The sequence below is a fragment of the Cupressus sempervirens genome, chromosome 4 (genome assembly GCF_028749045.1).
Source record: "Cupressus sempervirens isolate cs-2001-9-10 chromosome 4, ASM2874904v1, whole genome shotgun sequence".
Taxonomy (NCBI): domain Eukaryota; kingdom Viridiplantae; phylum Streptophyta; class Pinopsida; order Cupressales; family Cupressaceae; genus Cupressus; species Cupressus sempervirens.
Window position 1 is genome coordinate 549872706 of NC_143121.1, and position 72089 is coordinate 549944794.

The window sequence follows — 72089 nt, forward strand, 5'->3', positions numbered from 1 at the left end:
TCTACCTGAGGTGAATGCTAATGGGGATAATCAGGTAAGGGCTCCTTTGTATAATGGTCTGGGTCATGAAGGAGGTAAGACAAGTTCCAATAAAGGGTATGTAGAAGATTGTGCAGAGTTCTAGATTGTTAACACTATTGAAGATATTTTTGATTCATTTGATGAACCTGATTCTTTCATCATGAATAAGGAAAATCAATGTCTGATTGAACCTCTTGTAGGTGTTACTTCCATAGAAAGTAATCATATTATGGGGGAGATTGAGAAAATCATTATAGTTATTTGGGGGGTAGACGAGGACTTTGGTGGAGATTAGACTCAAGTTGGGGTTAAAAGAACCACTAAATCTAAAAAGAAAACTGAGGGTGTATGTTCTAAAAAGAATAAAGAAAATGCTTTGGTCAAAACTAGGAGTAATAAAAAAGGAGATATCCCTAACACATCATTGGGAAAAGGAAACAAAAAAGGTGAAACTAAGAGAAACAAGGTTAGGGACTATTGTCTACCTGCAACACCATTAGGTAAAGGTTTTAAAGCTAGAGATGTTGGGTTATCTCCTTCTTTAGCAAGTAGACCATCTAATGTCCAGAGAAGAATTGTTGAGACAAATAGAAGTATAATAGATGGTAGTTAAAGGACTATATTAGACTCAAAAAAAAATCATAAGAAATGAATTTCATATCATGGAATATTAGAGGATTAAATAATCCTCACAAATAAGATATTATAAAAAATATGATTAGGGATAACAAACCAATTATTGTACTAATTCAAGAAACTAAAATGTTGAAGGATAAAGTGGAAGGTCACTTTGTTTTTAGGGGAGGCAATATTATTGGGAATGATTCTGATGGGGCCTCAGGTGGTATCGCGGTTTACTGGAATGATAAATATATTCATGGGGAACTTATCTCTCAGAATAGAAACATGATGAACATCATATTTATAAACTCTAAGGATGGCACTATTTGGGTTCTTACTAATGTTTATGCTCCCAATTCTAAATGGGGTAGAAAGGCTCTTTGGGAAGATATCACCAATTAGAGAAGAAATTCTATGGAGGAGAATTGGATCATTATGGGGGATTTTGATACTCCTTTGAAAGAAAATGAAAAGATGGGAGGAAGTTAGGATAACTTGGATAATATATTGGATTTAATGGATTTTATTGATAATCATATTATTCATGATATTGATTTGCATGGGATTGATTATACTTGGACAAAATAGAAGAACTAGAAAGGACCTCATTCAAGACAAGTTGGCTAGAGCTCTTATTAGTAGTGATTGGTTCTTAAAATATAAATGCCCTCTTTCTACTCAAGTTCATATTGGCTCGGATCACTATCCCATTTTTCTTGTGGCTGATATGTTAACCTTTTAGAAGAATTATCCCTTTAGATTTGAAAAAATTGTGGACTCTCCATCCAGGACTAGAAAATCTTATCAAGGAATGGTGGAGCATTAGTGTAGAGGGTACTGCCATGTTCAAAATTGTAAGTAAGTTGAAACATGTTTTAAAAAATATCAAAAGATGGAATAAGGATACTTTTGGGAACATTTTTTAAAATAAAAAGAAGGTTCTAGAAGAGCTTAAAAAAATTTAGAATAGTATTTAGGCAGATGGATATGGCACTCTTTCTAGGGAAGAAGAGAGTGTGAAATTGACTGAAATACATGATATTATTACTATGGAGGAGATGTTTTGGAGATAGTGTTCTAGAAAAAATTTCTTGAAGGAAGGGGATCAAAATACTAAGTATTTTCACATGACCACTTTGAAGCATAGGATGGCTAATAGAATTACTAGATTCAATGCTAATGGTGGTATTACAGAGGATGAGGCAATTATAAATAGGGAAGCCATGGATTTTTTTTTAAAATTACTTCAAGGTGATCCCAATTTAGATAAGGAGAAGTAGAATATGTTTTTGTATTACATTCCAAACTATATATCAAAGGATTAGAATAAAGTCCTTACTTCTATTCTATCTAATGAAGAAATTTCCAAGGCTATTTTTTCTTTTGATGGTGACAAGGCACCAGGGCTAGATGGGTTTCCTTTCTATTTTTTTCTTAAGTATTGGGGTATCATTAGTGATGATGTTTGTAATGGGGTTAAGGAATTGTTTGGATCTAAGAAATTACTCAAAGAATTGAATGGCACCTTCCTTGCTTTGATTCCTAAAAAGATGGTTGCTAATAGTATGGACCAATTCTAACCTATTCGTCTTTGTAATTTCTTTTATAAAGTTATTTCTAAAGTGCTCACTTCAGAATTTTATCTCTTCTCCCTAATCTAATTTTGGTTTTGTTCCTAGTAGGAAAATTTTGGATTCAATTATCTTGGTGCATGAAAATATAAATTCTCTCACCTTATCTAAGAAAGAGGGTTTTCTCCTTAAATTCGATCTATCCAAAGCTTATGATAGAGTGGATTAGGATTTTTTGCAAAGAGGTCTTGAAGCTTTTGGCTTTAATAAGAGATTTAGGGAGTTGGTGCTAATGTTGGTTTCCTCTACTACTTTCTTAGTACTTGTGAATGGGTCTCTTACTACTTTTTTTTGGGCTTCTCATGGTTTAAAGTAGGGGGTCTACTTTCACCTATTTTATTCATTCTAATGGCTAAATGTTTGGGAAGATTTAAAATGGTGAATGTGGGGGACTTTGTGGTCTTAAACCCTCGTCCAAAGAGCTTATTTGTCTGCATCATCAATTTTGGGATGATTCTATAGTGATGGGAGAAGCTTCAGTTAGAAATGCTAGAAGCATAAAGAAGGCTCTGGAGGATTATGAGCAAGCTTCTAGTCAAATTATTAGTTGGGAGAAAGTTTGCATGCCTTTCAATAAAGGTGGGTCTGGCCTTAGAAGAGTTACCACTATGAATGATTCTTTTCTTACTAAGTTGTTATGGAGATGGCATAAAGAGGAAGGAGAATGGCATGATATTTGGAATGATAAATACAATAGGAAGAACCAAGATCTTAAACATTTTCTTAATAATGAGTTTGTGCAAGGGAGTTCAATGATTTGGAAGCATGCTTTAAAAAAAATAGATTATTAAGAAAGGGATCAAATGGAAGGTGGGAAATGGGAGGACTATTCTTTTTTGGGATGATATCTAAATTCTGGATCACCCACTAAGTGCCAATCAAAGGTGTAATGGTTTTATGGAGTAGTGTAAGAATCTCTTTGGGATTTTTGTGGAAGACTATTGGGTGGAGAATAAATGGGTGGATTTCAAGAGAGTGGATGAAAACCTGATTGATCTCAACAAGATTTTGAATGTTATCTTTTTAAGCCATGAGGAGGATGCTCTAATTTGGAAATATAATTCTAATGGGTTTTATCAGTGTCCTCAATGTACTCTAATGCTTTTGAAGAGTATCATGAGCCTTGCCAAGCTAAAGCATGGTTTAAAGGGATGACCCCAAAAGTTAACATATTTTTTTGGGTTCTCTTGTAGGAAATTTTTTGACAATGGATAATTTATTGAAGAGAGGGTTCAACATTGTTAATCAATGTTATCTCTGTAAGAATGACAATGAATAGATTAACCATATGACTATTCATTACTCTTATACTACAAGGATATGGAAAAGTGTCTGTGGTTTTTTGAATATTACTTGGGTTTTCCCTACTACAATTCAAGACTTTTTCAAGGGTTGGAAGCCACCATATAATAACTCCTTAGTTTTGAGATTATGGGATTTGATTCTCTCATTCGTTTGCTGGGGCATTTGGAAGGAGCATAATGATAGGATATATAGGGGTGTTGAGTCTAATCCTAATTAGGTATTCTGTAAGATAAAGAATATGGTGATTGAGAATATTAGATCTAGTGGAAAAGGTAAACAACCTTAGAATGATTGGGAAGAATCAGTGCTTCATAAGTGGAATTTAATTGGTATCAGTTTGGTGCAAAATGGTCCTAACCTTAGAGATCTAGCTAGATGGGATTGCTTCCTAATGGACTAGTATAAGAGAAATTTTGGTGGGGCCTCGAAGGGCAACCCAAGAATTTTTGGTTGTGGCATCATTATTAGGAATGCAAATGGGGATAGAGTGAGTAGAATGGCCATTCTTAGTGGAGTTCAAACTAACCATGTGGCAGAAGCTAGTACGGCCTTCTATGGTCTTAACTTTGCAAAGAGTTTGAATCTAAATAAGATATGGCTTGAGAGAGACTCCCTTAATTTCCTTAATAAAGTTACTATTTCTTCTTGGATTACTAATAATATTATAAGTAAATCCATAGATCTTATTAAATCCTTTGAAATCTATGTTGTCACTCATAATTATAGAGAAACGAATCAAGATGCTAACTAGGTGGCTAATGTGGCATGTAAGAGTGATGAAAAGATAATATGGAACCATAATGATATCATACCTATTGAGGGGTGCTTATTGATCAAACATGACAAAGTTAGAATTAAGAAAAAGTCCTTCATTAATAATGAATATGCTAGGAAGGAGTAATTATTATATGGTTAGAATTGGGAAGTGACGGCCTTTTATGAGAAGGACAGTGTATTACCAATCAATATCACATGAATTGTGGGTATTTGCTCCCACATTTTTCCTTGGCTGTGACATTGACTATAATTTTCAATTGCAAAAGGTTTTTCTAAGAAGAGATAAAATTCATCTTGGAGATTTGAAGATGAGAGGAAAATGAAAAAGAGTCAAACTAACTAGTTGTAAAGAGTGGAGGAAGAAGAAGGAAATATGGGAAATTTTGGAGCAAGGGAACTTTATAGTTTTTATGGAAAAATTGAAAGGCAACAATCCTACCATTACTCAGCATTTCATTAAGACCTGGAAAGATGAGATTGTGCTTGTGGGAAACCAAAGGATGGAGGTGTATGAAGAAATTATAGCTAAAGATATGGGGCTAGATATGGAGGGCATTAATTTCTACTAGGATAGAAATCTCTCTAATAGGGCAGTCAATGATTTTGTAGATTCAGCAAAAGAATGCAACAAATTGGTTACAATAGGTAATTCCTACATATCCCAGCTTCCATTTTATGCCCTTGGAGATTTGTTGTGTTTTTTATTATTGAGTATCTCACTTTGGATGGATGCTTCACTAAGATTTTTAGTCACCATTTCATGTTAGTCAATCATTTTAGGCATGGGATTAGGATAAATTTTCCTTTTTACTCTAGATAGTCTCTGGGTAATTCTATTCTTGCCTTTCAAAATGACCTTGATAGAGATCACGTCTATCATGAGGGGTTAATGGTTCTTATTATGAACCTTTTGAAGTCAAAAAAGGTGGAGAGGCCCAGGCAGAGTAAGAAAATGCTTGATTATGAGACGGAGGGTAGTGATTCTAAGGAGGATTTTGATAAGGACACTAAGGATGAGGTGGCTTTAAAGAAAACCATGAAAGGGGAACTAGGAAGGGCTTCCAAGAAAAGGAAGGGAAAGGGGAGTGAGTTAGATCAAGACAATGATTATGAGGAGGAGCAAAGAAAGGGCTCTTAGAAGAGAAGAAATGCAGGGAAGGTCTCAAGAAATAGGGGAAAGAATGAGGAGAGGGTCTCTGTCCCCTCTAATGATGAACCTTTAATCAAAAGGATGGAAAGAAAAATAAAAATGGTGTGTGCCTAGGATGAGGGTGATGACTATGTTCCCAAGGAGATGGATTTGGGTAAAAACAAATAGGGGGAATAGGAGTACCACTTTGAATATAACAGGGAAGAAGATGGAAAAGGGCTTCTTTAGAAAATCATGGGTAACCCAAGGTTAATTTTGAAGGACATTATTACCCTTAAACAACACTTGTAGGAGATTTCAAAGGATTTTGATTAGCTCAATAGGATGACAAGGGGGGAGCATATGCTGGGCCAACACATTGATAGGTTCTCTAAAGTCATAGGCAATGCAGAAGAGGTTAAAAACTTAATGAAGAATGTGCCAAAAATTGAAATAAAAAATAGAAACCTTGAATAGGTAAACAAATATATCTAGAAAAGGATGGGGGATATGGATGCTAGAGTTAGTAATATAGAAAAAATAGTCAAGAAATTAGCTGTTCAAAATTGTAGTAGTTTGAATACTATGGTTGATAACTTCAATACCTTGCTAAACAAGATGGATCAGAGTAAAGGTCTTGACTCCTCTATTATGAATGAGGTCTAGGGCCTAAGAAAGTGTACAAGGTCCAATTCTAAGAATATTTAAGGGATGGAAGCAAAAAAATGGATGAAATGAAAGCTTCTACAGAAAATATGAACATTCTGGTAGATCAAGTTGCTAATCTATTGAAAACTCTATAGTTGTCTGGGTGTTGTTCTTTTACTTTCCTTTTGTTCTTTTTTACTGCATAGTTGTATTTTGGCCTCCTATTTCTATGGTTGTATATTTTTTCTTTGAGGCCCTTATTTTTTGAACTCATTTGTTGGTACTTCTATGATACTTTGTTAAAGGTTTCAGGTCCTTTAAAACATGTTTTTACATAATCAAAACATGTTCTTGTGCACTTATTTAAAACATGAAAACTACCTTAATATATATAAAAACCACTAAACCTCTCTAGAAGTAGGTTTTGAGATAAATCCCATTAATTGGAATGGGTAGAACATCACCATTGGGCTTGGATAGCTAGAAAGCATTAGCCTGCTTGTAACTGGTGATAAAGGTCCACTCCAGATAGCATCAAACTTAGAATTCCTTCTTAGCTTGGCTCTGTCAGCATCCCATTTGAGAATAAGATCTCCTTCTCTAAAAATTCTAGCCTTGGACTTTTTGTCAAAACTTCTTTTGACATACTATTGTTGTATCTCAAGAGTCTACATAGCCTTCTACCTTTTTCCTTCTAATTCAATTAGTTATGCTAACCTGATTGTCATGGGATCATTTTCCTCTATCTCTAATTGATGAGACATCTCAAGAGAGGGGAATTCTAGTGAAATAGGAAGCATGGCTTCCCTTTCATAAAATATCATAAAAGGTGAATTCCCAACTACTCTCTTGGGTGTAATTCTATTAGCCCAAAGGGCTATCTTCAACTTGGCATGCCAACTCCTTTGATTATCTTCAATTTCCTCCTCATGATCTCGATGAGATTCTTATTAGAGGATTTAGCCAATCCATTTCCTTAGGGATAATAATTTGAGGAAGTGCTAAAATATATCCCATATCCTAGATCCCAAGAACATATGTGAGCTCCAATGAAGGATTTGGCATTATCAGATATGGTAGTTTAGGGAACACCAAATCTTGTCACAATTTCACCAAGGAATTCAACTATTGAGGCCTCCATTGCATCCTTCAAAGCCACTACCTTAGTCCATATTGTGAAATAGTCTATGGCTTCCAAGATCCATTTATGACTAGTATAGGAGGATGGATTTATTGGACCAATGAAATCCAAACCTCATTGGGTAAAAGGTTGGTCAACTTGAATGGGATAGAGGGGAAGGGCAACCAATCTTTGCTTTCCTAAGAAGAAAGTACATTTCTCACACATCCTTATCCACCTATAACAATCATTAAATAGGGTGTACCAATGATAGCCATCCCTCATTATCTTCATCGCAGTGACTCTGGTTGAGATATGACGACAGGCAGGGCCTTAATGGAATTCCTTCAGCAACCTACTAACTTGATTTATCTATATACATCTAAGGACTCCATCAAAATCCTTTCTGAATAATACTCCATCCACCAAGACATAGGGAATATCCTACAATCTAAGTTCTCTCCTCTTGGCTCTGTTTAGGCCTTGGGGGCATCTTCCTTCTATCAAGAAGGTGGTCACATCTTGCAATCAATCAATCTGATCTTCATTCTCCACCGGGTGCTCATTTGGATTAAGAGGGAAACTTCTTCATGTGTCTCAAGAGATGAATCCATTTTTTCACACATTCCCTTCCCTCTAACCATCTTGGTGATTTGATTATTAATATCATATTCTATGACTCTGATAATCCATCCATCTTTCTTTTCATTGATATCCTTGTTCAAGAGAAAATCCTCTACACTTGCATGTGGAACTAAAAGTTGGACTTTGTTGTGAGACAAGAGATGTCTAAATTTTGTAAGAGCCCTCACAATAGCAAGGAACTATTTCTCTACATAAATGTATCTTTCCTCATAATCATTAAGTCCTTCACTGAAGAAAATAATAGGCTCTTGTATATTTTCATCATTTAACTATGTAAGAATAGATAAAATGTTTGTCTTTACTCCAAGGGAGTAGAGGATGAAATCTCTATCAAATTTGGGGTTGAAAAAAGTAGGGGCTGATGCAATTGATTGCTTGATTTCTTCAAAACTAGCCTTTCCCTCTTTGGTCCAAGTGAGCACTGGGTTCTTCTTTAACATAGTTGTGAGAGGATTTACCATAGAAGCAAGATCAGGGATGAACCTCCTTACAAAGTTGATCCTACCAAGGAAACTCTACAATCCTTTTTTATGGGTGGGAAGTGGGAGAGAAAGAATTTCTTCTACGCTCTTTGAATCTATTTTAACCCATTTTTTGACACAATATGCCCTAAGAGATTTCCTTGGTCAATAGAAAATACATAGTTCTTAGGGTTCAAGGACACATCATACTCTCTACATCTTTCAAATACTTGTCTCAAATGATCAAAGTGATCTATTGCAAGCTTTGAAAAGGTAGTTATATCATCTAGATATACTAGTACAAATTTTTCCAACATACCCTTGATGGCCATCTTTGTTGCCTTTTGATATGTGGCACTTGCATTGGTTAACTAGCCTTTGTTTCTACCCAAAAGGCTTGGAATTATCATCTAAATCTATGGTGTATTGAGATAATTTTGGATCAAAACCCTTTAAGTCTTCATATGTTCAAGCAATAACATCACTGAATTCTTGACATAATTTAATGAAGAACTCTTATTCAATATTAGTGCATACCTTTCCCAAGTTGAGAGTCCTTCCATTAGAAATACTGATAGGCATATGATCATCCTTGCTTGTAGTCATATTTGAGCCCCCATTTTCTTGATCATTAAAGTTGAAAATGCCCTCCAAGGTGAGTATACCTTTAGGTAACTGGTTGGATCTCTGGTTCAAAATATGGTCTCCATTCTGACTTTGGAGCTTAGACTAATTTTTAGCAGAGAACACTACTTCATTTTGCAAGAAATTGACAATTTGCACATCATAGTCAAAAACCTACTAATTGGTGCAGTTATCAAGAACAACAGGCCTTACAAAAATTCTAACTTGTTGCTCCTTTTCATCAACAACATGCTCTAGTATATCATAAGAAGCAACAATTATTGCAAGTCTATCTTCATGTTTATTTTCTCTTTTAGAGACACTTTGGATATTGAATTCTTAGAAGCCCTCAAGAAAATCCCAGGCTCTATTCTTGTATGATTTGAGAAGATTTCTCTTTGTAACATTTTGGCTTCTTACTTGATTAACGACCAACTTGCTATCCCCAAATACCTCCAAGGATTTGATTCCTCTCATTTGTGCAAGTTGGAGACCCTAGATTAGAGCTTCATAATTTGCTACATTATTAGTACAACTAAATTGGAGCCTATAAGAGAAATAGTATTTCTCCAATTTAGGGAGAAATGAGCATGACACCAGCCCCTTAGCCATTTTTTATTTCTTGAGCCATCAAAGAACATGCTCCACAATCCATCAATATCTTTTTTCCCTTTTACAAGATTAGGAATAGAAGCAACCTTTTCTGATATGCAATATGTGCCAAGGCCTATCTATATAGATTCTTCTACTAGATCAAACTAATAATTAGTGGCTCACTCATCCAAAAGACATTTAGGCACCTATGCCAAAGAATTGATAGGCACATGTGCTATGTCTCCGTCCTCTTCTTCAAAATAGTATAATTCATGTTTATGAAACTAGTGGTGTTGGGTTTCTATATAATTGAGGGCCAAAGGCTCTGCTCTTATGGAAGTTTTTGTTCCATACCTTGTTCTAAAAAACATATAAGATCAATTAGATGAAATATAGCCACCTATTTGGGTAGTAAAATCTCTAGAAAGATAGATGGAAAAATATGGTTTGACCTTAGCCACTGATATATCTTGTGTTATAGTACAACTGGGGCAGGCATGCAATGCCATCTCTACATTTTTTAAGACTCCTACATTTTTGATAGAGCTGTCATCTAATTAGATCACATCTCTAACCATCAACTCATATTTAATACCCATGATGTCAGCTACATAGCTAGGCATTACAAAGCTACTAGCCCCTGAATCTATCATACAATTATGGACTACTGTATCTCCTATCATTAAAAAGACATAGAAAGGAGGTTGCCATTTTTTCTTACTTGTTTCTCCTTCTTTGGTTAGTTTCCCCAAGTTGGTTGCATTCTCATCTCTAAGTGGCTGAGCTTTCACTTCTATGCCCTCTAGCTCTTGTTGCAGTAGCTTCTTCTATGATGGTATAATAGCAACATCATCCCATATAGAGATATTGACATTAATATTTTTCATTTGATCTACCACATTGAAAGGAGGAGCACTGATTGCTTTGAATTAATCTTTAGGAACTATATGGATAGGTGGCTGAATTTGAGAAGTTTGACATTTAGTGGCCTTCTTGTTTCTCATATCTTGCCTCTGTTGAGGAGCAATATTGGGTTGTGAGTTCATTACTGGCACATGAGGAGTAGCATCTGAAGCTTTATTAGGTGAGGGAGATGTAACATCTTTAATATATCTTCTCTTACTTCTAGTTTTTTGAGTTATGGCATCATGATTAGTATGGAAATTAATGCAGGGAGAAGGTGTGAGTAACTAAGGCCGATTGGCACACTTAGCTACCCAAACTAGCCTTGCAAGAGTTAACACAATGGAAGAAAACACAAAAGAGAATAACACCATATAGAGAGAGAGAGAGAGAGAGAAAAAAATACTCTTTATTGATTCATGAAAATATCATCATGCATGCCTAGCTATAAGGCCTTCTGAGTTATGACTTGATACAAAATACATTCAAATCCAAGATCTAGCTTCAAGTTCAAATTTCTAGACACATATCTTTTCAATTTCCTATCCTCGTATCATCCCCTATCAAAATTATGATTAATAATCTAAAAAAGATCCCCTAATTATGCCAATCTAAGCCATAAGTTGGCCCAGAATGCTAAAAACTAAATAAACCTAACATTAAATACTTGAAGAGCCACAAGTTAGCCTCCAACTGAAATTATATGTCCAAAAATTGATACCTGAGAAAAAACATGATATCTCCTAGCTTTGATTGAATTAGAAATTTTTATTAAAAATAAATTTATTAATTTAGGTCATATACAACCTCTTAATCTTGCTAAGGATGATTCATTAAGGATATCTTCATATTCATCTCGGAAGTCACACACATAAACCCATTGTGCAAACTACCAGAAATTGATACTCCAGGACAATTTCCATATCTCTCCACTAATGAATTAGGACTTGTGCTTCAAAAAAAAGGTATTAATTTAGGTCCTCTACAGCACCTTAATCTCACTAAGGTTGATTCATTAATTATTTCTTTGGATTCATCTCAGAAGTCACACATAGAAATGCATCGTACAAACTACCAAAAATTGATACTTAAGGAGAATTGCCATATCTCCCAACTTATAATGAATTAAGACTTGAAAGCTTAAAAAAAGATATTAATCTAAGCACTTTTCAATCCTTGAACCTTTCATCCTATCACTCATTACATAAGATTAGTTACACATCGTACAATAGGCACCTAGAAACCAAAAAACATAGTTCTTGTAGCAAGGTAAAAATGGCTCAAACCTCAACTCAATCCATCCAATCTCTATGTGATCATGAGGAAAGGTTATCCAATGTGTTTTCAATGCTCAAAAACTATTGAAAGATCATAAATTCAAGACATTGCAACTCAAAAAAACTAGGAAAGAAATTTGAGAACATGCAAGATAGTAGTGCAACCTAGGATGCTCCTGCATCAGACAACCAGGGTTGGAAGAAATGATTCTTCTAAATCGTTGAGATGTCACAACCTAAGTTGAATCCAAATTAGAGTGAGAAATCCATGAAGCATCTTACATAGGTCTATTCTTCTACTTCACTAGATATTCATAATAATATTTTCTTCTTGTGCTCTTACCAACTCTCTGATCCAATATCTATTCAACTTCTTCAATTTGCTTCTTAGGATAATCTTTTGATACCATAACTTCATCATCTAACTCATGATACTTGTATAATCAAAAACATTGAATATAGGAGATATATCCATGTCATCAGGTAACTCAATTTCATAAGTTTTTCACTGTCGAACTTCTTCAAGATATTACAAGATCCAAACTTCTTCATCTTTAGTTTACTGTATGTTTTAATAGGAAATCTTCCTTTCTTCAGATGAACCACTACCTCATCACCAACTTGAAAATCATGATATCTTCTAGACTCATTAGTGTTCTCCTTATACTTCTTTACTTTTTTCTATCCTCAACTTCACTTCCTTATGGAAAGACTCCATAAAATCAACAAATTCTTCTCCTGCAACACTTCTCTTCACTAGCAACATTCCTCAAATCTGATACTCCTCTAGGCTTCATTATAGTAACAATCCCAAAAGGTTTCTTCCCTCTACTCCTATTCATATAATTATTATATAAAAATTTAGCTTGTGCTACTACCATCTCCCAATTACTTGGCTTCTTTCCAACTAAACATCTCAGCAAATTACCCAAGCTTCTATTCACAACCTCTGTCTATCCATCTTTCTACAAATGGAATATGGAACTAAACTTCAACTCAATACCCATCTTCTTTTACAAAGTCTTCCACAAATAACCAACAAACTTGTTGTCTCTATTAGAAATAATACTTCTTGGTAATCCATGCAATCTAAAAACCTCTTTAAAGAAAAGTTCAGCAATATGCTCAACATCTGATGTCTTCTTACATGGTATGAAATGAGCCATCTTATAAAATATATCCACTACAAAAAATATGGAATCATACCCCTCCATTGTCTTAGGTCATCCAAGAAAAAAATCCATACTGATGCCACTCCAAGGTTTCTCAGGAATAGTAATATGTGTTTACAAACTAGTATTTTGACTTACTCCTTTTGCAACTTGACAAACTCCACAACTCTTTACAAATTTCTAAAAATCCTTATAAATTTGTGGTCAATAATACTTCTCTTTCAGCAAACTCAATGTCTTATCAATTCAAAAATGTCTAGCCAATCCACCACTATGCTTTTCCTTAATCAAATTCACCGTCATAGAACTTATAGGAATACACAACTGAATACCTTTGAATAACATACCTTCTTGAATGAAATATTCATCCTACTTACTGATGTGATCTATCAAATTTGGTGCTCTGCACTCTCTCTATGCCTCAGAAAAAATAGGATCAACAACATACAACTCTTTCATTTCATCAAAACCAAGAACTTCAACCTTCATTTCAGTCAAAAAAGAATGTCTTCTACTTAATGCATTAGCAACTCTATTAGTAACTTGACTCTTATGCTTAATCACAAATGTAAAACTCTACAATTAATCAACCCACTTCATATGCCTTTGATTCAATTTATGTTGACTTCCCAAGTATTGTAAAACTTTATGATCAGTATACAACACAAACTCTTTAGGAATCAAATAATGTCTCCACTCCTTCAATGCTTGGACAATAGCATAAAATTCTTGATCATACATAGAATACTTCCTTTTAGCATCATTCAAATTTTCACTAAAGAAAGAAACAAGTTTACCTTCTTGACTTAATATAGCTCCTATTGCATTGCCACTTGCATCACATTCAACTTGCAATACTTTGTTGAAATCAGGTAAAGCCAATACAAGTAACTTAGAAACCTTTTGTTTCAAAGTCTCAAAACTCTTATCAGCTCCATGTGTCCACTTGAATTCCTTTTTATCTCATCTCGTTATCTTAGTCATAGCATTAAAAATAGAACTAAAATTTCTTATGAACTTTCTGTAGTAACTAGCCAAACCATGAAATGATCTTACCTCACCCACATTCTCAAGTGTAGGCCATTCCAAAATTTCTTTAACCTTCTCTAGATCCATCTTCAAACCATCATCCAGAATCACAAATCCCAAATACACAATCTCCTCTTGAATAAAAGAATATTTTTTTAGATTAATCAACTTTTCCTCTTTCAATCTTTGCAATACTTATCTAATATGCTCAAGATGTTCTTCTTTAGTCTTGTTGAATTGTAGAATATCATCCAAATAAACAATCACAAACTTACCCAAGAATCTTTTCAGAACTTCATTCATCAACCTCATGAAAGTACTAGGTTCATTAGTCAAACCAAAAGGTATAACAAATCATCCATACAAACCATCTTTTGTCTTGAAAGTAGTCTTCCATTCATCACCTTCTCTAATTTTGATCTGATGATAGCCACCCTTTAAGTCAATCTTGGTAAAATACTTTTCTCCACTCAAACAATCCATTATGTCACCCATCATCAACATAGAAAACCTATGTTTCACTATGATCTTGTTAATAGCTCTATAATTAGTACACATTATCCATTCTCGATTCTTTTTAGGTGCTAATACAATAGGTATAGCACATAGACTCAAACTTTCTCTGATTAATACCTTCTATAGCAACTCATGCACTTGTATGTTAAGTTCTTCATTCTTTATAGGTGTCAATCTATATGGTACTTTGTTTGGAAAACTAGCTCCAAGAATCAAATCCATACAATGACTTATACTTCTTATTGGTTATAAACCATCAGAAATATTGTCAACAATAATATCTTTATACTCATTCAAAAATTTTGCAATTTCTTCTAGTACTTGGCTACCACTATCTACTATCACTTAGTCATCACTACCAACACTTGATTTTCTAGGAACTATAGCAAAAAAAACTTGATTCTTCTTTGATCCCTTTTCAAATTTCTTTCCATTAACCATGCAAACTTTTATTGTAGTACAACTGACCTCATCTGGACTTTCAATCAAAGGTAGCAATATTTGTTTCTTCCCACTTACCCAAAGAGTATATTGATTCAATCTTCCATAATGTACATCATATCTATCATATTCCCAAGGTCTACCCAAGAAAATATGACAACAATCCATATGCATAATATCACACAAAAATTCATCAAAGTAATGTCCAATCTTGAACTTCACAATACATTCCTCACTTACCAATATCTTATGCTCATCTTTGATCCATGAAATATGATAAGGTTTGGGATGTTTCAGCCTCTTCAACTACAACTTTGTAACCAACTCTTCTGATACCAAATTTGTAAAACTTCCACTATCAATGATCATCTTGCAACATTTTCCAACCATCTTACATTTGGTCTTGAAAAGACTTATTCTTAAAATAGGTTCTCCATCACTTCCCTTATTACATAAGATTCTTCTCACCATTAGGTTTTCTCTAGCATCAGGTCCACTTGATGAACTCTCATCATCTTCTTGAATCAAAAAATTTATTTTATCTTGCCTACTTTCAGAGGATCTCCATTCAAAAGATTTATGTCCCTCTTTACCACATCTGAAACAATTACCATGCAAACCACCTCTGGAATAAGAATTACCTCTTCCTCGATAAGAACTACCACCTTTCCACTCTATCTTGTTTTTTTCATCATTCTTCCATTCATATTTTCCTTTATCATGCATAGAACTATCAAATCTACCACCTTTGCCATAAGATCTTCCTCGAACTCTCTAGAATTGACCACCTCTACCTCTTTGTCTTTTTTCATGCTTCTTTGTCAGGATCTCCTCAGCTTTCAAGGCATATTGGTATGCTTCTTCTACACTTTCCAACTTCACAAAACTTATTTCATCTTGAATTCTAGATCTCAATCTATTTATGTACCTTGTAATTTTATCAACATCATCATCCACATATCCAGATTTGATGTCTAATTTATAGAATTCCTCGGTATACTCTTTCACAATCATGTCCTTTTGTCTCAAATTTTGCATCTTTCTCAAAAAGCTAACTTGGTAATCTGCAGGAAGGTATTTTTTCTTTACATTGGTCACCATCTTTTGCTAAGTCTTGATCTTGTCCTTTCCTCTCCTTTGTCTATTAGTTTAGAAATGCTCCCACTATAGTGAGGCATGACCTTTCAACCTAGTAACTGCAATATTCACCTTCTTATTATTAGGAGTATTTTCATACTCAAAGAACTTCTCCATATTTGAGATCCAATCTAACATAGATTTTTTATCCAATTTTCCATCATAACAAACTAGTTCTATAGCAGGCTTTGAATGTGCCCTAGACAACACTCTCAACATCCTTGCTTCATCTTGGTGTTCTTCTAGTTCTAGATTAGGGTTTGGGGCTATTGCTTCAACATCACTTACATCATCACGATGTGCTCCTCTCCTCTGGACTATCTCCACAGCATCTAATCTGGCTACAAATTTTCTCAATTGATCCAATATAGCATTATCAACATTTTCTCTACCATGAACCATCTTTACAAATCAAGTTCCTACAAGATCGTAACCCTCTGCAAGTTATAGGTCAAATCCATAGACCTACCACCCTACAACCAAATATGAAATAGGGTTCTACATGATTCAATCACCACAAGTATTAACCTCAAGCTTTGATACCACCTAATGTAGGGAGAAGGTGTGAGTAACTAAGGTCAATTAGCACACTCAGCTACCCAAACCAACCTTGCAAGATTTAACACAATGGAAGGAAACACAAAAGGGAATAGCACTATAGAGAGAGAAAAATATGCCTTATTAATTCATAAAAATATCATCATACATGCCTAGCTATAAGGCCTTCTAGGTTAAAGCTAGATACAAAATACATTCAAATCCAAGATCTAGCTTTAAGTTCATATTTCTAGATACATATCTTTTCAATTTCCTATCCTCCTTCTATCATCTCCTATCAAAATTATGATTAATAATCTACCCAAGATCCCCTAATTATACCAATCTAAGCCACAAGTTAGACTAGAATGCTAAAAACTAAATAAACCTAGCATTAAATACTTGGAGAGCCACAAGTTGACCTCCAACAGAAATTAAATGCCCAAAAATTGATACACAAGAAAAATAGTGATATCTCCTAGCTTTGATTGAATTATAACTTTTAATTCAAAATTAATGTATTAATTTAGGTCCTCTACAACTGATTAATATCTCTAAGGCTTATTCATTAAGGATATCTTTGGATTCATCTCGAAAGTCACACTCAAAAACCCATCATGCAAACTGCCAAAAATTGATACTCTAAGAGAATTCATATATCTCCCACCTTATAATGAATTAGGACTTGTGCTTCAAAGTAAAGGTATTATTTTAGGTCCTATACAACCCATTAAACTTGATAATGTTGATTTATTAAGGATATATTTAAATTCATCTTGAAAGTCATGCACAAAAACCCATTGCACAAATAGCCAGAAATTGATACTCAAAGAGATACCTCCCAAATTATAATGAATTAGGACTTACAAAAATTAACCAAAGATATTGCTTTAGGTTCTTTTCAACCTTTGAACTTCACATCCTCTAACTTACTGCAAAAAATTATTTACATAGCCTACAACAAGAACTCAAAAACCAGAAAATACAATTATAATAGCAAGGTAAAAATGGCTCAAAATTCAACTCAATCCATCCAATCTCTAAGAGATCATGTGGAAAGGTTCTCCAATGTGTCTCCAATGCTCAAAAAATATTAAAAGCTCAAAAATTCAAGACATTGAAACTCAACAAAACTAGGAAGGAAAACCAAGAACATGCAGGATAATAGTGCAACCCATGATGCTCCTACATCAGAAATGTTCCTCTGAATGGTGATTCATGAAAGAACAATCACCTTGTTGTCATAGATGAGAAGCATTACTAGGCTCATTAGAATTGTGTTGTTTCTTTACTACTTTTTCTTGTGTAGTTAATTCCAAATAAGACTCTATCCTCTAACACATACAATATCCATAGGAGTAGTTACAAGAAGGGCAAAAGTCTTGATCTTGAGAAAGATTATTTTGAGGGACTAAAGCCCTATTTAGGTTGGTATTCGTAGTATGGGTGTTGTTGATAGGTCTATTCTAATTTTAGGGAACATGACTTTGCTTTGGGGATCTATTATGTATGGGACCTTGATACTAAAGTTGGGGAGGCTTATTATTTTGATAATTTTTCCTCTTCATAGTCACCAACTCATCACTCATTTTTTGCATCACTGCACTATTGTCCTCCATCTTCTTTTCTTGATCCTACAACTTCTTCTCTATATTCTACACCAATGTGTGCATCATGGCCTCAATCTTATCAACTCCATTAGAAGATGTAGAAGCTATTGGGACCACGAAAAGGGATTGACTTGTAGATGTGGTAGGAATAGGGGCTATTGCAAGTTGATGATTGGGTATGTCAAGAAAGAAAGGCATTGGATGCCTTGAAGCTAACTTCCCTCCTTGAATCAAGATATTTTTTGCCCTTATGGATATCTCATAAGCATTTGGTAATGTGTGTCCTCCCATAGATTATAGAGTGGTAGCAATATAACTATTAAAGGCTCTAAGGTAATACAAGAATGCATTAGTAGGAGAAGGCTTTACTGCAGTGGGTATTCTATCCTATGTCTTCTAAAATCTATAATTAAAATCTATCATATATTCATGGGGTACTCTCTTGATAGTTGTCACCTACTCCAAAAGTAATAGGTGATCACTTTTTTCCTCAAAATGCTTGTAAAGTCCTACTTCCAACCTGTCCTAATCAATAATAGAGTTACAAAGTAAACCTCTATACCATTGCAATATCTTTCCTTTCAAGGATGAATCTAGAAGCCTAACAGAAACATCATCCTTTGTAATACCATGTATATTACTAACATTTGAAATTTCTTGAATATGTTCTTTAGGGGAGATGGAAGTTTTGCCAGTGAAATTGGGTATACTTTTTAGAGCTGACATTGGAATATCATCTCTTTTAGCCAAAAGGAGAGGAATCCAACCATTAAATGTGGTAAATACATGTGCTCTATGTTGTACAATATGGAATAATGACCTATTTATATGAAAATATTGCAACCTAGGCGGTGATCTATCAATAGGACGAGTGGAGAGAGATCTTACAAGTGTATGTGCTACTGTTGCGCTCCTAATTGGTGATAGAGATAACCTATTTTACTTTCTCCTAGGGTTTTAAAATGAAAGCCAAGTGTATTGAAAATGAGCTCTAGAAGATGCCCTTGTATGAGCCTTGGGCATGAATCACAACAACTTGGTCTAAAAACTAGATGTATTGTAGGATAGAGTCACCAAGTACTTGAGAATGAACCTCTTGAATGCCTAAAAATGCTTAAAGTAGCACTATCTAGATGAAACTATGGATAGAAGTAATAATTACATGCAAATATAAACAATATTAGAAAATAATAGATCATATAGAGAAGAACACAAGACACCAAGATTTAACATGGTTCACCCAATCCCTAGGCTACGTCCACCAAATAGCAAGTCCGATATTATTATGATCCAGTGATTACAACCTGATTATAATCTGTAATCCCTTATAGCTCAATACTTTTGTAAGAACCAATTTAGCATCACCTACTATCAAAACACCTAACCCTAAGCCCTTTTATACAAATTTTTATGCCACTTTAGGGTTACAACATGTCAGCCATATGTCGGCCATACGTCAGCCACAATGTTAGCCATGGCCTAAACCCCAAAGAATTTATGAAGTATGTACAATAATTCTTTGATCAGTCACCACAAACTAACAATTTCCCACTTGGGGACTGATCAAACTCCACACTAGACAACAATCTCCCATTTGGAGACTGATCCTGTAGTAATACCGCTACCACATGGGGATCCCATTGGATCAAACCACCCTGGACGGTGCCATGCATTGATTTTTATTTAGTCTAGAAGACCAATTGAATTTGAAGAGTAATTTAGCTTCTTCCTTGTCACTACCTTGGTAAACATATCTGCTATATTTTCATCTATATGTATCTTGTCCAGCTTTAACTATCCATCCTCCAAAATTGATTGAATGAAATGGTACCACAACTATATGTGTTTTGTCTTTGAATGCATAGCTAAACTCTTCACAAGATGAATGGTACTCTAACTATCTGTAAAAATAATTATACTTTTAAGGATGTCTCAATTCTTCTAAGAAGAACTAAAGCAATATCATCTCCTTGGCTGCCTCTATAGCAGCAACATACCCTACCTCTAAAGTGGATAAAGCATTAACCTTATCTAACCTAGAAACCCAACTCATGGCTACCCCACCAATGATAAAGACATAACTTGTAGTACTCTACCTGATATCAATATTCCTTGCCAAATTTGAGTCAACATAGCCCTATAAATTAGCAGTAAAGCCCCCAAAGTGTAAACACTTATTGGATGTTCCTCTCAAATATCTAAGAATCCACTTGATTGCATTCTATTGCTCAATTACTAGATGACTCATATACCTACTAACAACTCCCATTGCATGTGCAATATTTGGCCTTGTACATACCATAGCATACATCAAGCTTCCTATAGCTGAAGCATAGGGTACCTTGGACATCTTATCTTCTTCTTCTTGTGTCTTGGGACACATCTCCTTAGAAAACTTCAAATGACTAAGTAAAGGTGTGTTGATAGCTTTAGCATTCTCCATAGAGAAACATTGCAACACCTTCTCAACATAATCAGCTTGAGATAGTGTCAAGTTCTTGTTCTTCCTATCTCTACAAATCTTCATACCAAGCATTTTTTTTGCTATGCCCAAATCCTTCATAGAAAATGCATGTGCTAACTGGTGTTTTAGCCCCCTAATATGATACATATTAGACCCAGCTACAAGCATATCATCAACATATAAACATAAAATAATGTAGTTGTCATCATCCAACCTCTTAAAGTAAACACAATGATCTGAATGACACCTACTATAACCATGCTCATGCATAAAATTGTCAAATTTTAGTATCATTGCCAAGGTGCTTGCTTTAAGCCATATAAACTTTTCTTCAATTTGCACACTAAGTTCTCCTTACCTTTGACCTCAAATCCCCATGGTTGAACCATATATATCTCTTCATCCAAATCACCATGAAGAAAGGTTGTTTTAACATCAAGCTACTCTAAATGAAAATCTTCAGTAGCCATAATACTTAAAATAGTATAGATAGAATTCATTTTAACAAGAGGAGAAAATATCTCATCAAAATCAGTTCCTTTTTCCTTTGCAAATCATTTTATAACTAACCTAGCTTTAAATCTTCTCTTACCTCCATCCTCTTCTTTCAACCTATAAACTCACTTATTTTGTAATACCTTTTTACTTGCAGGCAACTTGCATAAATCCCATGTCTTATTCCTCAACAAAGAGTCCATTTCATCTTCCATTGTAAACTCCTACTGATTCTTATTATCCACCTGTACAACTTCATCATAACATTCAAGTTCACTAGCATCTGTTAATAAAATAGAATACAAAGAGGGAGAAAATCTTTTTGGAGGTCTAATTTTCCTTGTTGACCTTCTAACATTCACTAGTGTGTGTGGTATTTGTTGTTGTGGTTGTTGCACATCATGAGGAATGATTGGAACATCATCTTTTGGAGTATAATCCAACACTACATAATCATCTTCTTTCTTCTCATGTTACTGCAACAAATCTTTGTATAACACTTTCTTATTGAATATGATATCCCTACTTCTTACAATTTTATGATTTTCATAATTTCAAAGCCTATAACCAAATTCATCAATACCATATCCAACAAATACACATTTCTTTGAATTAGCTTCTAGCTTGGTTCTATTTTCAGAGTCTATGTGAGCAAATGCTTCACAATCGAAGGTCTTGATAAAAAGAATAACTCACCTTCTTACCAATCCATCATTCCTATGGAATACCACAACCCAAAGGAGTAGATGGACCTCTATTAATCAAATATACAGTACTATTGACAGCCTCCACCCACATGTATAAGGGCAACCCAACATGCAACCTCATGCTCCTTGCATGCTCCATTATAGTCCTATTCATGCATTTAACTACTCCATTTTCCTATGGGGTCCTTGGAACAATTTTCTATCTATGAATACCATTAGTGGAGCAATAATCTCCAAATTCATGACTGCAATACTCACTACCATTATTAGATTTGAGACATTTTAATTTCTTACTAGTCTCATTTTCAACCAAGCATTTTCATTTCTTAAAAGTTTGAAATACATCAGATTTTTGTTTAAGGAAATAAATCCATACCTTTCTAGTTTCATCATCAATAAATGTAACATAATAATAAAAGTCTCCAAGGGAAGATACCTAAGTCGGTCCCCATACATCAGTATGCACAAGCTCTAATTTCTCCTTTTTTACCTTCCTAGCCTTCACAAAACTCACCCTCTTTTATTTTCCATACACACAACTTTCACAAAAATCCATATTAACACATTTTAGACCTGGTAGAACTTTCTTTGAATGAAGTACTTTCATACTTTTCTCACTCATGTGCCCAAGTCTATTGTGCCATAGTGTTGTATCAAAATTTACAGCAGCTATTTGTTCTCCTTTCTCAACTACAACAACTATTTTCGAACATTCATTTTTCTCTAAAACAATTAAAGTAGAAGGAACAATATGACTTGTACAAAGATATAAAGGTGCCTACTTTCACACCTTTTGCTATTACAAGGGAACCTTTTGTAACCTTCCAATTTTTATCATTAAAAATGACTACACAACCCTCATCACTGAGTTGCCTTGCTAAAATTAATTTCCTACTCGGCCTTGGAACATGTCTTACCTCATGTAGTAGCCAATGATTCCCATTCTGCAACTTAATCTTAACTTTTCCCTTTCTAATAATCTGATAGGGTTCATTATCCCCCAAATAAACAAGGCCAAAATACCCTTGGACATAATCAATGAAATAACCTCTATGAGGTGTAGCATGAAATGAAGCACCAAAATCTAAAACCCATGAATCATCAACACTTTCTAAAGATAGAAGCAAAGCATCCTCTTCAGATTTGTTACTTGCCACATTTGCCTCCTTGTCTCCATCTAGTTTATCGCCTTCATTTTTATTTTGAGTCCAACAATCTTTCTTTTTATGCCCTAGTTTCCCACAATACCAATAGTTTTTTTGTCCTCTCGATTAAGACCTTTTTTTTTTACTTTCCTCTTGATTTCCCACAATTTATAGAATTACTTCATCTCTCAATCATTCTGCCTTGACTTTGTGTGTTCAAAGAACTTCCAAATGTAGATCTGCTTGAACATTTCCTATGAGTTTTCTCACTCAAAATAGCATCAATCACATCATCATATTTTAGGGTACTAGATCTAGGAACAGAATTGCTCACAACCATTACCAAGCCATTCCAACTTTCAGGCAAAGAACACAAAATCAAGAGAGTCCTAATTTCTTCATCAAAATTGATACCCATAGAAGATAACTAACTAGTAATAGTATTAAATTCATTTAAATGATCTGTAACAGATCCACCTTCTATCATTTTCATATTAAATAAATACTTCATGAGAAATACCTTGTTTAAAGCAGAGGGCTTTTCATATAGTGTCGCTAGGATTTTCATCAACTCTTCTATTGTCTTCACTTTTGTAATATTAAATGCCACCAATGGTGACAGGCATAATCGAATGCTTCCAAGTGCCTTTCTATCCAAAAGATCTTAGTCCTCATTTGACATAGATCCTTAATTCTTAGTTTTTCCTTCCAATGGCTTCTATAAATCCTTTTGATAAAGATAGTCTTCCATTTGCATCTTCCATAACTGAAAGTTCTGCCCATTAAACCTATCAACCCTCAACTTACCCTAGTCTGCCATCACTTCCACTTGACCATAAGACTCCCACTTAATTGTGAGACTTTATTGCAGAGGATAACTAAAAAAAAAACCTCACTCTGATACCACTTGATAGAATTAAACCATAGACACAAATAACAAACACAAATAACAATTACATGCAAATATAAACAATATTAGAAAATAATAGATCACACAGAAAAGAACACAAGACACTAAGATTTAACATGGTTCACCCAATCCTTAGGTTACATCCACCAAACAACAAGCCCAATATTAGTATGATCCAAGGATTTCAACTTGATTACAATCTGTAATTCCTTATAGCTCAATACTACTGCAAGAACCAATTTCACATCACCTACTATCAAAACACCTAACCCTAAGCCCTTTTATACAAGTATTTTTATGTTGCTTTAGGGTAACAACATGTTGGACATATATTAGCCATATGTCAACTACAATACCAGCCATGGCCCAAAATTTTTTGGGGGTGATGCCCTAAACCCCAAAGAATTTATGAAGTATGTACAATACTTCCCTGATCAGTCACCACAAACTAACACTATCTTCTCAGCAAATATTAGAACCTTTCTTCTTTGACACTAGTGAACTTATAATACTTCAAATGTTAGTCCCATCGGGCATGCCAAAAATTGTTGATACAAAAGCTTGCACCATTGCCTAAAGTCTTATCTAAAGGCAACCTCATGTAACGTGGAAACAATCTCAAAAGTGTGGGACTTTGCAACTTGAGATTAAGTCTCTAGAGAAGGTCAGTTTCCTTACTATTAGGATGAACCTAACTATTTCTTGAGAGGAAAAGGGAGAAGGAATGCATGAAATCAAACTACCTAATCTAATCTAAGAGGAGGTGATACACCAAATAGTATGTTCAGCCTTATCTCTACCCAATAATGGACAATTTACAAATACAAACTCAAAGTATACAAATTCAATCCTTGCTTAATCCAAAAACCATATGTAGATTAGAAACCAAAAGAATTCTATAAGGAAGAGAATTCACTTTATATCATTCAAAAAAGAGAAGTTGATACAATCATATAGTCAATAAATCAAGACAATACATTAACACAGAGGCAAGAAGGTATTACACAATATATTAATGGAAGAGAGATATAATAAAGGAATATATTGACTCAGAGGCAAAGGAAGTTACAGTAGCAAAGAATAGACCTGCAACACTATAGAATAAGAGAAAAAATTAACCTTAAGAAGGGTTACAAAACCTACTTTTATAGTGCAAGCATAACTTAGATAGATTCTTCCCTAAGTTAAAACTCAACAACTGCATTCAAGATTGTAGAGAACAATTACTACAAATTTGGGAAAGATCTGATCATGGCATACATCTAGATGTAGGAAAATCACATATTCACCAAACAAAACCTTGAGAAGACAAAAATTACAGCCATTATCATTTTGAATGATTAGATGGATCACCAGGATATGATGGAGTGTCCCTTTACATTTATTAGGCATGGAGAATGATGAAAGTGGTTGAAGGAGATTGAAAAGGTCAGATCTGTTATTAAAGAGTTTCTCCCTTTGTTATAAGAATTCCAAGTTAGCCATGTCATCAGTCAATTGGAGTCAACCCTTATGCCTTTCCATGTGGACCAATCATAATTTATCATTTTATCACCCTGCCAGCATTCAACTTATGTTTCATTTTGACTACCTATCATTGCAGCTTTTCCACTACCTTTCTTCATTAGCTATTATTCCTTGTGAAATTGTGTATCAAAGTGTATTGTTGCTTCACAGCTTGTCCTTAACATCTTCTCCTAACTATTGTGATTAGGAAATAACATGAAACTAGTATCTCACAACATCGCCACTTAATATCCAACTTAGCATTAGATGTCGTGACCATGTAGACTGTGATCCATAAAGAAAACATAACATTCATGTTGCCACAACATGATCCTTGAATTGACATGAAATGCTCATGACCATACAAAACTGGACTTAACCATCATTGTTTGCTTTCCACCTAGGCCCATTGAGACACTTTTTGCATCGTTATCTCACTATATAAATCGAGTGTACAATTTTCCATAACAACATAGTGACATGCATTGATTTATTTAGATCCAATGATCAAAAATATAGCTGGGACCTAGCTTGCATAGTTGAGCTCCTCGACCAATCAAGAATTGCCACATCACCAAGGTCATCCTCATTTCATGTTATTGTTGTTTCACAGCTTGATTCTTTAACCCATCACTAACCTTAGCGACCATACACACAAGGTGATTCATGACTTTTCCATCCTAACCATGGTTTACACTAAACTCCCTATGATCATGCGAATGAAGAAGGGTCACAACATCACAACTTAAACCTTGGGTCAAGATCATAACTCTATGACTAAGTGATAAAGAGAGATTGCTATGTCACCACTAATAACTAGATGTTAGCCTTCTAAACTGAAAAGAGACACTAACTGCTAAAAAGACCATGTTGCACATTTGCACCTTCCTAATGGTTAAGCCATAGAGTACATCGACTGGGCAATGAAGGGTAGTCACACTATCGTGACTTGAGTCTCAAGTGATAAAGCATAAAAAAACCTGAGACTTAGGATATAAAGTGCAACCCATGTTTTAAATATATCTTTTATAACCTTTGACCATTTAAATATTTGAAAATACGACCATTGGACATGTTTGACAGGCAAAAACTCAAATTTTGGAGGGAGGGAAAATATGGCTAACAAGAGGCACAACATATTATAAACTTCATGCATTATCAAAGAAAATCGCCACTTTTTTACTCTTTCCTCCAAGACCAAAAATATAATGTGTCTTTGAGATGTAATTGCATATGTTATAAACATATGCATTTGGCTTTAAAATCACCACTTTCCCCTTAAGCTTCAAAGGAAAATATATTTATAATTAAAAACATATTTATTCGAGTCCAAAATCACCACTTTAAATCATAATGAATAAAAAAATCATTTTAATTCAATATTTAAATGTAAATGAGTTTCAAAAACCCACTTTAAATGGTGATTTAAAAACATATATGTATTCAATTTAAAATTGAACTTTATTACAATCACATATGCAATCGTATTTTAAAAGCACACTTTTGATGATCTTGGGACTTAGAATTTATTGAAAGTGGATTTTCATGGAGTAGTTTGCATGTGGATTTATGCAACGTGAAATAAAAATCCCACTTATATACTTAAGTTATCTCATGTAATTATATTTAAAAATTAACTATAGTTTTTAATAAAGTAACATGAAAAATAGTTTTGAAAAGGGCTATCTTCACAAAACATAAAAAAAACTATGGTCAAGTCAACTCAGAGTGAGCTAAAACTTTAAAAAGGACCACAAAATTCACTTTAAATCTCAAATATAATTTTATATTGTGCAATGGTCAATAAAAAGCCCCGTTTTATGAGGTTTTCAACAAAAATATGTAGTTAACTTGAAAAACCACACCTTTTCCCTTATAACTTGAGTAGACAACTCTGATTTCAACCTAAGTTAGCTCAAATTGAGTGGAATTCCATAGGCTATTCACCTAAGGCATAAAAAGAAAAAAATATTTAAAACACAAAGAAAAATAAAGAAAATACCTAAAAGTTTACCAAAAATTGAGTGTTTGAAGTACAAGAAGGAAAATTGTTACCTACAAACAATTGGTAATGATCTCAAAAGAAAACTCTCAAAAGCATGCATAAATAAGACTACACAAAGAACAACCCAAGTATAATCAATCATTTTCATGATGTCTCATTAATGCATTGAAGAAAAGAGGATGCACCTACGTATCCATGAGAAAAATCCATAGGGTTGCCTCAATTTTGTGATGTCAAAATTAAGGACAACAAATCTTTAGCAAGATGTATCTTGTTGCAGTAGTAACTAGTCATGTTTGTTCCTCTCCATAGTCCTAAGTGATTTGTTTGACTGACTCCCATTTGTTAGTTCTTAGTCATATGTCTTCTATTCTCACAGATTTAACATGAGGAAATGTAGAATTTGTTCTTCTAGCTAGGATTGGAGGTTCTTTGAGACTGTTGATTTGTCCATTGTCTCAATCTACACACCTTGGCCTTGTGTCTGTACTTGTTACAAAAGTAACAACACCCATCAAACCTTTTCTCATGGATATAAGATCTCTACTCATGAGAGGAGTGACAATATTGATGGTATGAGTTATAGTATCCATAGAAGGTATAATGTTCATTAGATGTAGCCTTTTATGTCATCATACATTTTAGGTGTGACAAACTTTTCCACGATAATGACAAGTTGGTTTCTTAGGTCTCTTACCTTTAGAAAAAAAATTCCCTTGTCTTTGCTTGGTCCAATTCTTGATTTCAAGCATCTTTCTACTTTCATTCTTCTTGTAACCATGATAACCAAGACCAATTTTTTCCTTGGTCCTTCTTTGTACTTTGAGTTGCTCATCTATCTTCTCTTAATCATTGTTGAATCTTCTCAGCTTTAAAAAAAAAAATTGGTGTTTTTTAGTTCCTCTATTAGACTTTGAATCTTCTCATCCTTTTGTTTGACATTCTCCTATTTTATTTTATTTTCTTCCATGATTTTACTTAGCACTCTTTCAACTTTCTTCAATGCTTGTGCAACATCACCTTTCTCTTTTTGTTCTTGATTCAGTTTCTCTAACACTTCCTCCAATTCTTTCTTCAAAATTTTAACTGACTTGCTCAACTTCTTATTGTCAGTAGTGAGATATGACATAGTTTCTTCAGATCCATTTGATCCACTTTGTTCTTCCATGTGCTCAATAATTTTGTCACTCTTACTAAGTTTATTTACAAGCCTCTTTCTTTTTGTCTAAAGACTCTTTCAGCTCTTCTATAGTGTCAATAGTTTCATAGTATAACTTCTTGTACTTCATGACTATTGTTTGATATTCCTCAAGTTGTGAGGGTTTCAAATTTTAGGGTTAAGGATTTGATACCAATTTTTGATCCCAATCAGTACGAAGAGGGGGGGTGAATAAGTAAGGACTCTAAAACTAGTTAATTTTCTTACTCTAGTAAATATATTAACTAACAACCACTTAGTAACTAATACAAGTACGAGTGGAGTAAGATAGAAAAAAATAAGATCACACACAAAATAATTCATCAATGGACACATAGATTTTGTATGTGAAAACCCTCGATGAGAAGATGAAAACTAGGGTGGGGATAATGTACCCACTAGCCTTTTACTGTGGATAAAAGGTTGCCTATTAAGAGCTACAACTTGTTTATTCTGAGAACACATTATGTCAAGAATGTTAGTAACCTTTTAGGATTACAAACAACTTGTGTGACTATACCTAATTACAATATTTAGCACTCCTTCTAAGAGGCACATTGTTAGAGAATTTAACATATGCTTATTGTTGAAGCGTCCTTGGCTAAGAGCTTACAAGATGATTACAATTATTAGAAAGAAACCAAATTTGATCTCGAACTAGTAGTACTTTCTTTCCTAATAGATTTCAAATGTATACCTTTGTGATGTTGTGATCTCCCCTATCACTTGGATGTGTTTAGTGACATCCTTTAGTATCACTACTCTTCTCACTTTTCTACTCACCCCTATCTACAGTGCACACTACTGCAACTAGTTAAATGTGGGTTTTCATCTTAAATATTCTTCTCAATAGTTTTCATCTATATTTATGTTCTTCCTTTTCACTTTTCTTAGTGTAACATTCTATCCCCCTCTATTGTCTTAGCTACACTAGTTCTCTGTATCCCTTTTTCAACAGTCTTTCATATTCACACCAACCCACTTTGAATGCATGAAGTCTCTTCTTGTATATAGGTGTTGAAACCCTAAATGATTATCCCACTCAAACCAATAAATTTAAAATTTGAATTCAAACTAATAAGTGGTTCATGAGCAACTATGACACCTATGACATAGGTTCTAGACTGGTGGTGTAGTTTGTCAACTCTAGGTCTTGTCTTAATTTAGTTGTCATTTCTACGCTCTACCACTCTTGTCATAATACAAACCAAATTTGAATTCTTTCCATGCATGTTCTACCTTATCATGGTGATGACTCCTCTTACTGACTATGATAGCCTTTGCCTTGTCTTATTCTCCAATGTGGACCAATGAATATATCTACCCATACACATGAGGTGATGTGTGCCCTTCAACCAATTTCTAATCATTGACAATACACACATATCTACTTTTCTTCATTATGCCAATGTGACTGGTTGGGTCAACAATCAAGTCATAGAGAGATTGATCTAACATATCAAAATCATCACTACTAAATGACTCACTGAAGGCTTCAAAATTTTCCATAAATAAATCAAACACTATGAACACAACTATGACTAAACAATGTAAAATAATGATGAAAAAAATGACATATTTATTTATTCTTAAAATGCAATGAAATGTAACTAATTTAAGGAAAAGACAACAGTATTTTACCTTTTTATGATTAATTATTGTAATTATACTTTGATGACTACTATTATGAATTCTAATGATCCTAAGTCTTTTGATCAAGCTAACTCTCAACCACATTGGCAAAAGGCCATGTAAGAGGAATATGACTCTTTAATTGCTAATCAAACTTGGGACTTAGTCAAGTTACCTCATGGCAAGAATATTATTTCATGTAAATGGTTATACAAAACAAAATTGAATGCTAATAACAAAATTAGTAAATTTAAGGCTAGATTAGTTGCTAGAGGTTTTTCACAAATTGAAGGATTAGACTATAATGAAACCTTTGCTCATGTTGCTAAAATGCCTACTATCAAATTAGTTCTTGCTTTAGCATCTAAAATGAATTGGCCCATTCATCAAATGGATGTTAAAAGTGCCTTCTTAAATGGTGATTTACATGAAGAAATCTATATGGCTCAACCTCTTGGATTTGTTAAGAAAGGTAGTGAAAATCTGGTTTGCAAATTGAAAAAGTCTATTTATGGTCTTAAACAATCACATAGAGAATGGTATTCTAAAATTAATTCTTTCTTTATTTCTCAAGGCTTTTCTAAAAGTAAGAATGATCCTAATTTGTATATTAAACATACTGAAGATGATATTGTCATTGTTATTGTTTATGTGGATGATTTAATTCTCACTTCTAGTTCAAATGCTTTGATTTCTGATATTAAGTTTCAACTTAAACATAAATTTCAGATAACTGATTTAGGTATTTTACATTACTTATTAGGTATGCAAATTTGCCAAACTCCTAAGGGTATCTTTCTTTCTCAAAGCATGTATGCTCATGACCTTTTAGAAAAATTTAAGATGAATGATTCTAACCATGTTTCAATTCCATGTAAATTAGGAACTAAATTAATGGCTAATATGAATACTCCTTTTGTTGATGAAACTTTGTATAAGCAATTGATAGGAAGTTTAAATTATTTAACTCTTACTAGAACCAATATTTCTTATAGTGTTGGTTTAGTTTCTAGATTTATGTCTAAACCACAACAAACATATTTTAAAGTTGCTAAAAGAATCTTAAGGTACATTAAAGGAACTATCAATATGAGATTATTCTATTATGCCAATTTTGAATTTATTTTACATGGCTATACTGATTCTGATCTAGGTGGAGATCCCAATGATGGGAAATCCACTTGTGGCTATTGTTTCTTTGTTGGTTCAGGTGCAATTTCTTGGAAAAGTAAAAAAGAACACTCTATTTCCCTTTGCTCAACTGAAGCTGAATACAAAGGTTGTACCAATGCAGCTAAGGAAGCTTTATGGCTTAGAAGACTTCTTGACAATTTGGGTCCACCTCCACAAGCACCTACCCCTCTACATTGTGACAATCAAAGTGCTATTGCCTTGGCAAAGAATCCAGTTTTTCATGTAAGGACCAAACATATTTCACTTCAACATCACTTCATTCGAGAACAAGTTGAAGACAAGCAAGTTACTCTTCTTTATTGTAAAGGTGAACATCAAGTGGTAGATATTTTGACAAAACCACTTTCTAAAGAGAGATTTCAATTTCATTGTAAAAATTTGGGTTTACAACCCTTTGATGTAAACTTCCCAAGTAAAGATTAAGGGGGGGTGTTAGAAAGGTTAATCTTCCCTTGGATTTATTTAATTGGGATATTCCAAGGATTCCTAAAAGTAGTTTGTCCTATTGTACACATGTGGAGGACATGTCATTATTTGTCCTTTATTCCACATGTAAGGACAACTCATTTTTATAATTCCTTTATTAAGGAATTTATTTTATCATCCTTAAAAGGATCTTGACACTTTGCACACACCTATTATGAATGTGGTATTCATAGAAATGGGAGTTACACATGCGAACACATGCAACTCCTTTCTCATCTCTTTAAATGAGATGCTCCTCTTTCTTTCCTCTTTACACATCATTTTGATGTTATTGTATTGAGCTATTTTTGCTCCAACACACTCTCTCTCTCTCTCTCTCTCTCTCTCTCTCTCTCTCTCTCTCTCTCTCTCTCTCTCTCTCTCTCTCTCTCTCTTCTCTAGGCATTTGCCTTCATTCATAATACTCACAAGGGGTTTTCTTTGCTTTCCCCTTATAAATCCTTGTCTCCATTGTTGAACCAACTTGGTGTATGCTATTGGATTTTTCTTATTTCATGGTAACATTTTTCACACTTAACTTACTTGGATTGTTTCTCGTTCCTTGCTCTATCTTATTGTTTCTTTCAGGTTCTATAATCATGAAATAAAGTTCTAGGAAAATCTTACATCAATAAACCTTTCACAGGTTTGGAATATTCTTCTATGTTTCCATGGCTAAACACCCAATAATACATTTAAATATGAAGCAATAAATTATGGCCTTATATCCATAAAATTGAAACTCTAGACATATCTTACATGAATAGACCTTTCACATGTTTGAAATCAGTACCACAAGTCATACAACACTTTTCTTAAATCTCATCTATTTCAATGGTTGACTAGTCAATAGTAATTTTACATATGAAATGTCTAAGTATAGTTCAATGAACATAAAATTGAATTTCTAGACATATCTTATATGAATGGACCTTTCAAATCTCCAAAATCAATGTGATAAGTCCTTTACTACTCTACTTAATTCTCATATATTTCAATGGTTGAATATTCAATATTAACTTTACATTTGGAAAACTTCAACATGGTCCTATGATCATTAAATTCAAGCTCAATAAACATCTCACAATGAACAGTCCCTTTACATTTCCAAAATAATTGCATATGTTTTGATCATTGAACAATCAATAAAAAATAAATTGAAAAACTAAATTATGGTCCTATGACCACAAAATGCAAGCTCTAGACACATCTTACCTAAATAAACCTTTTACATCTCCAAATTCAATGTGACAAGCCCAACACCACTCTACTTAAATATTATATGTTTCAATAATCAAATTAATAATAATAATTTCAAAGCTCATCCATATTTAAAAAGTAGTAAATAATTATCTCCCTAGTTAACCTTATCTATTAAAGTAAGTGATATTTGAGAAGAGTCATCCTACATAATACTATATTTGAAAAACTTATGTATGGTTCTATGACCACATATCTTACAAGAATAGATCTTTCACATTTGAAAGCTAATGAAAAGTCACACACCACTCTACTCGAATCTCACATGTTTCAATTATTGAATAATCAATAATAGTTGCACACCTCATCCATATCAAAATTTAGTAAAGATTTATCCACCCTAATTAACCTCATACGTTAAAGTAAAGATTATTTGACAATAGCTATCCTACATGATTTTATACTTGAAAATCTTAGCTATGGTACTAGAACCACAAATTCAATCTCTAACCACATCTTATGAGAATAGACATATAACATCTCCAAAAAAATATGTTGAAGATCATCTACCGTTCTACTAAAATTTCATGTATTTTTTTTCTATGGAGTATAAGGTACTAACAAAATTACATCATCTATGTAACAATTCAGTTATAGGATCATCATTTTTGGTAGTATCAAAGCATCAAGTTACTATGAAGGATCGTATACAAAAAAAAAATTACAAAATAAGGTATACATTTCATATTTTCAACTGCTAAAATATAAATATATTTCAATCTAAGACCATATCCTTGGAAACTATGGTTCTCTATCCTTGAGGGCCTAGATTGGTTACTATAACCATGATTGGTGGAAGTACAACAAGTGGAACCGCTATAGCTACAGGTCCTCTTTTCTCTTTCATCATCTCTTGTGCTTTGCTTTGGGCTTGACCATAGGTACGAGGGACATTTGGATTATTTTTACTGATGTACCTGAATGTGATTTTTCTTTTGAGTATGATGATAGTACCTTCATTCAACAATTCTTTAAATTTCCTTTCATCTACCTTCAAAACAAGAGTAACCTGCATAGATATGCTAAAAAATATATGAGTCTCCTGAGAGATCGAGTAAGATTTGTATCAATACTAGCAAAGAAATTATCGTTTATTTTTTTCCACAAAAGCCATAAAATTTCAACTGAGGTCATAGACCAAAAGAGATTACAGCTATTCTTGGAATTCATAATCTTCCCTATTCTGATATCGTTTAGGCTACAAATTTGATGTAACTGAAACCCAAACATGGCCCAAACTTCTTTAGAAAATATACATTTGAAGAAAATATGATTAATGATTTTAGGTTTCCTATAACAAGAACATATATTGATGTCTCTATCTAGTTTGAGGACATGCGATTTGTGCAAAAGGAGGTGCCAAAAAAAGCATTTTTTTTGTTCTAAGGGCATGTACCATAAATTATCAAGTATAGACTCCCATTCTTTACTATTTTAAGAAAGGTTCCATTAGCTATTAATATGGAAACACATGTATTCATTGGTAGTAATCATATTATAGACAAGTAGTAAGGGGAAGAGGGGTGTCATCACTCTAGGTGTAGGTTGAAGGTTTGTTGTTATTGATCACAAGAGTCTTTGGAAGAATCAATGACCCACAACCAGTCCTAATAAAGTTATAGGTTCTCTTTTGCATGGGTGGTAAGTCAAATTTAGAACTATGTGATTCACAACTAGTAAGGCATCCATCTATCATAATGCCATCAAGTTTATTGATGTCCATTGAGTCCTATTTTTTGGTCAGAACACCCTTGGGTATGTACTAGTGGTTTATCTCCATGTTTAAGATTCTACATATATTTCCATCTCATTATTAAGTACCATATCCCAATATCTCTATATTGCCTTGAATACATTTGATCCTTCTACTATAACTGCAAATTCTCTTGATAGTAGATCACTAATATTTAATATTTTCCAATAGGAGGCTTTGGAAGGATGGCCTCTTATTATGATATTTCTTATCAAAACTTTCCATGGTTCATTGCCATTTTTGGCTATTGTAATCCATTTTATTGCTAGTGATATACCTTGAATTCTACGATCTTTGATTCCCAAACCTCCCCATGATTTTCTCATTGTACACCATTTCCATTTTAGTGCATGTGGTTTTTCATTTCTTTTTTCCATCTAACCATAGGAAATCTTTAACCCTTTTTTGAAAGTAGTTTATTTAGCTTTGATTAAACAACAAAAATGATGCTTAATATATAGTATAGGAAGAAAGAATCTTTTAGCAAAATTTTATTCTACCTACTAATGCAAGGAACCTATTGTTCCACTTATTAAATTTCTTGTCCAATCCACTTCTTATCTAGTTCACCATTTCTCTCAGGTTTGCAGACACTAAGAAGGAGGTGACTAAACATTGAACAATGTGGTTGGGACCATCTTAGTATAGACCAAACTACTCACACCATGAGGAGGGATCTTCTTGCGATCCCACCATGATGGTTTTGGGAGAGAGACTTTGCCACCAAAAGCTTTGCAAAATAGGTCAAGCTTCACCATAAGGTTTTGAACATTCCTTTCTTCTATAATCAATTTGACTATTGTATCATCAACAAATTGAATGTTAGAAATCTCTTCACCATTGATCAAGGAAATACCTATCACTCTAGGTGATATGCTATTATCTTTAAGAATATAACCAAAATCATCAACTACAATTGCAAATAGTGCAAGTGCTTATGAACACCCTTACCTAATATATCTAGTGACTAAGAATGTATTAGATCTGCACCCATTGATCTCAATACAAACATTAGCATCCTTGAATAGAGTTTGTACCATACAAAAATAGTATTCTGGAAATCCTAATTGCTTACAAATCCCCACTCAATCTTATCACATGTTTTTTCATAATATAGTAGCACCATACATGCCTACAGGTTAGTTTTCTTGGCCCAACCTAGTCCTTCCCAACAAGTTATTAGGTTTTCTAGTATGGTCTTAATATCACAAATTCAAGCTCTAAACACATCTTTCATGAATAGAGATTTCACATCTCCAAAATTACTATAAAAAGTCATGTACTACTCTAGTAAAATCTCATGTGTTTCAATTATAAAATAATCAAAAGCAATCTTATACCTTATCCATATAAAATAGTGTTCACTTAATTCACTAAGGCCAACCTTATCTATTAAAGTAATATTATTTGAGAAGAATCATCCTACATGGTGATATGTTTGGAAAAACCCAACTATGATCCTATAACTACAAATTCAAATTATAAAAACATCTTAAATGAATAGACCTATCACATCTCCAAGTCCAATGTTGCAAGGCCCACACCACTTTACTTACACCTCATGCATTTTAATTGTCAAATGATCAATAGGAAGTATTTTTTTTATTAAAAAAAATTAATGGAGGGTTCAAACCTATGAGGAAATCCAACAAAGGCATGAGGCTCATGAGCCACTAACCAGCAAAGGCCACTAGTGAAATGATTTAGGAACCTGATATAGGACCACTCATGCCTAAAACATCTTTGGCTTAGAGCCAAGTACTAAGGGGTATGCACATTGTCAAAATCACCTAGGGCACAATACTAATCCCATCACTTACGGTGCTAGAGCCTTACACTCAACAACACTTTATCTTAATTTTACAAATCTAGTTTGAGTTTGGTTAATGACTTTTGGCAATACATTTTCTAATTTGGCTATTGAGACCTTAGCTAATATCTTATAGGAGACATTCAAGGGGGTAATCGACCTCAAATATTTTTATCATGCTTTTATCACCACCTTAGGGAGAATTTCACGTGTTTCAATCATTGAATAATCAATAGTAATTTTGTACTTCTTTTATATTAAAAGACTAGTGAATATTTATCCACCTAGACTAAACTTATCTATTAAAGAATGTTAATTGAGAATAGTCATCCTCCATGATGTTATATTTGAAAACCTTACGTGTAGTCCTATAGCCACAAATTGAACCTCTAAGCACATCTCAAATGAATAGAGCCATCACATCACCAAAATCAATGTCACAAGTCCTACACCACTTTAGTTATATGTCATGTATTTCAATTATTGAATGGTCAATAGTAGTTGTACACCTCATCACTATCAAAAGCTATTGAACACTTATCCATACATATTAACATTATATATTAAAATAAATGTTATTTAACAATGCCAAGGTCACGTGCCACTCACTAAAATCTCACATGTTTCAATTTTTGAATAATCAATACTAATCTTACACCTTATACATATAAAAAAATTGGTAAATATTTATCTACCAAAACTAACCTTATCTATTAAAGTTAATGTTATTTGAGAATACTCATCGTACATTATGCCATATTTGAAAAACTAAAGTATGGTCTTAATATCACAAATTCAAGCTCTAAACACATCTTACATGAATAGAGATTTCACATCTCTAAAATTACTATTAAAACTCATGTACCACTCTAGCAAAAGCTCATGTGTTTTAATTATAGAATAATCAAAAGTAATCTTACACCTTATCCATATAAAATATTGTTCAAGTAATTAATCCACTCCAAACTTATCTATTAAAGTAAATATTATTTGAGAAGAATCATCCTACACGAGGATATGTTTGGAAAAACCCAACTATGATACTATAACTATAAATTCAAATTCTAAAAAACATCTTAAATGCATAGACCTATCACATCTCCAACTCCAATGTTACAAGTCCCACACTGATCAAAATCATTGGGGGCATGATACCAATCTCATCCCTTATGGTGCTAGAGCCTTGCACTCAACAGGATTTGATCCTTGGTGGGTTCTTTGTGAGTCATTCAACTTCACCAATAGACCAATGACCATTAACAATAGAACATTATTCTACACCTCATCCATATCTAAAATACTAGCGAATACTTATCCACCCATATTAACCTTATCTATCCAAAAAAAGTTATCTAAGAATTATCATCCACGATGTTAAGATGATGGAACTTCAGTTTACTATAATATGATGTTAACATCATAGCTTCAATTCATTAGAATAAAGTTTTTAAAATCAGCACAATGAGCATTTGATTTAGTGACAAGATCATGTTGTAATACACCTAAATAAAACTGACTTCAAATTTTCTCTATACCTAAGAAAGCATTTTGATATGCCCTTGGAGAGTGAGCCACATGATAAATGTAGCCCTTAGAGACAAACAAGGTAAGTTCTAAAGGGACGGGTTTGTTTGTGAAAAGACAAACGTTAGTTGAGAAACTAGTGTCCAAATAGGCATAATGTCATGGACACCACCCATTGCCAACAGTGTTTCCCAACTCCAAGAACAAGTTTGGAAATGTATAGTTTATCCGTTAATACCTACGCATTTATATTTTCCACGCTCATATGGATGAATTCAATGCTTTGAGCAATTCACGATGTTGAAAGGCCACGTCCAAACAACACCCAAATCATAACAGTGCTCTTGTTTTGTTTTTAGATATGTTTTCGCCGAGGGTATATTAATGCAGTTGCCTAGATCCTCTCATTTCTAAACGCCAGGTGGCAACAAAGGTCCAAAGTCCTCTGCCCAGGTGGGTTTTGCAGGTTTCCCATAAAATTTCAACCATAAAGTTTTTGACCTTATCATGGAAAAATACAGGCAGATGCATGTCATGGAGGGTGGAACTCTGTGGGTAGGTCGGACGGTGGAGAGGGAGGCTTCTTGAGAGATGGGCTAGATGTGGGCCGTAGGATCTATGCTTACGTGGCAGGCAGGGTTCTTTTATGAGTTGGGGTACAAATGTTCCTTCATAGTAGGGGAGGGAAATGGTTGTACTGGGCTGTCTTTACTGTCCTTTAAAGTTGTGCAGTTGACATAAATCTTTGTAGTGTTTTTTCGGATAGGAAATCATATGATGAATTGTGGCGCTATAAATCCGTATGGTCTGGTGGAGGAATAGGAGAAGTATTTGTTTGTTTGAGTTTCGTTTGGGTGGGCATCTGCTGGTCTCTAGGGTTTTTATTTTAAGGACTTGAAGAGACCAGCTTGTGTTTTTTGGGTTTGATCGAAGGATTGTGTGAAAATGCCTGCCATGAGTATTTCTGTTGGAGGGAAGGAGACGATGGAGTTTGAAGGGAGAATAACGCCTTATGTTGTTATCACTTGTATCTTGGCGGCAAGCGGCGGGCTCATGTTTGGCTATGACATTGGGATTTCAGGTTGGTTTGTTTGTCTTTTCACATATCTGTGAGTTCTTCATCAAGGATCTTGTGTCCGTACGGGAATTTTAAGTCAAATTGTAAGAGTTAAGGATTGAAGGGTATTCATTGTATTGTAATAGTTTGTTTAGAGGATCTTGATTATAGTACAGTGAATTTGTCAAGGAAGAACTATTATTCTTAATCGATCCATTGAACGATGATCATTTGATGCTTTATCTCTGTTAACCAATCTTCAGTCTGATCTTTATTTATGATATGAGAACATAAGTTTTTTAATTGATACAGGACTAAAGGGTATTTGTATCTATTTAAAATCTGTTGAAAGATATGAAGCTGATCCCACTGCATATTGATATCTCAGAACTAAAGATTGAGGTGTATCGGTTTCATCAAAAGAAATGTAATTTAAATCATGATAGGTGATTGTTACCTCATTCTTTATGTTGTATCCAAATGGGATTATGCATTGTAAACTTTTTGATACCCATTTTCATTTCAACGCCTCATATGAAGTTCTTAGCCTTAAATGCAATATTGCTTTGGGTTGTACTGAAAATTTGTGTTTTTTTTCTGTAAATGAAGCCGATATGCAAAATTCCCATTGCTTATAAATACTCGCGATGTGTCTGGCTTCTGACTACATCCATGTTCATATGTAGGCGGGGTCACGTCGATGGATGATTTTCTGGAGAAATTTTTCCCAGTCGTGTATCTGAAAAAGAAAGAAGTCCACGAAAATGCGTACTGCAAATATGACAATGAAAACCTTCAGCTGTTCACATCGTCTCTCTATCTGGCGGGCCTTGTGGCGACCTTCTTTGCGTCGTATACAACCAGGAATTACGGTCGGAGACCCACCATGCTCATTGCAGGCTTGTTCTTTGTAGCTGGGGTGGTGTTGAATGCGGCAGCCATTAATCTCTTCATGCTTATTCTCGGAAGAATTTTTCTCGGATGTGGGGTGGGATTCGCTAATCAGGTACACAAAATTAGCTACTCTTTCATTTGGCAGTGGGAATATGAGTGGAATAGGCATATGTAAATTCTTAATACTTCAAATTCTCTCTGTCAGTGTACCAAATCGGAATTGTGAATAGGAATATGTATTCTAAATTTGGTTCAAAAATGAAGATTTGAAATTTCACTTAAAAAAATGGAATTGGAATACATATTTCTATTCCAGTTTTATTTATTTTAGAAAACATAAAATTTTATTTATTAAAATGGACCAAAGTTTAAAAAATGAATAGTATTTCTATTCCAGTTTTATTTATTTTAGAAAATATAAAATTTTATTTATTAAAATGGACCAAAGTTCAAAAAATGAATCGATTTTGACTATTTAACACTTTTAATATAGGAATGAAGCTTTACTACAAGCACCCACACAAAATCATCATATTTGTATGAGATATTGCTATATTTCAGATGTTTCATAGATTGATAAAAATAAAATTTTAAGATTTGTTTTCCTTGTGAATCACATTCATGTTGATTCTGATGATGCAGGCGGTTCCACTTTTCCTATCTGAGGTCGCACCAACCAGGATAAGAGGCGCCCTAAACATTCTCTTCCAGTTAAATACAACGATAGGGATTCTATTTGCCAACCTGGTAAACTACGGAACGGAGAAAATAAGGCCGTGGGGATGGAGGCTTTCACTGGGTGTAGCAGGAATTCCTGCACTCCTCCTCACAGTGGGATCCTTGTTTATCGTGGAAACACCCAACAGCCTGGTTGAAAGAGGATTTCTTGAAGAGGGTAAGGCTGTTCTGAGAAAGATTAGAGGAACAAATAATGTAGATCCAGAGTTCAATGAACTGGTGGAGGCGAGTCGAATGGCAAAGCAAGTTAAGCATCCATTCAAAAACCTGTTGAAGCGCAGAAACAGGCCTCAGGTTGTCATAACAATCTGCCTGCAAATCTTTCAACAGTTCACTGGTATCAACGCCATTATGTTTTATGCACCTGTGCTGTTTCAGACACTGGGATTCAAGAATGATGCTTCGCTCTACTCTTCAGTCATTACAGGTGCAGTCAATGTTCTTGCCACTGTAATTTCAATATTCTCAGTTGATAGAGCTGGGCGTAGAATGCTTCTTATTGAGGCCGGGGTGCAGATGTTTATTTCTCAGGTAAACATATCATTTTTATTAGATTGTGTGAGTTCATTCTGATCATAATCTATTATGAGCATTGAGAATATACAGAGTTCTCATTGTTGCTTGTTGCTTGTTGCTGTATCTAGGTTAGGCTCTATTTTATTTCAACTATTTTGAAAACTATTTTTTCTGTAATCCATTATCAAGATGTAGAGAGTTTCATCATTTCTGTTTCTAAATAACACATGTTTATGTTTATTGTCTTAATGTTTTGGATGTTATTCCATGATCTATTATTGGATATAGAGAGTATTCATTTTTTTAAAGTTAATACTTTGTGTAAACATATTGTATCAATGTTTTGGATCCTACTTCCTAATCCAGAGACCTGACTTTATCCATTATACTAAATGCTATGCGTAAATTTTTCTATCAACTTTTCAGGCCACTCTTACACTCTGTGTAAGTTCTTTGCATTCATAATAGATGTTATGCGTCATTTTTCTATCAACTTTTCAGATCATGCAATCTGCATCAGTGTTTTGACTCACATTTTATAATACATCACCAGAACAGTAGAGAGCTAACTTCATCCACTATAGTAGATGCTGTGTAAATTTTTCTATCAACTTTTGGACCAAGTCTCAGTCTGTGTAAGTTCTTTGCACCAATAGTAGATGCTATGTGTCAATCTTTTATCAACTTTTCAGATTGTGCAATCTGTTTAGGTTTTCTCACCAGTATTTTGTCTAGCATTTTATAATCCAGGGAGCTGATTTTATTCACCATAATTGGAAATTGTTCAATCAACTTTTCAGACCACTCTGACAGTCTGTGCAAGTTGTTTGTAGCAAGCGTAGATGCAGTTATGTGTCAGTTTCCTATCAACTTTTCAGATCATACAATCAGTTCAAGTTTTTCCCATCAGTGTTTTCGCTTACATCCTATAACTATATTTTTCTATCAACTTTTCCACCACAGTCTGTGTCTGTGTAAGTTCTTTGCATCAATAGTAGATGATATGTGTCAGTTTTCTATCAACTTTTCCACCAGAGTCTCAGTCTGTGTAAGTTCTTTGCATCAATAATAGATGATATGTGTCAGTTTTCTATCAACTTTTTGGATCGTGCAATCTGTTGAGTTGTTTTTATCATTCATATTCTATAATCTATTATCAGAGAAATAGAGAGCGAACTTTATACTTTGTAATAGATGCTGTATAAGTTTTTCCATCAGCTTGACATCTATGGTCTTTATAGTTCTAACTTTCTATTATCTTGATGATAGATCAAAACTATGATTCCTAATGTTGATGAAAAAAGCTTACAGAAATTATAGAAATAATAATGATCAGAATTATCAGAACAATATGTTTTAACAAAATCTTTTGACCTTGCAGGTGGTGATTGGAGTTCTATTGGGAGTAGGCTTAAAACAGGACGAAGAGCTTTCCAAAACCACAGCTATAATTATAGTGCTGATGGTGTGCACATTCGTTTCAGCCTTTGCATGGTCATGGGGGCCTCTTGGGTGGTTGATTCCCAGTGAAACATTTCCATTGGAAACCAGATCTGCAGGACAAAGTATTACAGTTTGTGTTAACCTTGTCTTCACTTTTGTCATTGCACAAGCATTCCTGTCTATGCTATGCCGTTTCAAATATGGGATTTTCTTCTTCTTTGCTGGGTGGGTTTCAGTGATGACCATATTTGTACTGTTTCTCCTTCCTGAGACAAAAAACGTGCCAATTGAAGAAATGACAGAGAAAGTGTGGAAGCAGCATTGGTTTTGGAAGACGTATGTGAGAGATGTTGATTTAACTGATGATGATGAAGGAGATGCACATCCCAAATATGGAAGTGGAAGAATCGATGCTGATTCTTGCTAATTAAAGCAGATTGCATTGACGTATGAGCAAACTTTTTAACTGCATTTTGGATATGAGTAAAATTAAACGAGTCGAATGGCCATCACAAATGTGAAACGACTTTGCTTAGCTAGTTATTGTGGTTGTGGCTAGTTGATGGGTATTTTTTGTGGGCTATTGTTAAGAGTCCAAATTTGTCATTGATTGTCTGATCTAGTAAATGTTATTAAGAAATATGTATGACTGCAAGACTGCAGGTTTCTCAATGCTCAGGAGATTATTTACTTCTGCTTTGAATTGCTTTTTTAATTTTGTCAATTGCCTATTTTTACATTAATTTCTCTTGCATGCATTGTTTTGAATGAGTGGGCTGCAATTAAATCTTTCAAATCAGTCCGATCAATAAATACCGAATAATTGCAGTGGGAACAGATTTTGAGTAAACAAAATAAAATTAATGTTTTAGTTAGGGAACAGATTTTGAGTAAACAAAATATATGGGATTTTTTTTCCATTAAAAAAAAAGTTTGTTTAATGTTTTGGCCAATTAATTAGAAAAGTGAGTGCTTTTTCTATTAGTAAAGGTCTGTAGTCTAGTTATTTTTGAGTGGAGGTATGAAACAGTGAGAGGATAAAGTTAAATTATTTTTGATTCGAAGTATGAAACAGTAAGAGGCTAAAGTCAAATAGCTTTTAGTCAAATTGTTTTTGAATAGAGTTATGAACTAATGAGACAAAATTTCTGATGGACAATGTTAATCTTTCTTTTGATTGGAATTATGAACTAGTGAAATCAAATTACACCTTTGTGTCATCTTAATATCTTTCTTTCTCCACTCTCCATTTTTACTAATCTTTGAATTACCTTACCTCTTTGTGGTTCAATATTCCTATTGACAACAAGTGATTCAAGTAACTCAATCAAATCATTCTTAGAATCTATTATTTAAGTGGAAGAAGTACTGTTCAAGTGAAATTCATATCAAGAAAATCTCCTTAATAAATTGGAATCATAATTAGAATAAATAATTATTAGAACCATGGTTAAAATCATGTGAAGATTGAAGAATATGTAGTTTATATGTGATTCCTTCCATGACATGATTATAGAACTTTTACTAATGTTTTGAATTGTTTTTCTATTTTTTTTCAAATAAATATATTTACTTTATTTATCTTGCATGTGTCATTGCTGGATGAATGATTCACAATGAAACCTTACAAACCATTCTAATAATTAATATCTTCTGTTTAAATAAAATTCTTTAAGAATTGATTTGCTTAGGAGGTTCATCTAAAGTAGGTATGTGCACAATGTTTATCTTAGTGTGATTGTGTTGCAATAGTTTTATCATCAACATTTTAGATCATATTGAATGATCCAATCAAGATGAGAGAATTCTATGATGATGGATCATTGAGTATGATTTGGAATATTGATGATAAAAATATTGCAACACATTCCCACCCAAATAAACATTGTGCATTTAAAGTATGTATAATTTTAGATGAACCATTTAAATAAATCAATGCTTAAAATGTGTTATTTATAACTAAAAGTTAAAATATTAATTGTATATTAGAAGCCTAATTCAAATACTATAAATCACTTGGTAGAATCCTAGCTGAAATCATATAGAGAATGGAAGAATATTATAACTAAACATATAATTTGTTCTACATATAACTACTAAGGGTGGGTTTCATCGATGGGGTATCCTAAAAAAATAGGTATAATTGAAAATTTAAAGATTTTTTTAAATATGGATGGTCCCATGAATTGTAATATAATTTAATCTTACAAGTTTATCTCCTAAATTTATGGAAGTTTGTGGCTTACTTAATTTTACTCTTTTTATTGTCACAATCTTACTCTTTTTATTGTCATTTTCATTTTCATTTTGATAGACTGAATAAATATAAAATAATAGGGACTTAATTGGTGACAACTAAAAAATTATTATATAATTCTCAAATATTCTTTTAAAAATGCTAAATTAGTGGGAAAATTATAGCCCCATCTCAATTGGAGTTATACATACAAAATCAAAAGGATATAAATCTTTTAAATATTTATCTATTTGCATGTAGGCAAGTACAATTCTATGTTTTTATGTATTCTTGATAAAATTTGTCTCGTACCACAAATTACAACTCATAATTCGGAGTCTTGTTAGAGATGTTAAAGCATCTTGATTTTTGCAAGCAACTATTTTACATTAACCCTTGACAATGACCAATAATAAACATTTATTATTACTTTGTTGCTTTTGAGCATAACCTTGGACTTATATAGAGCTCCTTTGCTTTCATTTTCACTTAAAACTTCATGTGATTTCTTACCATTACCTAGATTCTATGGTGTCAACTTCTTCACAGATAGTGGTTAGTATGTAATGAATCCTCTAAATGAAGATCCTTATCAATAGAGAAGTGTTATTAACATCACAAATGAAAGGAGAAGCTCTATCAATATTTAAACTTAATTTAGGGTTGAGATATAAGGTTCAAATTGGAGATGAAATTCGGTCAATATTTAAACTTCATTTAGAGTTGAGATTTAGGGTTTAGATTTTAGTATATATTATTACACTATGTTTGTATAGTATGACTTTTTACATAAAAAGTATTTGCATATTCATTTGCTAAATTCTATTACATCTATTGTTAATGTGAGAATATATAATATGTATCTTTTAAAATGAATAGAAGCCCATCAATTTGAATATCAAACCATAGAATTAGAATCTCAAATTGTTATCAGTATTATTTATTTGAATTATAAAACAATTAATAATAATTTTATTTTCCATTTCATTTATATAAAAATAAATATTTCCCTTTTAAAACTCAAATCATATCATTTTTCCAACCCAATGTTCAACATAATGGCTCCCATTTACTAAGGACTAATGTTTTTGATGCTACATTTAGGGTTGTTGAAATGGAATCGTTGATTGGGAACTTAATAACCTAATACGCGTGATGTTTTTTGGGCACCACCCATTGCCATCAAGATTTCAAAATTCAACGACGACTTTATAGTAGCCAAAAGCCATTGCATTGTTTTAGGTCCAATGTCCTCTCTCCATATGCATATTGTGAATTTCCCATAAGATTTTAACCGCTGAAAGTATATGATCTTAACGTTACATATTTCTAAGGTTTGAGGGAGTAGGAGAAAACATTTAAGCTTCATTCGGCTTGTTTCGGAAGGGAATTTGCTGTGTTCTTCTTCTCTTTTGGGGGTTTTGGTCTCTGTTTAGACTTGAATCTCTGTTTAGATTTGAGACTACTGTGTTTCAATAGTCAAGAGGACTCCGAGATCGAAGTTTTTATTGTTTAGTTCTTTGAGGATTTCTTCAAAATGCCTGCCATGGGTTTTTCACTTAGGAGGAAATCGGTGGTAATGGAGTTTGAGGGTTACATAACGCCTTATGTTGTTATCACATGCATCTTGGCTGCAACTGGTGGGTTGATGTTTGGCTATGACATTGGAGTTTCTGGTATGTTTTGCTTTCATTTTCTTCCTCAAGGACTTTATGTACTTGTTCCCATTTGTACATTATTATCGCTATGTTCATAGGGTTTTTTTAACTGTTCGTGATGGAAATAGGTTGTTCATTTTGAAAAAGTCATCTAAATATGATTTGGGTCTCATTTCTTATACAATATCTCTCAGCATTTGAATCTTGTTAGGTGGTGTAATCAATAAAAAAGAACTATTATCCTTATTCATTCAATTCAACCAACCTATCTGAAAATTATACTCATCTCTTCTATCGGACTTGTTAAAGCTACAATCTTTTTAGTTGACATGGATAATATTGGCAAATATTGGCTTAGTTGTAACATTGCTCTTCTAATATTTTCATGTTCATTTTCAGGTGGGGTTACATCGATGGATGACTTTCTGGAGAAATTTTTCCCAGCTGTGTATATTAGAAAGAAAAAACCCCACCATGAAACTGTATACTGCAAATACGACGATGAAAAAATCCAGCTATTCACATCGTCTCTGTATATGGCGGGTGTTGTAGCGACAATCTTTGCGTCATATACAACAAAAAATTTCGGTCGGAAACCTACCATGCTAATTGCTGGCTTATTTTTTATTGGTGGGGTGGCATTGAATGCAGCAGCTGTTAATCTTCTGATGCTTATCCTCGGAAGAATTTTGCTCGGATGTGGGGTCGGGTTTGCTACTCAGGTAGCATTAGATTTCATTAGTATAAAAGATGTTTTTGGATTTATAAAAGATTATTTGAATCAATTTTGTAGTTGATATATATTCGTATTGTTTTTAAAGCATTAATCTTCTGGATCATATATGTATCATGAAAGTAAAAAGAAGATTGAATGATGGCTCACATCTTCAAGTTATCATTTTCAGTATCAATGTTTTAGCTCACATAGTCCATTTTTAGATCTTCTTTCTTCTTTCAACTCTAACATCTCGATGATGATGATGGATTGTAGCAAATGTTTACAAATGAAATTTAAGGTCTGATTTACTAATCAAATAGGCACTATAGTAAAGTTGAAGATACAACATTTTGACAATTCATGATGTTAGTATGAGATCCTTCTAGATCTAAGTGTATTTTACATAGATATTTCACATCAAACTTCATCAATGGTCGAAAGTTTTGTTGTTTCTAAATTGGACTGTATAAAAATTCTTAGCATCGATATACTGTATTCCAGTATTCCACTTTGTGATCTATCGTCAAGATGATGCAAGAATATGTAAAAATATAATGATAAATAATATCATGATGATAGATTAGAGAATGTGATATATAAGAAAAATATCAAATTCATAGATTGTGAAAACCTGATGATATTCAGTCATGCATGATAATAGATTATAGCCAAGATTTCAATTTTCAAACTCAAATGATAAAGGATCAGGATTTGACACAATGTGTAAATCATCTGATGTTGCAGGTAGTTCCACTTTTCCTATCTGAGATAGCACCAGCCAGGATAAGAGGCGCCCTGAACATTCTGTTCCAGCTAAATACAACGTTAGGGATTCTATTTGCCAATGTGGTAAACTACGGAGCTGAAAAAATCAAGCCATGGGGGTGGAGGCTTTCACTGGGTCTAGCAGGAGTTCCTGCAGTTCTTCTCACAGTGGGCTCCTTGTTTATAGTGGAAACACCCAACAGCCTTGTTGAAAGAGGATACCTACAAGAGGGCAGAGATGTACTGAGAAAGATCAGAGGAACAAACAATGTAGATCCAGAGTTCAATGAGTTGGTGGAGGCCAGTCGAATGGCACAACAAGTTAAGCATCCATTCAGAGACCTATGGAAGCGTAGAAACAGGCCTCAAGTTGTCATAACAATCTGCCTTCAAATCTTTCAACAATTCACTGGTATCAACGCCATTATGTTTTATGCACCTCTGCTCTTTCAGTCATTGGGATTCAAGAGTGATGCTTCGCTCTACTCTGCTATCATTACTGGTGTAGTAAATCTTGTTGGCACTACAATTTCAATATTCTCCGTTGATAGAGTGGGGCGCAGAATGCTTCTTATTGAGGCCGGGGTGCAGATGTTTATTACCCAGGTAAATATATCAGTTTTTTAAGTCTCTCTTATGTTTGGATTAGATTGTGTAAGTCTTCTGTAATGATATTTTAGATCATATGCTCTCTAATCTATTACAAGGATCAGAAAGTGCTGATGTCATTTGTTGTTTCTGATTACATTCTATGATCTATCACTAAAATATAAAGTTAATTTATTTCTATGATCTATCATTAAAATATAGCAATATTTTAGATAATATTTCATGATCTATCATGACAATATGAAACTAGTTCATTTCTATTGTTTCTGAATTAGACTAAGGTAAGTCTTTTCTATAAATATTTGAAATCACATTCGGTAACCTATTATAAGAATCTAGATAGTTCTTCTTGCTGTTGTTTTTGAAATCTGTATAGGTTTCTTGCATCAATGTCGTAAATCACATGGTCCTCCATGATCCATCACTAAGATATAGTATTTATTCATTCATTCTTTTAACTCATTGGTATTATTTATGGACTAGAGTATGTAAGTTATTTGTATCAATATTTTCAATTACATTTCATGATTCATTGGGAGGATAAAGAACTTACTTATCCCTAATATTTCTGTATAAATTTTTTAATCAATGATTTTGATAGCACTCTGTTCCTTTAGACTAGATTATGTAAGTTTTACATAAACATTTCAATCACACTCTACATCTATCATCAAGATACAGAGTGTACATCAACATTTAAAATCACACTCCATAAACTGTTATAGAGGGAAAGCTTTATTTATCATAAAAGCCATCCAGCAAGTTTTCTTTCCTTATCTGAATCATATTTGTGTCAGTTCTTTTCAGCTTTCATCTCTTATTCTAATACTGAATTAAAGAGTGTGATCTAATATGTTGACACAAAAGTTTGACATAGTCTAATAAAAAAATTACAAATAGATAATCCAGAAACAACAGATTATAAAAATCTAATATCATTAACAGACCATTAATAGTTCTTTATGTTGATTAAATTTGAGCAATATGTTTTAAGGAGTCGTTTTGACTTGCAGGTGATAATTGGAGTTCTGTTGGGAGTAGGCTTCAAACAGGGTGAACATCTTTCTCGTAGCACAGCTATTGTGATAGTGGTTATGGTGTGCACATTTGTTTCAGCATTTTCATGGTCATGGGGGCCTCTTGGATGGCTGATTCCCAGTGAAATATTTCCACTGGAAACTAGATCAGCGGGACAGAGCCTCACTGTGTGTGCTAACTTTGTCTTCACCTTTGTCATTGCACAGGCATTCTTGTCCACTCTTTGCCATTTAAAATTTGGGATTTTCTTTTTCTTTGCTGGTTGGATTTTAATCATGACTATATTTGTATTCTTTCTCCTTCCTGAGACAAAGAATGTGCCAATTGAAGAAATGGCAGAGAAAGTGTGGAAACAGCATTGGCTATGGAAGAAGTATGTGAGAGACGTTGATTTAAGTGATGATGAAGGGGAAGATGCTTAATACAAACAAGAAAATGGAACAGCCAATGCTGAATATTACTGACTATTAGTTAAGATCTGCAGACATTAAGGAAGGAGGATTTCATTGGTGTATCAGAGTATCATTTTGGAAATGAATAAAAAATTATGAGTTTGTAGCCATCATAAATGCAAAATGATTTTGTTTAGGTCGATATTGTGGTTGTCATGGGCTCCTGATTGGTATCTGTTGTTGATTATTCTCGAGTTCCTTTTCATCTCATAGATTGTATTACTTTGTAGATGTCATTAAATTAAACTCGACTGAAGATTCCTCAATCAATATTCAGAAGAGCATTTACTTCTGCTTCCAATCTCCATTTCTACCAAATGGATATTTTTTGTTTATTTTTTCTTTCATGCATTGTTCAAACCAGTTCAATCTTTCAAACCAGCTCAATTATTAATAACATATATTTACAAATAATTGTGCTATGAATAACACATAATCGTAGTATGATTGCGTTTCACCGTTTTTTTTAAAAGGGGAATGTGTTTAATTTCTTTGAAGTCAGAAAAGAAATCCCATTTTCATATTATAATAAGTTTGGGTAAACAAAATATTTTTAGCAGTGATTTGTTGAGATGACTCATCTTAAATTATATTAAGAGGGTCTAAGTATAAAAGTGAATAGACTTTCAAATGAAAAACTATAATAAATTGGTACTTAAAATATAATATTCAAATCTATTATGAAAATTTTCTTTATAAATTAGAGTCATGACTAGAAGAAAAGCTAGCTAGAAGGACTTAAACAATGTTTGAAGCATTGACAACTTGGAATGTGGATCCCTCCTACCTCTAACTGATGTCTTACTAACCCAACTTTTTGTTTCCATTGTGTTAGCTAGCACCATTGCTTGCACAAAACAAAAACCCACAGTGTGTGTTCAAATTCAAAAGCTTGCACTATATTTGATCAATCAAAATCTTCTTTCTTCTTGTTCCAATGCTCACCTCAACATTTTGTTTTAGGTGAATCTTTTAGATAAGGCTAATGTAATAGACTTCTAGTTCATGGACAAATAAATTAGTTAATATCGTCTAAATTTGTTCTATAGACTACGCTTAGTCTCACAAACATTAAAAGTTGTTTATCTACTAAATAGTTGCAATACTCTTTTTTTTGCACCACTATACATGTTTTATTCAAGCAATAAAAGGTTGTTGCAAGGCTATCATGTTAGGATACATTTGTCATCCAACTAACCTCAAATGATAAACATACATTGAGCTTCATTAAAATTAGCATATGAAATCTATTTATGTTTTCTCCTAATTTTTAAGTCTATACTTGTATTCATAGCCAAGGCCATTGAATGTATATTTTCATGCATTTTATTCATTTGTTATTTTATTAAGGTGAAAAAAAGTTTTGAAGGGGCCTTGAAACCCTTGTAAATCTCTAAGTAGATATATATTCAATTATATCATGAAAAGCAATAGTTATCTAAGGAACATGTAACATACCAAAAAAGACCCAAAAAAAAACAACTAGAAAACAAGACACACAATCGACACAGGCCCACAATAGGGTAGACCCAAACCAAATTAGACCAATTGCATAAGAAGGATTTATGTTTCCTTCTCCAGATCATCATGTCTTTAGAAAGACACTTTGAGGTGGGTCTTCTCCTTGATGTTATCCTTTATCTCCAATTCATTTTTCTTCCTTGGGATGCCTCTAGTTTAGTTTCTCAGTCCAACAGGCAAACTAATCACAAACTCATCTTCATTATCAACATTAATGACTTGTTTCTCCTTCTAGCTCTCTAGTAAAGCATGCAGACCTCTGATATTGGTCTTAGATTCCCTAAGACTTTTTGTATTATACAGGAGGATGCTCCTAAGCATAGCTTAATTCATCTCAATATGATCATTTATATTATGCAGTTGGTTCTCAATTACACTATTTATTTTTCTCACAAGGTCTTGCTTTGAAATACTTTTTTTAATATTATTTCTACTGCCAAAACCTCTCTATTCATTTTTGTTATCTCCCTTTCTTCGAATCTCCTAATGGTTGATATTAATATTTTTAATCTCCTAAACCATCCATTTGTATCCTCAATGAGTACGTGTACCTAGCTTTAACAATTTGAAGAATGTGCATAATTCCATCTCTAGGGTCATTGAAGTCCTTAGAATCCCTGTTGATAGAAATTTATTTCCTTCCATCATCATTATCATCAGAAGGGAGAAAGTTTGGGTTACCCTCGTAGTCCCTAGAATGATGATGATTAGAGTTCACACTATTCTTCAAAGGGGCTTTAAATTCATCTTCCCACTCATCTTTTGATGAGTGCAACTCCTCTCATCAGCTATAATATCCTTATTTCCCCTAGTTCCCTCCTCTTTCAAATTACACCCAAAGATATGTAGGATGAAAGAAACCACCTCATGTTGGTTAACCTCCATGTGAATGGAAACCTCTAGCTCCTTGCTAGCCTCCTCTTCCTCTTCAATATGATCAGATTCAAAGCTTTCATCAATTTCATCACTCTTTGTGCTTCTCTTATAATTGAACCCTTTTTCTTAGCATCCTGGGTTGTGTTGCTATCCTTCTCATCTTTGTTGGAGTCGAGTGCCAGTGGTTTCCAAGTTGTTGTTGCTGTGGAATTATTCCATGTTGGTTGAGTTACTGTAGCTATTGTTGGCAAACTTACTATAGTTATCAAGTTATTGTAGCTACCAATTTCTAGGTATTGGTGAGTTCCAGTAACTCCCAAGAGTCATTTGCTACCGAGCTATCTAGTGGTGTCCAGCTGTTCTTTCTTTGATTGATTTTGTCTATGATTGGTTCTTAGATTAAGTAGACTTATGTTATTAATTTGGATCTCGAATTTAAGGTAAGGATCTTGTCTTGGGATGTGTGCAAGCTATTTAAAGGTCAATCTTTCTATTATGTAATGATCTAGAATCTTCTATAAGTTATTTTGACAAGTATAAATAGGGCTATTTGGTTTAGGTTAGGGACTTAGAGAGTTGAGAGTAGATGTTCCTGATATAGTGAATTTGAAGCTAGATCTTGGATTTTGAAGTTGTATTTTGTTGGACATAACCTAAAAGGCTTAACAAATGGGCATGTATGCAAATAATTTGATGAATTAATAAAGCATTTCAAGGTTTCTTCTCTCCTTGGTGTTGTTCTTAGTGTTGTGTTCTTCCGTTGTGTTACTCAACAAGTTGATTGGATAGTTAGGTGTTCTAATGGCCCTAGCTTTTCAATTCCTCTTGCATTAGATGGTATTAGAGCTTGAGGCTCATCCTTGTGGAGATTGGATCATGTAGAACCCTAAGTTGGATTTGGTTGTAGGGTGGCAAATCTGCAGATTTGACCTATAACATGCAGAGGGTTACAATCTTGCAAGAACCTGTTTGTAAAGATGGTTCATGGCAAAGGAAATGTTGACACTACTATTATGGATATGTCAAGACAAATTGCATCCAAATTAGACACCGCGAAGACAACCCAGAGGAGAGGAGCACATCTTGATGATGTGAGTGATGGTAAACCAATATCACCAAACCCTAATCCAGAACCTAAGGAAGATCAGGATGAGGAAAGATTGTTGAGAGTGTTGTCTAGGGCACATTCAAAGCCTACTATGGAAGTTGTTCCTTATGACAGAAAATTGGACACCAATGTTGTGTTGGATTGGATCTCTAATATAGAGAAGTTCTTCGAGTTTGAAGGCACTCCTAGTAATAGGAAGGTGAAGATTGCAGTCACTAGGTTGTAAAGTCATGCCTCTAAGTGTATTTTACATAGATATTTACTTTCGCTTTGAATTGGTTTTCTAATTTTGTCAATTGCTTATTTTTACATTAATTTCTTTTGCATGCATTGTTTTGAATGAGTGGGTTGCAATTAAATCTTTCAAATAAGTTTGATCAATAATACCGAATAATTTTGCAGTGGGAATAGATTTTGAGTAAACAAAGTAAAATTAATGTGTTAGTTATGAATTTCTGAAATCATATATGGATCTTATTTTCCATTTACAAAAAGTTTATTTAATGTTTTGGCCAATTAATTAGAAAAGTAAGTGTTTTTTCTATTAGTAAAGGTCTGAAGTCTAGTTATTTTTTAGTGGAGGTATGAAATAGTTAGAGGCAAAAGTCAAATTATTTTTAACTGGAGGTATGAAATAGTGAGAGGTTAAAGTCAAATTGCTTTTGAATGGAGTTATGAAATAGTGAGACCAAATTTCTGATGGACAATCTTAATCTTTCTTTAGATTGAAATTGTGAATTGGCAAAATCAAATTACATCTTGTGTCATCTTAATCTTTCTTTGTCCACTCTCCAATTTTACTAATATTTGAATTATCTTATCTCTTTGTGGTTCAATATTCCTATTGCAAAAATATGATTCAGGTAACTCAATCAAATCATTCTTAGAATCTATTATTTAAGTGGAAGATGTAGTATTTAAGTGACAAAAAAATGTCCTAATATATCAGAATCATAATTAAAATAAATAATTATTAGAACCATGGTTAAAATCATATGAAGATTGAAGAGTGTGTAGTTTATATGTGATTCCTTCCATGACATGATTGTAGAGCTTTTACTAATGTTTTGAATTGTTCTTCTATTTTTATCAAATAAATATGTTTACATTAGTTATCTTGCATGTGTCATTGTTGGATGAATGACTCACAATTAAATATTACAAACTAGCCTAATCATTAATATCTTCTATTTAAATAAAACTCTCTAAGAACTTATTTGTTTAGGAGGTTCATCTAAAGTAGGTATGTGCACAATGTTTATCTGGGTGTGATTGTGTCGCAATAGTTTTATCATCAATAGTTTAGATCATACAATGATCCAATCAGGATGAGAGAATGCTAGATGATGGATCATTAAGTATGATTTAAAATATTGATGGTAAAAATATTGCAACACAATCCCACCCAAATAAACATTATGCATATATCATGGATTATGAAATCTCCTTATGATTTTAGATGAACCATTTAAATAAATCAATTCTTAAAATGTACTATTTATATCTAAAAGTTAAAATATTAATTATTTATTAGAAGCCTAATCAAAATACTATAAATCACTTGGTGGAATCCTAGCTCAAATCATATAGAAATTGGAAGAATATTATAACTTAACATATAATTTACGTCTTACATATAATTACTAAGGCACCTGGGTTTCATAGATGGGGTATTGAAAAACAACAATAGGTACAAATGACAATTTTAAGATTTTTTAAAAATATGGATGGTCCTATGAATTGTAATATAATTTAATCTTACAAGTTAATCTTCTAAATTTATAGAAGTTTGAAGAATATTATAACTTAACATATAATTTGTCTTACATAAACTAAGGGTGGCTTTCATAGATGGGGTATTTAAAAAAAACAATAGGTACATTGATAATTTTAAGATTTTTCTTTTTTAATATGGATGGTCCCATGAATTGTAATATAATTTAATCTCACAAGTTAATCTTCTAAATTTATGGAAGTTTGTGGCATACTTAATTTAAACTTTTTCATTTTCATTTTCATTTTGATAGACTCAATAAATATAAAATAATAAGAACTTAATTGATGACAACTAAAAAAACTATATATAATTCTCAATAGCCCCCTTTTTTTGATGGAGGGTTCAAACCTGTGAGATAGCCTAACAAGGCACGAGGCCTATGACCTACCAACCAACAAAGGCCACCACTTGAAGATTTAGGAACCCGATAAGGGCCCACACATGCCTGAAGCCTCTTTAGCTTAGAGCCAAGAACTAAGGGGCATCCACGCCATCAAAATCACTTAGGGCACGATCCCAGCCTCATCCCTTATTGTGTTGAAGCCTTGCACTCAACAAGACTTGATCCCTAGTGGCAATCAGAGTTATATATACAAAATTAAAGGATATAAATCCTTTAAATATTTATCTATTTGCATATAGGCTAGTACAATTCTATGTTTTTATGTATTCTTGATAAAATTTGTTTCATACCAGAAATTACAACACATAATTTGGAGTCTTGTTAGCGATGTTAAAGCATGTTAATTTTTGCAACCAACTATTTTACGTTACCCCTTGACAATCACCAATAATGAACATTTATTATTACTTTGTTGGTTTTTAGCATAACCTTGGAATTATATAGAACTCCTTTGCTTTCATTTTCACTTAAAATTTCACGTGATTTCTTACCTTTATCTAAATTCTATGGTGTCAACTTCTTCACAATAGTGGTTAGTATGTCACAAATCCTCTAAATGAATATCCTTATCAATAGAGAAGTGTTATTAACATCACAAATGAAAGGAGAAGTTCCATCAATATTTAAACTTCATTTAGGGTTGAGATTTAAGGTTCAAATTGGAGACAAAGTTCAATCAATATTTAAACTTCATTTAGAGTTGAGATTTAGGGTTCAAATTTTACTATATATTATTACACTATGTTTGTATAATATGACTTTTTATGTAGAAAATATTTGCATATGCATTTGTGAAATTCTATTAGCTCTATTGTTAATGTGAGGATATATAATATGTATCTTTTAAAATAAATTGAAGCCCATCAATTTGAATATTAAACCATAGAATTAGAATCTCAATACTGAAAACAAATTGTTATCACTAATATGACTCCCATTTACTAAAAATTAATTTTTTTATGGTACATTTAGGGTTGTTGAAATGGAATCGTTGATTGGGAACTAAACAAGAGACGCAATGCGTCAAAGTTCTTACCAATAATTGGAAAAGAAGGAAAATAGAGATTTATAGATAGAAAAGTGGGATATGAAGAGAGAGCTAAAAGGGAGAATGATATGCTATTATAAGGAAGTAAAGGTAGAATGATAGAGAGAGTTGAAGGGAATTTTTAAAATATTAATAATTATATTATTTTAAGAAATATATAAATAATAATAGAAATTATTTTTTTGATCGGTAATAACAATAGAAATTATATTACATGAATGAACTACTCATTTCTACCAATTGAGTTATAAGTTGAAATATTTGATTTTTAAAAAAAAATGTTGATCACTTAATTCAAACTACCAAAATATCTAGTAAGTTTGAAGGGTAGTATTAGTCTCACAATTTGTAAAGTGGTATAAAAAAATTAGAGTGAGGTTGTAAAATAGTAGCTAGTAAAATATAGTATAAATTTAAAGTAATAACATTTTACAATTAACAAAAATAAACATAAATCTAAAACTAATAAATATAAAATATTTAACTTTATATTTTTTACTTTGTAAGAAAAATAGATTGTGATAATTAATATTGATTAGACATTCATTTGTGAGGTGGAAGATAAAAATGATTTTTTTTTTGAGAATCTTATCCTTATCACAAATGTGGAAAAGATAAGTTGTCATTAATGCACAATAGACTTGTTAGAAAATACTTGTATTTTTGTTGAAGAAAATTGATTTTTCTCTTGCCAAAAATAGTATGGTCCAATAGAATGAATGAAAAATGAATTTTATAAAATAATAAAAAATTAGAAAAAGATATAAACATTTAAGTTTCTTTTAATCTTGAAAAGTCTATAAGTCGATAGGTCAATTGAATTGAATGAAAGAATAGTATCGTGCTTGGCACTAATAACCTAATAGGCGTGATGGTTTTTGGGCACCACCCATTGCCATCAAGATTGCATTGTTTTAGGCCCAATGTCCTCTCTCCACATGCATATTGTGAATTTCCCACAAGATTTTAACCGCTGAAAGTTTATGATCTTGACATTACATATTTCTAAGCTTTGAGGGAGTAGGAGAAAACATTTAAACTTCATTCGGCTTGTTTCGGAAGGGAATTTGCTGTGTTTTTCTTCTCTTTTGGGGGTTTTGGTCTCTGTTTAGACTTGACTTTCTGTTTAGATTTGAGACTACTGTGTTTCAATAGTGAAGAGGACTCCAAGAGCGAAGCTTTTATTCTTTAGTTCTTTGAGGATTTCTTCAAAATGCCTGCCATGGGTTTTTCACTTAGGAGGAAATCGGTGGTAATGGAGTTTGAGGGTTACATAACGCCTTATGTTGTTATCACATGCATCTTGGCTGCAACTGGTGGGTTGATGTTTGGCTATGACATTGGAGTTTCTGGTATGTTTTGCTTTCATTTTCCATTTTCTTCCCTCAAGGACTTTATGTACTTGTTCCCATTTATGCATTATTATCTCCATGTTCATAGGGCTTCTTTATCTGTTAGTGATGGAAATAGGTTGTTCATTTTGAAAAAGTCATCTAAATATGATTTGGGTCTCATCTCTTGTACAATTTCTTATACAATATCTCTGAGCGTTTGAATTTTGTTAGATGGTGTAATCGATAAAAAGAACTATTATCCTTATTCATTCAATTCAACACACTTTTCTGAATGTTCTGAGGCACATCTTAGTTTCAATAATATCGGAAAAACTGTTGTCTTATGGTTTTCTTTAAACCCAAAATATTATCTGATATGGTAACACAAGTTTATATTGACCACTTTATCTAAGAACTAAAGAATACTGAAAGATATTCATTCCATCAAAATCATCTGCAAATTATACTCATCCTCTTCTATCGGACTTGTTAAAGTTACAATATTTTTAGTTGACATGAATAAATATTGGCAAATAATAGCTTAGTTGTAACATTGCTCAGATTGTAATATTTTCATGTTCATTTTCAGGTGGGGTTACATCTATGGATGACTTTCTGGAGAGATTTTTCCCAGCTGTGTATATGAGAAAGAAAAAACCCCACCATGCAGAAACTACATACTGCAAATACGACGATGTAAAAATCCAGCTATTCACATCGTCTCTGTATATGGCGGGTGTTGTAGCGACACTCTTTGCGTCATATACAACAAAAAATTTCGGTCGGAAACCTACCATTCTAATTGCTGGCTTATTTTTTATTGGTGGGGTGGCATTGAATGCAGCAGCTGTTAATCTTCTGATGCTTATCCTCGGAAGAATTTTGCTCGGATGTGGGGTCGGGTTTGCTAATCAGGTAACATTAAATTTCATTAGTATAAGATGTTTTTGGATTTAGTTTAATTTTTAAAAGATGTTTTCAATCAATTTTGTAGTTGATATGTATTCTTATTGCTTTTAAAGCTTTAATCTTCTGGATCATATATGTGTCATGAAAGTAAAAAGAAGATTGAATGATGGCTCACATCTTCAAGTTATCATTTTCAGTATCAATGTTTTAGCTCACACTCATAGTCCATTTTTAGATATTCTTTCCTCTTTCAACTCTAACGATGATAATGATGGATTGTAGCAAATGTTTGCAAATTAAATGTAAGGTCTGATTTACTAATCAAATAGACAATATAGCAAACTTGAAGATACAACATTTTGACAATTCATGATGTTAGTATGAGATCCTTCTAGATCTAAGTGTATTTTACACAGATATTTCACATCAAACTTCATCAATGCTCGAAAGTTTTGTTGTTTCTAAATTGGACTGTATAAGAATTCTTAGTATCAATATACTGTATTCCTGTATTCCAGTATTCCACTTTGTGATCTATCATCAGGATAATAAGAGTGTTGCAAGAATATCTTAAAATTATCATGATGATAATGTGATATATAAGAAAAATACCAAAAAACCTGATGATACTCAGCCATGCATGATAATAGATCATAGCCAAGATTTCATTTTTCAAACTCAAATGATAAAGGATCAGGATTTGACACAATGGGAAAATCTTCTGATGGTGCAGGTAGTTCCACTTTTCCTATCTGAGATAGCACCAGCCAGGATAAGAGGCGCCCTGAACATTCTGTTCCAGCTAAATACAACGTTAGGGATTCTATTTGCCAATGTGGTAAACTACGGAGCTGAAAAAATCAAGCCATGGGGGTGGAGGCTTTCACTGGGTCTAGTAGGAGTTCCTGCAGTTCTTCTCACAGTGGGCTCCCTGTTTATAGTGGAAACACCCAACAGCCTTGTTGAAAGAGGATACCTGCAAGAGGGCAGAGATGTACTGAGAAAGATCAGAGGAACAAACAATGTAGATCCAGAGTTCAATGAATTGGTGGAGGCCAGTCGAATGGCACAACAAGTTAAGCATCCATTCAGAGACCTGTGGAAGCGTAGAAATAGGCCTCAAGTTGTCATAACAATCTGCCTTCAAATCTTTCAACAATTCACTGGTATCAACGCCATTATGTTTTATGCACCTCTGCTCTTTCAGTCATTGGGATTCAAGAATGATGCTTCACTCTACTCTGCTATCATTACTGGTGTAGTAAATTTTTTTGGCACTATAATTTCAATATTCTCCGTTGATAGAGTGGGGCGCAGAATGCTTCTTATTGAGGCCGGGGTGCAGATGTTTATTACCCAGGTAAATATATCATTTTTTAAGTCTCTCTTATGTTTGGATTAGATTATGTGAGTCTCTTGTATTGATATTTTAGATCATATGCTCTCTAATCTATTACAAGGATCTAGAAAGTGCTTATGTCACTTGTTATTTCTGATTACATTCTATGATCTATCGTTAATTTATCTCTATGATCTATCATTAGCTTTTATTTGAATAAATATTTTAGATAATATTTCACAATCTATCATGAGAATATGAAACTAGCTCATTTCTGTTGTTTTTGAATTCTGTGCATCAATGTCTTAAACCACATGGTCCTTCATGATCCATCACCAAGATATAGTATTTACACATCCGTATGTTTACTCATTGATATTATTTATGGGCTAGACTGTGTAAGTTATTTGTATCAATATTTTCAATTACATTCCAGAGGATAAGGAACTTACTTATTCCTACTATTTCTGGATTAGACTATGTATAATTTTTTTTTAATCAGTGATAGAGCGTACTTATTCCTTTAGACTAGATTATGTACGGTTTTACATGAACATTTCGATCACACTTCACATCTATCATCAAGATAGAGTGTACCTCAATTAAATGATATATAAGTTTTTAACATCAACATTTAAAATCACACTCCATTAACTGTCATGGAGGAAAGCTTTATTTATCATAAAGAGACTCCGTAAGTTTTCTTTCCCTATCTGAATCATATTTGTGTCAGTTCTTTTCAGCTTTAACACTCAATCAAAGAGTGTGATCTAATATGTTGTAACAAAAGTTTGACATAGTCTAATAAAAAAATTAGACATAGATAATCCACAAACAACAGATTATAAAAATCTAATATCATTAACAGACCATTAATATTTCTTTATGTTGAAATTTGAGCAATATGTTTGAAGAAGTCGTTTTGACTTGTAGGTGATAATTGGAGTTCTGTTGGAAGTAGGCTTCAGACAGGATGAACACCTTTCTCGTAGCACAGCTATTGTGATAGCGGTTATGGTGTGCACATTTATTTCAGCATTTTCATGGTCATGGGGGCCTCTTGGATGGCTGATTCCCAGTGAAATATTTCCACTGGAAACTAGATCAGCTGGGCAGAGTCTCACTGTGTGTGTTAACTTTGTCTTCACTTTTGTCATTGCACAGGCATTCTTGTCCACTCTTTGTCATTTCAAATATGGGATTTTCTTTTTCTTTGCTGGTTGGATTTTAATCATGACTATATTTGTATTCTTTCTCCTTCCTGAGACGAAGAATGTGCCAATTGAAGAAATGACAGAGAAAGTGTGGAAACAGCATTGGCTATGGAAGAAGTATGTGAGAGACGTTGATTTAAGTGATGATGAAGGGGAAGATGCTTAATACAAATAAGAAAATGGAACAGCCAATGCTGACTATTACTGACTATTGGTTAAGATCTGCAGACATTAAGGAAGGAGGATTTCATTGGTGTATCAGACCATCATTTTGAAAATGAATAAACAATCATGAGTTTGTAGCCATCATAAATGCGAAATGATTTTGTTTAGGTATATATTTTGGTTGTCATGGGCTCCTGATTGTTATCTGTTGTTGGTTATTCTCGAGTGCTTTTTCATCTCATAGATTGTCTTTCTTGCATGCATTGTTCAGGATGAGTGACCTGCAATTAAATCTTTCAAATTAGTTCAATTATTAATAACATATATTTAAAAATAATTGTGGTATGAATAACACATAATCGTAGTATGATTGTGTTTGACCTTTTTTTTAAAAGGGGAATGTGTTTAATTTCTTTGAAGTTAGAAAATAAATCTCATTTTCATATTATAATAAGTTTGGGTAAACAAAATATTTTTAGCATTGGTTTGTTGAGATGACTCATCTTAAAGTATATTAAAGGGTCTAAGTAGAGAAGTGAATAGACTTTCAAACGAAAAACTATAATAAATCAATACTTAAAATATACTATTCAAATCTATTATGAGAATTTTCTTTATAAAATAGAATCATGACTTTAATAAAAGCTAGCTAGGAGGAGATAAACAATGCTCGAAGCATTGACAACTTTGAATGTGGATCCTACCTAACTCTGACCGATGTCTTACTAACCAAACTTTTTGTTTATGTTGTGTTAGCTAGCACCATTGTCTGCACAAAACAAAAACCCACAATGTGTGTTCAAATTCAAAAGCTTGCGCTATATTTGATCAATCAAAATCTTCTTTCTTCTTGTTCTAATGCTCACCTCAACATTTTGTTTTAGGTGAATCTTTTAGATAAGGATAATGCAATAGACTTCTAGTTCATGGACAAATGAATTAGTTAATATCCTCTAAATTTGTTTTCTAGACTACGCTTAGTCTCACAAACATTAAAAGTTTTCTATCCACTAAATAGTTGCAACACATTTTTTTCGCACACTATACATGTTTAATTCAAGCAATAAAAGGTTGTTGCGGGGCTATCATGTTGAATGCATTTGTCATCCAACTAACCTCAAATGATAAACATACATTGAGCTTCATCAAAATTATCATATGAAATCTATTTATGTTTTCTCCTAATTTTTAGGTCTATACTTGTATTCATAGCTGAGGCCATTAAATGTATATTTTCATGCATTTTATTCATTTGTTTTTTTATTAAGGTGAAAAAAAGTTTTGAAGGGGCTTTGAAACCCTTTTAAATCTCTAAGAAGATAGATATTCAATTAGATCATAAAAAACAATAGTTACCTAAGGAACATGTAACATACCAAAAAAGACCCAAAAATAAACGACTAGAAAACAAGGCACACAACCAAGACAAAAATAAGAACAAACCAGCATAGAAGCCCACAATAGGGTAAACCCAAACCAAATTAGACCAACTACATAAAAAAGGATTTATGTTTCCTTCTCCAAATCCTCATGTCTTTAGAAAGACTCTTTGAGGTGGGTCTTCTCCTTGATGTTATCCTTTATCTCCAATTCATTTTTCTTCCTTGGGATGCCTCTAGTTCAATTTCTTAGTCCAAGAGTCAAACTAATCGCAAACTCATCTTCATTATCAACATGATGACATGTTTCTCCTTCTAGCTCTATAGTAAAACATGCAGACCTCTGAGATTGGTTTTATATTCCCTAAGTATTTTTTGATTATATAGGAGGATGCTCTTAACCATAGCTTAATTCATCTCAATATGATCATTTGTATTATGCAGTTGGGTCTCAATTGCACTATTTACTTTTCTCACAAGGTCTTGCTCTGAAATACTTTTTATGATATTATTTCTATCGCCAATACCTCTCTATTCATTTTGGTTATCTACCTTTCTTCTAATCTCCTAATGGTCTATATTAATATTTTTAATCTCCTGAACCATCCATTTGTCAATCCTCAAGGAGTACATGGGTAAAAGCACAAACCTGTGTCACCTTTTATAAAGGAAAAGTGATATAAGAATTTAAACTCTTCAACTTTAACGACATAAAAGTGGCATTTGTGTTTAGAATTTGAAGATGATGGAAACTAATGAAATGTGTAAAACTGGATGAAGTTTATGTCTGTAATTTTTTTTTCTTTAAAAATTGACTGAAAATTTTATTTATTTTTGAATTTTTAAAGTCTATTTGTTAATTTTTTAAAAATACTAAAAATATAGTGTTTTTTCCCCATCAAACAAATATATGTAAATGTTCATATTTTGGCCTGATTTTGGAATATGTTAGAGTTGACATGTATACCTAGTGCACCAAAAAAGAAAAATTGAAATTTGACTAATATTTTTCAAGTTATAACTAGTCAAAGTCAAAGTTATCAAAAATTGATAGTTTTTTTCTCCTGTCAAACTTTTTCCATCAAATCTAAATAATTTTTTTTTTAAATTCCACATTCTTGAAGAAGACTCTCTCCTCTAGTGTAGCATTAATTTTTGAACATGATTTACTATTTTTTTCTTATTTTATAATAGACATCTTCCTAAATCTTAAAATACCTACTTGTAATATTTTCAAATTATAACATATTATCCATAATCAAAATACTAAGTAATTTTTATGATCATAATCTTGACTCTGAGACTTACAAAAGTATATTTTTAGTTTTAAAAAAATTTCAATTTAGTAGGTCAAATTGGCCTTCAAAGTGAGATGTTTGCAGAAGTTCTTATTTTTGTTTGTGTGGCTGCCACCTAGGATGACACATAGGCAATTATGGCTAAAACCGTTTCGGCCATACCTGTTTCGGCCAAAGGGGTTCTGGCCGAAACCCTTGTCGGCCCAACAAACTACAAGCGATTAGTTTGGATGTTTCATGTATAAAATAACTTAGTTTGGAAATTTCATGTATAAAATAAGATTTTTGCTTTCTTTATTTTAATAAATATAGAAAACAACGAAAAATGAAAGAGCATTTTTGGAAGACAATGATTTTTGAAGCCATTTTTAGCAACTATTTCGTAGATTTAATTAGAATAGCAAAGGATCGAATATTTTAAAGGTGTTTTTTCCCATCTACTTATTTTTATTTTTATGTATTCTAAATTGAAGCATTAGCTAGTATTTAGTGTTCAAAATCTGAATTTATTTTTTTGTTTCTATAGATTAAATTATTCAATGGGTAGTAAAAGGAAAAGATCAAAGAAGTATGATAGGAAAAGAGATGACAAAATGAAAGGTCATACAAAATGTAACCAAAACCAACCTACTAAAATTCCTGAATAGGATGAGATTCATGACGAGAATGAAAATAATGAAGAGGAAGAAATTGGTAGTTCTACTGATAGAAACAAATTAGAAGACATAACAAATTTGATGGATTTGGATGAGGAACTACTTTTAAACCAAATTCCATCTAAAGATATGATAAATGATAACACTATCAGAAAGCATTGTCAAAACATGTGGCATGAATATTTCAAAGATAAAAGTATATTTGGACAAACACAATTATTTGTCAAGTTATTTAGGAGAAAAGATATGAGGCCTATTTTAGAGCTATTGGGTGTTGATAACAGGAAAAATCATGCACATAATATTAATAAAACAACAGTTGAAAACTTGCAAAATTCTTATAACAAAATTGACAACACAACTCGAGGAGGTGATTTGAGTAATGCACGTAGAGCATTGATGACTACTATATCTAGTAGAAAATTGACACATAGAAAATAGGTAAATGCAATTTCTAATGTACTACATATATCTAAAAGAATTGTTCAGAGATATATCAAGAGGAGAAATATGCTAGATGATAACATTGAGAATAACTGGGTGAATATTTGTAGAGTTCCTCGAAAAGACAATTTTTGAAGATGTGAAAAAACAAGTTATTGAATTTTGGATCACACATTCTTTCATTTCTTCCAACAGACGTGATACTATACAAATTAAAGATCAACAGACAGGGACCAAAATTGAACATCCAAAAAATTTCATAAATATAATTCAAAGTGAATTATTTCAAACATTCAAGCAAAAATTTTCAAATGTCAAAATATGTCAGAGAATGTTTGAGAGTTTGCGTCCTTCCTTTGTACGCATAAATAAGATGCGTGAAACTTGTTGTCGAAATCATGTTGAATTTGGTCTACACTTGCAATCATATAAAAAAGTTATGGCAATACTTGATCCTAATTTTTTCATCCATAGCAGTACAACACAATTTGTGAAGTCCATATTATGTGATAAATTAGAAGATTCATATGAGTTCAAAATGCAATGCATCAAAAATTAGTGTGAAGATTGTGGAGATTTATGCAAATTGAGAATATTAATGAATCCACACCAGTTTCATGGATGAGATATGGATATGAGACATACCAAAATAAGACAAGAGATGAATCCAAAAAAATTGTATTGAAGGGGAGTGAATTGCATTATGATGAGTTTATGACTAAGTTTCGTCCATTGATATATCCACATATCCAACATTGTCATGGTGTACGATGGCAAGTTAAATAGTTTCATGATTCCAAAAATTGTTTTCCACCTAGTTGTATACTTTTAGTTGTAGATTTTTCTGAGAATTATACATTTGCACCTCAAATAGAGCTTCAAGGGCAATATTATCATTTTGAACAAGTTGCAATATTTGTGCAAGTGACCTATAGACATGCACAATTTGAGGTGGATGAGATAGAAAGGTTGGATGAAAATGAACGCATCATCATCAAAGAGGTTCATTTCTATATTAGTGATGATAGAGTTCATGATAGGAGTTATGTGGCTCATTATTTTGCAATGTTCTCCAAAGATCTTAGAAATCATAGAATAAATGTTTTAGAGAATTGAATTTGGTTTGATGGATGTGTAAGTTAGTATCAAATTTACATATTTATTTAACTTTATTTTAACTTATATTTATTTGTATGTATGCCTATTTTGATTTGATACATGTACACAGATAATTGTAGATACTTATCATGTTTCATGTTCACTGAACAATTCAAATCTCCAAAAGCATTTAATTGGTTAGCAATGCAATATGCTAGAACCAATATTAGGTTTTTATGGAATTTCTTTGAAAGTGGACACGAAAAAGGGGAGCATGATGGAGCAGGAACACGTATAAAGTGTGCACTTTGACAACATGAACTTGTAGGTAAATATATGCATTTAATGTGCATGTTTAATACTAGTAGCATATATTTTAAATTATATATATGCATATTGTATGTGCATACAAGGAATAGGATAAAGAGTGCAAATCAAATTGTTGAATAGTGCAAATTTCATTTTGCTACTCGAGATACTGAATACAATAAACCTTACTGTTGGGAAGTGAAAGGTGAACTAAGTTATATTTATTTTTAATGTATTTTCAAATTCTTGAATTTTTTATTAAATATTTATTTGAAATATGACAATTATTTATTGTATTTGTAATGGATATAGATCGATCTAATCCTTACAATTGTCAAACGATTCTTGGTATTAGACATTTACATCAAGTGATGACTATAGGAAACCATAAATCTCCAGTAATTAAAGTAAGAGAGAAAACATGGTTTTGTGATGATTACATTAAGGACAATCCAGTGAGTGCATGTGAAAATATTGTGAATGGATATGTTTCAAATTGGGATTTGAAGGAGATAGTTAGAAAGCTTCTTTTTGAAGATGTTGACATTGACATTTATGATCTTGTATATTCAACCGATTATGAGTGCATTTTTTATTTAGTTATGGCAGGTTTGTGTGCACATATACATATAAATAAATTGATATACATTTATATTCACTTAAAATTAATTTATATTTGTCTATTTTTATATACATGTAGGAGATATTTTTGCAGTTCAAGCCTTACCAGATAATGTGGAAAATGTGGACTATTATCTTTTAAGATGCACAAAAGAAAAACACAAGTTGCTAGAAGGAACTATAGATGCTGATGAATAGTCATATCCAACTGGATCTGTTGTTATTGAAGGAACATATTATCAACAAACAAGGGTAACTAATAGTGGTATTGAATTTATTGAATACAAGCCTGGAGCAAAGGTTTTACATTACAGTAACCATGTTATAGCAACCAAGTTACAATTTGAAGCAATACAAAGAAGAGGACGTCGTGTAATTTAAAAGTGGAAACTATCTATTGAAGAACATGGAAAACTTCTAGAGATAATAAAAACTAGAGAGGATCCTAACAATACAATGTTTGTCAAGCTCTAGTTTATGTATGTACTTATTGTGGAGCTCTAGTTCAGCTATGTCTATATAGTGCTTATACTTTCACATTTAATGTTGACAGGATATTTTTTTTATAAATTTGTATACATTGGATCATTTATCTTGGATATGCGATTTATTAGGTCCATTTTTAAAAAAAAAATTAAATTAGATATGGATATCTCATTTAAGACAACCTCTTAGGACCTCCCCTTAAGACAACCTCTTAGGACCTCCCCTTAGGACTACCTATTACCTAACCTCCCCTTAGGGCCACCTATTAGGACATCCCCTTTGTACCACCTTTTAGGACCTCTCCTTAAGACAACCCCTTTAGTATTTGTATGTAGTTATATACATTGTATATGTTTTCTTATGATTGTTAATGCTGTTATGTATTTATGTACATATAATCTTTATGTTCTTATATGTATTAACTTTTATTAATTAAATTTTGTAACATGCATTCTTTAGGTAATGTACTCTTTATATGTTCTTATGTACATGTATATGTTATATTCTTACCTGTGCATTAATCTACATTCTTATATATGTATAATTTAGGATCTCCCCTTAAGACATGTCATTAAATATAGTTAATTAATTACACTTAGATTAAGGCATTAAGATGAATAACATATACGGAAACATGAATAACACATACATAAACATAAAAGATTAAGACATTAAAAGATCAATTTAACATGTACATAAGACATTAAGTTCTCGTACTCTTTATGTTCTTAAATATGTATTAAACTTATTGATTAAATATTGAAAACATACATACACTCAACATGAACATAAGACATGAACATAATATTTACATCTATGTAAAATAACACATCTATGCAATAATGTATACATACCCATGTAAAATGTATCCAAAATACCATATAAAATGTCTCCAAAATACCACATCAAATATCTCTAAAATACCACATGTATCAAATGTATCTGAAATAACATGCACATCCATATAAAAGTATCTAAAATAAGACATGTATCTGAAATAACATACATATCCATATAAAAGTATCTAAAATAACACATGTATCTGAGATAATATACATCTTTGGATATAAAAGTATCTGAAATGACATGTATATATATAAAATATCCTGACAACATCAATGAAATAGACACGTGTAAACTAAGATCAACCACATCCCCCTGATCCTTGACCCCAAAAGGCTCTACGATCTGGATTTGCACCCTGTGTCAAATGAAAGAAATTTGTAAAATTATAAAATTATACATATTCAAGTATATGTGCATGTATTAAATATCATATGTACATTATATATCCATCAAATATATATAATAAAAAATACATAACATACCTGTGACTCATGTTGTGAAGGATCTACCAGAGTATGAAGATCTCCAAAATGCAACAGACTATCACTAAGACCCTATAGAACACACATGTACATGTTGTGAAGGATCTACCAGAGTATGAAGATCTCCAAAATGCAACAGACTATCACTAAGACCCTATAGAACACACATGTACATGTACACAAGTTAAATTGAATCACTCAAGAATATGTATGTATAGATCTAAGCACATACATATAAAAGATCTTGAGTATGCTAAACAAACTATATACATGTGTAAATTATAGTAACAAATATATATAGTAAAAGTCAGTATTTAGGTGAAATGTTTTCACTTATTAAAACAAACAACTTATAATGAGTCATCCCTAGAGCCACTTCGGGTTCCTCGTCCCTCATTGCAAGCCACTTCCCAACACTACACATAGATAACCTACCCTAGGCTCATGAAATCACAAATCAAAAAATCACCTCAGTCCTATACAAGCGACTAGAAAGCATTTAAAAGATAAACCCTCATAATCACATCAGTTCTCCACAAGAAACTGGAAAGCATCAATTGATAATCATAATGATCACAACAGTTCTCTATTAGTAATTAAAGGCATCAATGATAATTCACAATATCCAATGGTTCTCAATGAGCAACTAGAAAATATCCCAAAGTAAATCACAATACTAATCAAAAACTCCAAAATGGACAAATCACAACATGACATCATCAAGAAAGTAGCAAAACACTTCAGTCCCATCAAGGTGACTAGAAAGCAACCCAAGTATAACTGATAGAGGATGCATAAATGGTTAAGTTAGATGTCTTATAAACATACATCTCAGCTTCACACAAGGAAACTGGAAAGCAATAACAACCAATAAATACATCCATCATAGAGCATTATCAACACATCACCATGGTTGGCTTAAGAAAGATCGAGAACAAATCATCATAATATCACAATCACATAACCCCCACAAGTCTCTGGTCAATGTCCTAAACTGGCCAACAATCTAGACAACCCAAAACTTCGAACATAATATCATGAAGAAAACAAAACAATACAGTACAGTTTCTAGTTTGGGTTTTTTTCCATAATACACACTAAGGTTTAAGTTGAAATTTTCAGTTTGAGTTTCAAGGTACGTTTTTAATGTAAAAGTTTCTCACTAAATTACCCTTATAATTTAACCCGATTATTTATTCCTGAATATACAATTATTCTCAAATTTAAAGTCAAATTCCCTAAAATAAATCAATTTGGAATAATCTTTATTTTATTAAGTTATAAAAATAATCAATAATGATTTCAAATAAAATCACTATGATTTTATTAAAATCAATTATTTAATCTTTATTTAATAATAATAACTCTACTATTAGCAAATATTATTTTAACCATATTTAATTAAATAAATTAATATTTTATTTAAATATAAAAACATTTATTATTATAAAATATTAATAAAGTTTAATATTTAAATTATCAATAAATAATAATATAATTTTAATTTAACATTTTTTATTAATAATTAATTGCAATTTATATATTTGCCACTTAACAAAATCGAATGCCAAAAAATATGGAACATGCATCATATAATAAAGTTTTTAAAACAAAATATATATAACAAGCGATTCATTATAATCGCTACCTTCAACAATATAAATGCTACGCAGGGACTGTTGTCACAGTCGTACTGCATCAGCAGGTACGACTGCGTATAGTAGTCACCTGCTGTACTTATACATAGCTAGTGGGGTAGGGGGTGGTTTAACCGCCCCTCCCTAAAACATTTTTTTAAAAAAAAAAATTATTTAAATAAACTTTGTTATATAAATCGATTTTTTTAGATATATATATTATACAATTTTTATAATAAAATTTTATTGTTAATCAAATTTCTTAAACATTTCTTTTTTAAGAAAATAAATAAAATTTAGTTATAAACATTTATAAATATGTTAAATTTAAACAATTTATTTTAATATATTTATATATTTTTTTGAAATTATTTCCTTCTTTATTCTGATAGAGAAAATACATTCAACCATCCAAACTGTAATGTAGAATCTTCATTTTTAAATTCAAACCCTTCCCAAATTAAATCTTAAGTTCTTAAATCTAGAAAACGAGGGTTTTTGATAACTCTACTATTCTTCACATATACAAAAATTATTGACAAACGATTAATAATTCACAATATTGAAATATATTTACTTTCATCATAGAGAATTTCGATTTTACAATCCATAGACACGAAGAAGACAAGAAAGGATAACTGCAAAATTAATCAACGATCAAAGCACAAGACCCTACCTAATCCTGATGCTAATACAAAAACTTTGAAAAACTGTGAGAGAATTCTCTCTTCTTCAATAACTTTACTAGA

At 32.7% G+C, this 72089-nt stretch overlaps 3 protein-coding genes across 3 annotated transcripts; all 3 read left to right on the plus strand.

The window, feature by feature from the left end:
- The first annotated feature begins 38957 nt into the window (after positions 1-38957).
- LOC149562362 (sugar transport protein MST4-like) lies at positions 38958-43504 on the plus strand. Its single transcript, XM_089823873.1, has 4 exons — positions 38958-39347; positions 40010-40329; positions 40860-41486; positions 42853-43504. The coding sequence occupies exons 1-4, from the start codon at positions 39212-39214 to the stop codon at positions 43339-43341; spliced, it is 1572 nt and encodes a 523-aa protein (XP_089679999.1). The 5' UTR covers positions 38958-39211; the 3' UTR covers positions 43342-43504.
- Positions 43505-46687: 3183 nt separating this feature from the next.
- Positions 46688-50360, plus strand: LOC149562363 (sugar transport protein MST4-like). The gene is made up of 4 exons (XM_089823874.1): positions 46688-46826; positions 47208-47530; positions 48271-48897; positions 49914-50360. The coding sequence occupies exons 1-4, from the start codon at positions 46688-46690 to the stop codon at positions 50358-50360; spliced, it is 1536 nt and encodes a 511-aa protein (XP_089680000.1).
- A 7976-nt stretch (positions 50361-58336) lies between these two features.
- LOC149562364 (sugar transport protein MST4-like) lies at positions 58337-62085 on the plus strand. The gene is made up of 4 exons (XM_089823875.1): positions 58337-58475; positions 59047-59372; positions 60100-60726; positions 61639-62085. The coding sequence occupies exons 1-4, from the start codon at positions 58337-58339 to the stop codon at positions 62083-62085; spliced, it is 1539 nt and encodes a 512-aa protein (XP_089680001.1).
- Positions 62086-72089: the final 10004 nt, after the last annotated feature.

Coding starts and splice junctions, on each gene's coding strand:
- LOC149562363 (XM_089823874.1), top strand. CDS start 46,688: ATGCCTGCCATGGGTTTTTCACTTAGGAGGAAATCGGTGGTAATGGAG. Junction 46,827..47,207: donor CTATGACATTGGAGTTTCTG/GTATGTTTTGCT, acceptor GTTCATTTTCAG/GTGGGGTTACATCGATGGAT. Junction 47,531..48,270: donor GGGTCGGGTTTGCTACTCAG/GTAGCATTAGAT, acceptor CTGATGTTGCAG/GTAGTTCCACTTTTCCTATC.
- LOC149562364 (XM_089823875.1), top strand. CDS start 58,337: ATGCCTGCCATGGGTTTTTCACTTAGGAGGAAATCGGTGGTAATGGAG. Junction 58,476..59,046: donor CTATGACATTGGAGTTTCTG/GTATGTTTTGCT, acceptor GTTCATTTTCAG/GTGGGGTTACATCTATGGAT. Junction 60,727..61,638: donor TGCAGATGTTTATTACCCAG/GTAAATATATCA, acceptor TTTGACTTGTAG/GTGATAATTGGAGTTCTGTT.
- LOC149562362 (XM_089823873.1), top strand. CDS start 39,212: ATGCCTGCCATGAGTATTTCTGTTGGAGGGAAGGAGACGATGGAGTTT. Junction 39,348..40,009: donor CTATGACATTGGGATTTCAG/GTTGGTTTGTTT, acceptor GTTCATATGTAG/GCGGGGTCACGTCGATGGAT. Junction 40,330..40,859: donor GGGTGGGATTCGCTAATCAG/GTACACAAAATT, acceptor CTGATGATGCAG/GCGGTTCCACTTTTCCTATC.